This window comes from Enhydra lutris, unplaced genomic scaffold, assembly GCF_002288905.1.
Source record: "Enhydra lutris kenyoni isolate GAN:26980312 unplaced genomic scaffold, ASM228890v2 scaffoldscaffold37, whole genome shotgun sequence".
NCBI lineage: Eukaryota > Metazoa > Chordata > Mammalia > Carnivora > Mustelidae > Enhydra > Enhydra lutris.
In genome coordinates this window covers 10,845,247-10,911,259 of record NW_019154121.1, presented here as the reverse complement: position 1 = coordinate 10,911,259, position 66,013 = coordinate 10,845,247, and the positions used below count along the sequence as shown (strand labels likewise).

The 66,013-nt window shown below is 36.1% G+C and overlaps 1 protein-coding gene across 2 annotated transcripts; it reads right to left on the bottom strand.

Annotated features, from left to right (window-relative positions):
- Positions 1–6,172: 6,172 nt before the first annotated feature.
- On the bottom strand, positions 6,173–27,442 carry LOC111154500 (cysteine and histidine rich domain containing 1). 2 transcript variants are annotated; one of them, XM_022514126.1, is made up of 11 exons: positions 27,281–27,442; positions 23,328–23,377; positions 19,770–19,826; positions 18,703–18,860; positions 16,190–16,293; positions 15,483–15,541; positions 11,269–11,339; positions 10,402–10,507; positions 8,090–8,209; positions 7,587–7,649; positions 6,173–7,334 (listed from the first exon to the last, which is right to left on the bottom strand). In XM_022514126.1, the coding sequence occupies exons 1-11, from the start codon at positions 27,342–27,344 to the stop codon at positions 7,188–7,190; spliced, it is 999 nt and encodes a 332-aa protein (XP_022369834.1). In that variant the 5' UTR covers positions 27,345–27,442; the 3' UTR covers positions 6,173–7,187. The 2 variants fall into 2 exon arrangements, with proteins under 2 accessions (XP_022369834.1, XP_022369835.1); XM_022514127.1 differs by lacking the exon at positions 19,770–19,826 and having other exon boundaries at positions 27,281–27,413.
- Between the last annotated feature and the right edge of the window lie 38,571 nt (positions 27,443–66,013).

The following is a 66,013-nucleotide window of genomic DNA, read 5'->3' as shown; positions in this document are numbered from 1 at the left end:
TTAAATGAAGTAATTAAGCAAAGGGATGGCTACAATGCTGAAGATGCTTACAGACTTTTAGATCTTATTAAAAATGTTAATAAAACTTATAAATCTCATACCTATCAAACTCAGAACTTCTTGGAGAATAACTATTAAGAAAGCTAAAACTCAGCTAGTCTCAAGGTTATCTGGCAAAGCATAATATATAAAAAGTAAATCAACCGTGTATGCAAGAGATCTCCCTTTGGAAGACGGGCCCTGTAATTTATAACGTAATGTGGTTTTTGATTCATTAAACACTTAGGGTTCAGGTTTAAAAAGTCCCTTCTAATTTGATGGAATATCTTCCCTAACTCTTCACATACGAGAACCCATCCACTTTTCACATAATTGAAAAAAATGAGTCTGTCTGCATAACACACCAGTAATTTCAATGCGTTGCTTCTTTCACCCCATTACAGTGCCTATATACTGTATGTACGTATCTGCCTATGTACACAGAGATGTAGAAAGTTGTTCCAAAGTCCAGGTGACAGTAAGGCCAACTTATAGGCACAAGAGTTTACAAGACAAATTCATTGCCATCACCCTATTACTTTCACTCAGTCCTGCAGACTCCATCCATAATTCTTCTGAATTGCCCACCTGTCCATTAAGGTCCTTATCAAGTATGTCAGTGGCTCCACTGTTCAGTGCAAAAACTGAAAACCCACTATCCTTTCATGACAATTTGGTCATTTGATACTAATAAACAAATGGCAGTTATAATTTTATGTTTTGCATGTTTAGATGTCTTTAGTTCCATGATAAAGAGTTTAAGGACTTAGGAATCAAAGTCCCTCAATTTAAAATCTAATTTCACCATTTGCTACATATGTGACCTGACGCAATGTATGTGGTTTTCCTTTGCCTCTGCTTCTCTATCAGTAAAATATAACTATTAGTATATAATCATATGGAGGTGTTCTAAAATTAAATGAAAAGCTATTAAAAACACTTAAAGTACTTGGCAACTTCTAGGTGCCGAACTCTTGAACAAAAAACTTAGCTATATAGTTACATCTACAGTCTTGAATTACTTGTAACTAATACCTAAATTCCTAAGCCTCAACTCCAAAATCTATGAAGTCTTCTAACCTAATCACTAGTGAATTATGAAGTCCTGATGTTAGACGCTTACTTTTCCTGATGGTTTAAAATTACCTGCTTGAAAAATGGAACTATAATTCCACCTAACTGAATACCATTGTTCTAATTTTCCTTATCCTGATACTGGCTTTCTGCTCCCTTAAATTTACTCCTCTCCTCTGCCTCCAACTCAGGCTTTTCTTGCTCATAATTTAAGGAGTTTTATGGAGGTGGGGGAGTGCCCTGGAAGGAATCCTTAAGGTATCAAACCAGTCCAAATTGGCCTTCAATATAATGTCTGTAGTCTGAGCCTAGTCTGTTATTAGAATCTAGCTTTCATTTGTAGGAAGCCTTTTAAAGTTTTACACACAATTATAATTTCAAGAAACCCACTAATTCTAATAAACTCAATGCAGTGAATGTTTATAATTTGTGGATTTGCTGACACACATAATCTTTACATTCTCTTCCACCTTAAGAATATATCATGCCTAACTAAATTGTTTAAACACTGAACTGACAGAATCAAGGGAGAGATAGTTTGTGGTGAATTTATGTTTTGTCAACCCAGCAGCCTTCTTTCCCCATTCTTCTGGCAAGTAACTTTTCTTTCAGTGGCACATACTGCATATTCAGGGTATAAGCCTAAACAATCCTTTACTGGATGGTATGTACCCGTGATTCCACCAATGAGAATGACACTTGATTTCTTGTGACTGTCTTTATCAATACACATAAATTCAACCCTAAGAAAACCAAAAGACAAATGCCAAGTGAGGGACATTCTACAAAATACCTGACCAGTCAGTACTCCTCAAAACTGTTAGGGTTTTGAAGGAAGTCTGAGAAACTCAAAACCAAGAGGAGCCCAAGAAGACATGATGACTAAATGTAATGTGGCATCCTAGATGGGATCCTGGAACAGAAAAAGACATTAGGTAAAAATTAAGGAAATGTGAATAAAGTATGGATTTTAGTTATTAAAATGTATCAACACTGGTTCACTAATTCTAGCAATTTTATCATACTAACAATTTTTATCTCCTATAATTTATCAATGTTAATTATAGAAGAAATTGGATATGGAATATATGGGAACTCTCTGTACTATCTTTATAATTTTTCTTTAAATCCAAAACTGTTCTAAAAGAGAAAGTAAATTTAAAAGAAATTAGGCTGAGAAGAGGTTAAAAAAAAAAAAAATGCAAACCTAATCACACTTCCATGCTGCTAGTACAAACTTTATTGTACATCAACATTTTTCTGCAAATTTTTGAGCCTCATTCCCAGAGTTTCTGATTTAGCAGGTCTGAGGTTGAGGACCCAGAATTGGCACTTCTAACAAATTCTGAGATGTTGATCCTGCTGGTCTAGAAATGGTATTTTGCTAGTCACTGGCTTAGCCTAGAAGATGAAAGTCAGAAACCTCAAATGATCCCTTGCTTATTTGTCTTTCCTCTGCTGGCATCTTATGTTGCAGGCACTTTATATAACTGCTTTAAGCAAGTCTCATACTAAAGGGGAAAGACAGACAAATCTGATTCATTACAGATTTTTCTAACATGCAGATATGAATTCCTATCTGTAAAGCTACATATACAGGATACATACCATTATCAAAAAGACAATGGACGCTTGTTTCTGAAACTGAGGATTCTGAAACTTCTTTGGAGGCTGTTGAGAGAAACTAGAGACCTAAGAGTTGTCAAATCACAAATGATGAGTTTATAATCTATTATTATAACTAAAACAATCCAGGCAAAAGGACTACATATTTTATAAACTTATTTTCTAACAAAACATATGAAACTAAAAATTTGTTCCTGGTGACCAAACACAGTGTTACCAATTTTCCATGCTATGTGCCAATGTTTTATGGAAACTATTACTCCAAGTGGCAGACACAAACAGCACAGAGCAGTTAAAAGCACAGAACACAGAGCCAGGCTGTTTGAGCTTAAAATTACTACTTTCTATAAACTCACTAGCTTTGACTTGGGCGAGTTATTTAACCTATGCAATAAATCACTTTCCCCACCTGTAATATAATGATAGAACCTACCTCACAGAGTTATCATTAGGGGTAAGCTCATATTCATTGAAGTCCTTAAAACAGTGAGTGGCCCATAAGAAGGGGGTTGTTGGATCTTCTTGATATTTACAAAAGCCAATCAATACGCCAAGCACTATACTAGAAAGTGGCATTATTATGGTTGGCCAAAACAGTCAAGGTTAGTCAGTCTACAAGAGTATACAGACATTAACAAATCAATCACACAAAAAAAATATGAATATGGAACTGTAAACTATAATTAACATTTGCAGGAAAGGACCACACTATTTTAAAGTCATCAACCTTACTATACACATCTAGTTTCATTTGTGGAGGATGACAGAAAAGTACGACAGGTTCACAGATGTTTCCCTCTTCCAGGCTTAATAGTAATCTTACTTCAATTAGCAAAGTCTTAGAGATATTTTAACAATCCAATCATTTGGGCAATATACCTGCTTGGTCAAAAAAAAAAAAAAAAAAAAAAAAAAAGGAAACCAAATTATTTTGACATAATTTTTAATCAACATAAAAATGTTTAAGGCTGGAAGTTTTATTTCACTTTAATGGACTTTAATTAAAGGTGGCCTACTAAATTGGAAAACTAAGAAACGTCATTAATTAACATTTAATTAAAACATGCCCCATGGAGAAACTGTTCTTGAAGGAATTCTTTAAGAACTATATAAAAACTTAAAATCAAATAGTAACGATGCAGAAGAAAAACACCGCAAGCTCAGTACTTCAGAGATAATGCTATGTGTATAAAACACCCAGGCATTTACATTTAAATAAAAAAGGCAAGTCATGCAACAACTCCAGATGAGTTTAAGTTCCAAGGTACTTAGGCATTAAGGAAGAAATCAGGTAAAAAAATCAACTGCCTATCGACAGAATTAAAATAAATGAAAGGAAATATTAACAAAACTTAAAAACAAGCTAGACTTAGCTTGCATTTCAGAATTAATGCCACAGATTTATGATACAGGCAAAAGAATAAAAACAATACCCAATATGAATGTCTATTCAAAATTAATATGCAATGAAACAAACAAAACCCTAATGTTAATGTTCTAACAGACAACTTAAAAATACGTGGTAGTTACTTTAAAAAAAAAAAAAAAAAAAACCCAAATGCCTTAAAACTGATACCAGAACTCATAAATGAGATTTTTAAAATTTATTTATTGTGGGTGTCATGCAGTTTCAGGCTGGGGAATGGCTGACGTTTTTTTTTTAAAAAGTAAGGAGTGGCAGAGCAATACCCCGAAGTCACTTTCAATTATTTGCAAGAACTCTTTAGGTTTTTCTTCACCCTTAAATGGTTAAGGAATTGTCTAAACAAAACCAAACAGGTTACACTTAATAAGAATTAAAATCTCTAGCATAAAATGATAAAATAGATCATTAGTTCTCTGCCAGTATATGGTTACAAGAAGTTACATCACTGACCTATATAATCATTTCTATGGTATGTTGATTTCAATTTATATTTTTAAATGGTTTACAAGTTACTGGCTGAAATTATTACAATAAAACTAGGGCAGGTTTTAAGAACTACCCTTCAAGTGTTCCACTAAAAAAGGATGGTCAAAATCAATGTTCTAATTTACGTAGTAATATTGTACCTATTGTACTAATTCTTAGTTTTGCACATGTTCTATGGTCACATAAGATTTTAATACAAGGCAAAGATTACTATAGGAAATAAAGACTTCTCTAAGTACTTTTTTTGCAATTCTTCTATAAATCTAAAATTATCTCAAGATAACAGGTTAAGAAAAATAAAACTCCAACTCTTAGGACCTTACTACCTTTATACTAGCAAAGATACTGAACAAGAAAAAATAGTACTTTCTATTTCCCATGTTGAGTTTAGCTGTCAGATTAGTTACCAAGTGTATAATAAACTTAGTTTTCACTGCTTTGCTGTAATAATTACTTTGAATGCTATGAAAGACAAACATATTTCTAGAGAAACAATACACTTAACATTTTTAATTTTCTTGACAGATAAAGTGACACAAATTCTACTTAACAATAACTGTCCTTTTATGTACGAATCTAAGATAAAAATATTTATATTTTTATTTGGGCAACAAATCAGAGGTTCATAGGAGTAAGAGAGGAAATAGGATGGTCACTAATGTAACCACTAATGTAACCGAATATATAAGCTGCATCTCTCGCACACACATACACAAAAACACATAAACAGAGTCAGTGCTTTGTAACTAACTCTCAGGTGAATAATCCACTTGCTTTAAATAATAGTTCAATTGCATGTAACACATTAAGATATTGCTTAGGGGGGAAAAGTCTCAAGAAGAAAACATTAAAAAAGGTGTATTAATCATCACCTCAAATCAAATCAACTATCAACCTCTCCCTTAAACAATAAATAAGATTTTATGTCTCCAAATGAACCCAAGTCCTTAAATTATGAAAGATAAATTTAAATACAACCCCAAGTACTAAAAACTTATATACTCTCTTTTGGCCCAGTTGTTCTGAAATGTTTCCATGGTATTTTGTTAAAATACCATGTATCATGAAAGCCCAGTTGCCAAGTTTTTTATGTCTTTATTTGTTACAGAGCTAAATCCTTTAATAATTACATAACTACCTTTAGTAGTTATTTGCTAGTTGAGTGAGACATACTCTTTATTAACCTGTACTTCTAAAACTGTACTTATGCAAATTTTCTTTGTCAGAATAAAAGAAAAACACTCAAGGGGCTTGGGAAATAATCATTTTAATCTACATTAGCATAATTCATACCCAAATTTCTTAAGTTTTGCCAAAGTTCTGGCCTTCAATCATTTCTTAATTTTAGTTTTCTTGGTGAGCTCTGCATTGCCTCAAAAAGTAAACTATCTTTAATGGGTTCAAATAGCATAAACAATCTAAGCCTGTGATACCTGTAGCTAATGAAGTATATATACAATCAACATTGTATCACCTGGAATTGTCAAGGTATTCATGAAAGTCTAAAAAAAAAAAAAAAACTCTAAAAGAATTCAACTATTTTATTTAACATGTAATAGATATTTGTCATAAAGAAAAGCTTAAATATTTAGTTTTCTGATACCCTAATGTTATTTCCATAAGCCTTTAAGTCTACGGTTCAATACATAAAGGTTCCCATCACGGAGGCCAGATATATAATTTCTCTTTACATGTAACTAAAGATTTTAAAAGAGTGTAGGCTATAAATCCGATACAATTTAGTCAGATACAATTTAGTCATAACACCATACAAAGACCTTATAAAATAATCAGGAAAGAGATGTTTACCATTATTGCTTAGTCTTAATAAAATGGCAAATTCTAGCCAAATTGATACCTCTCTACTCTTATAATGTTTTCTATACATTTAAATCATAGCGCTTGGCAAGTAATACAGGTACTGATATAATGTTTTAATTCAATTAGTTGTAAACAAATTCCAATTTGTTATTCAATGCATATATTCCCCTTTAACTAGCTACTACACTACCTCAGAATTATTCCTCCTAGAAAAAGTAACCTTCCCAAGGATAAAACAATGCAGAGCTTTATCTCCTCCTTAAAGATTTTCAAGTATTATAGGAACACAAACTCATGAAAAAACTAATTAAAAATCCGACATTCCATCTTGCTTTACTAATTATGGGGTAACAGAAAAGAGATCTGAACAAAACAAATGTTCTTTTACACTTCTCTGCTCAACATAATATTATACGAAAAAATACTGTAACCATGAGCTACTTTCTACCTTTTCAAGTAAAGGACCCAACTACAGTTCTGTCGAGTGAGGAGAAATGAATAATCAAACTTAGGTAACTCAAAAAGAAGATGGGAGGCACAGAAAGATAAACTGACTTTGGCTTTTAAGAACCTACCATTGACCCTGAACTGCCAGATTCAACAATAACAGCAACAACAAAGACAACACAGCAACAAGAGAGGACAGCAGCAAGCCACCATTTTACCACACAGCTAAGAATTCTGAAATAGGCAATGACTTTCTATCCCTGTCAACTCATTCTGCTGTATCTTCTTTTTGTTTTTCCTGCTTTTTGGTAGCAGGCAGTTCAAGGCTTGCCCATTGCATAGGTTCAGCTTTTCTCATGGTGATCTCAATCTTTGTTGCAGTCATAGTCACATAACTTCGTGTTACATCAATCACCTGCAACATACCAGAGAATGATGGTAAGCCTCGATGTTGTTTTTCAAGTCCCAGAGGAAAATACCGGTCTTGTCTATGCTAATAATCACAACTCTGAGCATCTAAGGCCATTTTTATACCCAGATTTAAAGTTTTTAGTAAGAATTAATGGTAAGTTATATTACGTATTTTGTATCATTGATTTCTAAAGTATGGTCTTCTTACTGTACAAACTGTTTATTTTGAAGTAGTAAAAAAATTCTGGATACTTACACCCCATAATTTCACATTTTGATGAAATTCCTTCTCTCCTTCAAATACAATGTGCACATTTAACTGAAAAATATACAGAAAGTTAACTGATCAAATCCAAGTTGAAGGAATAAGATTTAAACAATGATTATAAATAAAGAAGATACTGATATAAAACCCTTAAGCTATTTTAACAAACTTCCAGTATTGTGTATTTTTTTTTTTTGAGGAAACCATTAACAGAGAAGAAAAATTAACTGAAGTTTCATATTGAGAACTAGGTACTATATTTTTAATAAAGTCTTCTAAGCTACTGTAGTATTTCCAGAATGCTTCAGAAATAATTCTATTTTATACAGAAATTTTCATTTACAAAAGTTTCTGACAGTAATTTCAAACTACTTTTTCGAATGGGAAAGATTTTTAAAAGAATCTTAAAATTGACCCAGAGTATTTTTTAATACATTAATATAGAGAATCATGTATGAAGACATTTTTTTCTCAAAGATATTTAGTGTACTTACCAATGTACTATTTGCTTCTACTTGGCTAAGTTCTGGAAGTGAATTTTTAGCATACACTGAAATGGTGACTTCACCCCCAGTCTGATGCCAGTCATGTCTACAAGGAACAACTTTTTTCCCCTGTAAAAGAAGAAAACCCTTATGAATTTACAAAGTGCCACATAACCTCTAAAAAAGAGGAATCTGAGTCAAATAATTTTTTAAAAAATTACCATGTGCAACTGAGCCCTTAATGTTTTTAAGGGCAAACAATCTCTAAAAGGTTTAAACAGTAAAATATATCACAATACAAATAATCTTTATAATCTTGTGGTTGGAGAACATGCTCATTCTTCCATTTGTGTTTTTTCCTTTTAGGGCCATAGCATCACTATACATTGAAAAAGGCAACTTAAAAACTCCGATTAAATTTTATCCTATTTTAACATTTCTGAAATCCACTAAGCACAGTCATAAAAACATTCTATGAAAACCAAGACATTTGCTTAGTGGAATAATCCAGATAACATCTTAACCTCATGCATTGAGATTTTCCACTTATTTTCTTTAAGTTGGAAGTTGACGACATATTGAAATTTCCAGTTTCTACAAGTTGGAACTGACTACTTATAGCAATCTACTATTTGCTGTTATAGTTTATTTTCCCCTAATAATAAAATGAAGAAAAAAGTGATAATTTGTGGAAGAAATGTTTTGGGTTATTATTACAGAAATAACTATTACCTACTAATAGAACATTGCTTTATCAAGGACTATTTTAAAAAAAGAGACAAATTGTGATTAGTTTCATAAATTTACGAAAGCAACTTAGTTACATAATGCAGGAAACTGTGAGGCACTACTGTTCTTTTCTTTTTAATTAACATATAATGTATTATTTGTTTCAGGGGTATAGGTCTTACACAATTCACAGCGCTCACCATAGCACATACCCTCCCCAATGTCCATCCCCCAGCCATCCATCCTTCCCACCCCCTCCATTCCAGCAACCCTCAGTTTGTTTCCTCGGATTAAGAGTCTTTTGTGGTTTGTCTCCCTCTCTGGTTTCATCTTGTTTCATTTTTCCTTCCCTTCCCCTATGATCCTCTGTCTTGTTTCTCAAATTCCTTATATCACTGAGATCATATGATAATTGAGACACTATTGTTGAAAAAGCAGTATTTACATTTTGGTATAATTATGCTAACTGAATTTAAAATTGTTTGGATCACTTACATTTTTTGTCCTTAGCTACTAGCTCAGACACTTAATACTTGATTAAGTGTATGCATTGAAATATAACAAAAACATTATTTCACCAAGGGTTATACTCTGAAAACTTCTGCATATAATAAAAAACATTTATTTTTTTAAGCTAAAACTTTCAGAATTTTGGTCCTCGGAGAAAATACAGAAAGACTTTACTAAGTTTTTTTGCTAATAAAATATTCCTGCAAGTTTTGTGGTAGACAAGTTATTGTAACTTGAAGGATATATTTATAATACCAAAGCATGTTACTAAAAATCAGAAAATATAGAATACTCAAATACAGAATTGAATGAATCCCTAAAGCAATTTGGAAATTTACAATTGTTCTGTAAGTTAAAAGACACATACAGTGAAAGGTTCATTGTTAGTAGGGTTGTTACTGCCAATATAGCACAAAAAACTAATTTATTATAAAATACATTACAAGAGCTAAGGTGCACTTACTGACAATAAATTGGTTGCCTTCTTACAATTTAATGGGATTCTGGACACTTATTTGCATAGCCTATGTCTTTTTAAAAAGCTATCCAGCGAAGTAAGGACTAAAGTTTTTGTTGTTTCGATAAAGTACCCTCTAGCAAGCAGAGGCATTCAAGACAATTGAAACAAGTCAGCCATCCTTCTCTTTGGCCACTAGATGGAGTGATTTTGCACTGTAAATGGCTGAGTCAAGTTTTAAGAGGCCAGAAGAGAATCCAAAGTCGAAGTGATTAGTAACATGGAAGGAGTAGAAAAATGATTTAAAAACAAAACAAAACAAAACAAACAAACAAAAATAGAACGTGGGAAGAGCCTATAGAATTACAGAAACACATGCTTCAATTCTGGCAGAAGACTTCAGTATTTCACAAAAACCTGCATATCTGCATCATCACACATAACGGCCACTTGGATTAAAAGGCAGTGCTCTAGACATTTGACTCAAATTAATTTTTAGGCTCATCAAACCTTTATGCAAGAGAGAAAAACTTTTTTTTTTAAATTTCTGAAGACAGAATAATCTTAAATCTTTAAAAAATGACAGATAACTATATCCCGATGTTATTATGAAAATGCTACTTACAGCATCCTTTTTAGTCCACATGTGTTTCCCTGTTGTACAGCCCTCTTGTGCTAAGAATGTATTGAAATCAGAAGTTTTTCTTCTACAACAGCTCCAGTATTTCATCCTTTAAATTATCACAGAAAAACTTCAGAAATAAAACCTTACAACTACCACAATGACAGTGTGATTTTAAAAGGTAAATAAGTATGTGCAACTTCAGTATTCTACAGAGAGTCTGAATTACTAAAGAGTTAATACTATCAGGAGACTAATCATTTTAAAACCAGAATGGCATTTATTGTAGTAGTTCTGGAGCTCCTGAGTAAAGATGTTTAAAACCATCACAAAATTCCAAATCTGCTTTTCACTAATTGCTCACATTCCACTTTCCTCATAAAGTTCCCCAAAAGTGATAATGACCAAAGGTTTTAACAGAGTGGAAGACTTTAACATGCTACTGCATTTCTATAAACTACAACACAGCATGGAAGAGGGGCTAGATCTCAGTTGAGGGCTGTGGAAAAGTGTGGATTTTCTTGGATGACACAATACTGATGACAGATATTAGCCAGACTCAAAGATTCTAAATGTACAGCAATGCACAGAACAGTCCTTCCAACTAAAAACTATCCAGCCCAAATAGAGTATTCCATTGAAAAATAAGGAAATAAGGAAAAACATGTGGTATGAATCACAATGGCCATTTCACTGTAGTAACTGTTTTCTCATATGTAAAAAGATAAAACCCACATTCTAGGTTTTTCTAAAGATTATATTAACAATGTAAGTAAAACACTAATAATGCTGCATGGCAAATAATGTTTATAGGCACATTAACTCTTCTAACCTCTACCATGAAGTTTTAATTAGTCATGTATAAGTTACCCTTCATGAAAAATAGGTACTCCAGAATGATATACACAGACTTCTTCTAAACTCTGTGGACCCTGATAAGTCTAAAAGAGAAAAAAGAGGAAAAAATTAGCTTCACATCTCAATGTCCTATTTCACAAACATTTGTAGAACTGGTGACCTCTAAGAACTATGAAAATGCTCAAGAAATAACAATTACCTAAAATATTCATAAATTCACCCCAAGCCTTTCCAATAAGGAATGGAAAATGATTCCTTTTTAGATATGCTTAAGTTTTAGTTCCCTGTGAAAAAGGCAAATAGAAAAGTAGGCAATGGGATATATTAAGATGTTTTCACACATTCAGGTATGAGGTCACAATTCAACATATTCAGGTATTTAAATTTATAGAATATTGAAACCAAGGGACTGGTATTCTCAATGGAAATACAGTTATGGCATGATTTATGTGTACAGGAAACTCTGTGTGGGCATTATGAATTAATAAGCAATTCTGGAAGTTCTACAGTGTTGTTTCTTATCCCTAGGAAGGGTAAAATGAGCTGCAGACCTATAAATATATCCAGGGTTTGTCTGGAAGATCCGGGCCCCATTGCTGCTGTAGGTGAAGGCTCTACAGATGAATTCACAAAAAGTAATGTTAATAAAACACAGATGCAGCCAGCAGTATATTTTTTACTCTGGTATTTATAGCAACCACCTACAAGTACAGAAAATAAAATTCTGTATATTTACTTTTGGTAAATCCAACGTACTGCCTGTGTATCTCCTAAAGATTCCATAAGCACATAAAAATCAGCTATGTTAGATTCTGAACTTATCACTACTGCCCCCTCAACTCCTACTCTTCTTCTTACTTATGTGATGGCACCATATCCATTCAGTCTCCCAAAGCAAAACCGCAGTCCTCTCCCTCCGTCCATGTTTTCTATCATGAAATCCTGCCAATTTAGCTTGAAAATATCTATCAGTTTAATCTTCTAACCTTCCTCATGATCCCTAGCAGATTTTAGACAATAAGACTGCACTAACAGATTCTAATTCTTTTCTTTGCCTTCCATTTCTGACCTCTAATTAAAACGTGTTATCGCTCTCTTATAACAGTCGTTTAATTACATCTACCACACACCTTACAGTTACCAGTTCCAGGTGGTTTGTACATTTTAAAAGTGCCTCTATATATTAGAAAATAGTCATGGCCTTCAAGTAGACAAACTTCTTAAAAAGAATAGGAAGAGCATTCATCAAACAGAATGGACAAATTGGGTTTCATTAAAATTAAACAGCCTTTGTTTTATCAAAAGTCATTATTAAGACAGTGAAAATATACAGTATCTCTCTCTGGTTAAAAATAATAAGAATTCCTAAAACCAAAAAGAAAAGCCAACTGAGAGAAAGAAAAATACGTAAAAGATTTCAGACATTTCACAAAAAGAGGACATCCAAGTGACCAATAAACGCCCAGAAAGGTACCCAACCTTATCATCAGGAACATGCAAACTAAAATCACAATGGCAACACTACGCACTAACAGAATGGCTAAAATATAGAAGACTGATATTACAAAGTGTTAACCAAGGTGTAGAACAAATGGAATCAGCCCCATATACTGCTAGCTGATGTGTAAAGACCATGATCTTGGAAAACTATGAGGAACTATTTGTTAAAGCTGGATACAGACACACTATCATTTGGCAATTCCATTTCTAGTCATATACCTAATAGAAATGTATCCGTGTGTCCCCAAGTCAGGCACAAAAATATTCATAGTAGCATTAAACAAAAATATTTAAAGGACAATAGAAAGGGTAAGCTGATGGGCAACATTCACACAGCAGCACATTTTAAGACAATGAAAATGAACAAACTATGGCTACATGCAACAAAGATAACTGTAACACACATTTCATTAAGCCAAGGAAAACAGGAGTGAGAATCCTGGTCTACGATTCTATTCACATTACGCTCAGAAACACAAAACAGGCAAAACATTGATAAAAAATGTGATTATATTTGGGAGAAAATAATAAATGGGAGAAGGTATAAGGAGGGCTCTGCTTTGTGAAAATCCCTTGAGCTATAAATTCACTTACATCTGTATACTTTTTAATATTACATTTCATTGAAAAAGATCAAATAAGGGCCTCTCTAACCTACAGCAGGTTCTAACTTTTCAGCACTATAAAAACCTTTAAAGATCTGGTCCTTAACAACTTCTCTTTTAATCTCCACACCAACAAATTTTATACATTATAAACTGTTCCTTGTTTGCTGTATACTGCTATCACCTCTGCTTGAGATATCCTTCCTTTTTGTCCATTTACAGAATTGGCATTCATGTTTCAAAATCTGTCTGAGATCGTTTCTCTCTGGTCTTCCTGCACTACCCACCCTCCCACTTGCACTGTCTCCTCTAGCCCAGTATTCAGTTACTCTCTTCTATCTACTACTTTAACCTTACATACATATAAATACATTTCCATTTCCAACCCTAAATAAGCAAGGTGATCTCAAACTTAACATGAGGGAAAATTACACACCCGCTCCCCAAAACCTGTTTTCTCCTTCTTGGTTAACGGTGTCATCAGTCACCCAGCTGTTGGAGCCCCATGTCCCCTCCACTTAAAGTTCATTAGCAAGTTCTGCTAATACTTCCAAATAGTATTCGTTCTGCATCATTTGTCATGAGCCAGACACGCACCGCTCTAGGCATTTAAGATACAGCAAAGAACAACAACAAAAAAATTCTGTCCTTGTAAACCTTACATGAGAGAAGGAAGGGAAGGGAAAGTCAGATCACAAAATACATATGCAAAAGAAGTAGTGTGTTATAAAGTGATTAGTGTCCTGGAGAAAAGGAGGATAGTTGAGAACAGAGATATTGGAGGGCATGCAATTTCACATAGAGAGGTAGGGGAAACTCACTGAAATGTTTGAGTATATCCCACATTTAACCCCTTCTAAAAAATAAGCTCCAACCCTACTGCCTGGTCTTTCACAATTGCAACCTAGCTGGTTTCCCCTCCTCTAGTTCCCCGGTGCCCCATTATGTATGCCAGATTATCAGCCAGAGGTCTTTTTAGAACCCCTCCTTAGAATAGAGAATGTGAGGGCACCTAGGTGGTGCAGATGGTTAAGCATCTGCCTTTGGCTCAGGTCATGATCCCTAGGTCTAGGGATCAAACCCCATATCAGGGTCCAAGCTCAGTGGAGAGTATACTTCTCCTTCTCCTCTTGCCTTTCCCTCCGCCTGTGCTCTGTCTCTCTCTCAAATGAGTAAATAAAATCTTAAAATAAATAAATAAATAAAAAATAAGAGAATTCTTCCCATTATCCAAAAAAAAAAAAAAAAAAAAAAAAAAGGCCCACACCCTTCACTGTGCCCTATAAGGACTGCCATAATTGTGCTTCCCCAACTTACCCCTACCTTTCATATTTTCCACCCCTGACCAAGCCCCACTGACCTTTCCCATAATTTCATGAAAAGCCAAGCTTTAAAGGCTCTACACATACTGCTCCCCTATCAATTTGGAGGTTTACATAACTCATTGCTTCATTATTTAGATTTCTGATTTAGTGTCACTTAACAAAGGATTTTCCTGACAGCCTTATTTATTTATTTATTAAATATTTTATTTATTTATTTGACAGACAGAGATCACAAGTAGGCAGAGAGGCAGGCAGAGAGAGAGGAGGAAGCAGGCTCCCCACTGAGCAGAGAACCTGATGCGGGGCTCGATCCCAGGACCCTGGGATCATGACCTGAGCCGAAAGCAGAGGCTTTAACCCACTGAGCCACCCAGGTGCCCCTGACAGCCTTATTTAATAGTTTTACTCTCCTTGTTCATTACATTTTCTTTGTATCTACCTGAATTCCTAATATTTAATTATCTATGTGTTATCCTTCTCCCTAAAGTAGACTATCAGCTCCACAACAGCAGAAGTTGTTGCTTTACTTGATATTGTATTTCCAGCCACCCCCAAAATGTCTGACACACAGTAAGTATTCAGTAAATGCTGACTTAGAATTACTTATTCCACGATTCTGTCAGATATATTTGTCAAAGACCAAGTCTCTTATCCATGTTCACAGTCCTAGACCACAGCACACTGACCAACATGTGATAGGCACTCAAATGTTTGTTGAACTGAATCAGTAAATTGCATCCTCTTCTTCAAAAATTATTTTACTTCCGTAACACAACACAAATTTTATAATATATACCTTTGAACACCCTCCATTTTTACATGAGGTCCCAATCTTAATTTCATCACTGTCCTCTTCTAAAAGAAAGAAAACAAAATCAAATTAGAAACATTAAAATACTTTAGTGTCATTCTTAAATAACCTTTTTCATAAAACAAGTATTTGGAAAAATACTGAATCTAAAATACACTGAAATTTTAAAACAATTTTGAATTATTAAGTTTTCTAAGTGACCTTTCAGTTAATATATTTAAAAAGCTGATAAGAAATCAATTACTGTGATTAGGTTTTGCCCATGTCCCCAAATGATATATGACACATTTCTATTCTATAATGTAATATAATGTCCAAAATCTTAACCCTATCAGAGAGAAATCATGAAATGGGTACTACTTACATCCATGGTATTGAATGTAGGTCAGAATATACTGAATATATTTTATATCACACACAACGAAACATTTACAATTATCAAATAAATTTAACAGTTAAAAACTACTGAACCACAGAATAAAAATGTTTAATTAGCAGTTTCTCATTTTAATAAAGACATTATGAAATAAACCACCAATTCATTTTGTGAGGTTACTGGTATTTAGAAAACAAAAATAAATTCTTTACTATAATGGGCTACCTTTTTATATTTATATTCATTGAACTATACTGCTATCTCTTTTTGATAACTGGTTAATTGTACAGAAAAAACCCACAAAATGAAATCTTACCTTTCTTATTTTCTTCATTCCCCGAGGATAGTTTAAGTTTATCAAGTGCTTGTTTTAGCGAGGCAGCTATTTTTAATTCCAAGTTTGTCATTGGTTCATCTGGGCTGGAGAATTTTTAAATTTTATTACCACTACTGACGTACCAAAATATACATATGTATACATATATATATATTTTTTTCTACTAAAATTACACTAAGAATCTATAAAAACCCCAATGTTTTGTGAATCAAGTTTTTCCTATTAAATAGTATTTTATAAATAACTGTTATATGTAACTATACTTTCAAGTTTTAACAGAAAAATTCTGAAATTAAAATACTAAGACTCAGGCACCTGGGTGGCTCAGTCAGTCAAGCGCCTGACTCTTGATTTTAGATCAGGTCACATCTCAGGGTTGTGAGAGCAAGTCCTGAGTCAGGCTCCACACTGGGTGTGGAGCCTGTTTGGGATTTTCTCTCTCTCCCTCTGTTCCCCCCATAAATAAATACATAAATAAATATATTAAGGCTCAAATAATCATGCTATTGCCAACATGGCAATTACTAATTAGTATACATTAATAATTACTAATCAGTAAGTCTAATGGGAAGTGAAGAACAGGAATCCACATTTGCCAAGAAGGAACCATAAAGTACTTTTACATTCCACACCCAAGCAAAATGCTAAGAATACAAATTTTATTTTTGGGGAATATAATTAACAGGCAACAAATATGTACTAAGTGAATCCATATTCCTACCAGAGGAGATAATTCACTTTGTGTGGACACTGGTTATATGCATCCATACATTCAGATAGAATTATACCACAAAGTAATTTAAGTAGGGTTAAAAATCAATACCACCCTCTAACACTTCGTAATGGTTAAAGTGTTACGTGTACACTTTATATAAAGCCATTCAGTAAGTATTAAGAATATCAACAAATGCAACAAAAATAGAAATCCCAAATTATTCAATCCACATCCTTAATGAAAACAACTGATGTACGAAGTAATAACACAGAACATAAAAACCTATATTCCCACAATCTCTACAATACAACCAAATGAATTTACAGAAAAAACTTAGTATCTCTCACTTAAATAAAGTCCATTATTTAAAATAAATATTAATTCATACTGCTAATTATAGTAGACACCACTATAATACTTACAAATGAGCCATGCCAAAGTTGTCTTTTCCTCAATTTCTTTTTTTTTTTTTTTTTTTTTTTTTTTGTTACTGGCAAATTGGCCAGCAAAGCACTTGATAAAGTCTCTCATGATTGTGAATAGGTGGAGATGGAATAAAAATCAGTTTAAGTAGTTTGGTTAAACGAACGAATTATCAAAAAGTCTCACAGGCCTCTTGTATTGGTCCAGTATTATTCAATATGCTATAAAATTTATTTAAGATCAATAAAGTAAAAGGCATGAAAACCATTAGGCCCATTATGGGAATAAAAATATCAACTCGAGGAGAGGTCCCTGAGTGACTCAGATGGTTAAGCATCTGCCTTCAGCTCATGATCTCCAGGTCCTGGGATGGAGTCCTGCATTGGCCCCCCTGCTCACTAGGAAGCCTGCTTCTCCCTCTCCTTCTCCCCATGCTTCTGCTCTTTCTCGTTCTCTAATGAATAAATAAAATCTTAAAAAAAGAAAAAAATCAACTCAGGCCATATTTGAGGCCAAAAACCATCTAAGTCTTATATTTTGGTTCTAAAGCAATACTCAAACGCAAAATGAAGGAAGCCTTGTTTGACAGTGGCAGCCAACACCATGTGTGAGACTGTGAAACAGAGTTTAGTTGACCAAAAGGGAAGTATGAAGAATCTTTGTAATTCTATGAAAAAAGAGCAAATGGTATTTTAAAAGTACTCTAACAGATCTGCCATCTAAATCAAATAAATAAAAAAAATTAATACTAATAGCAAAATTATCAGTTTTCAGGTATCTGAAAGTAAAAGAGGACTAGGCTTGTTCTAGTGACAAAATATGGACAAATGAAAGAGAATTTGGTTCAATAGGAGGAAAAAATATACACACTTAGTAACAATAAAATGGCTTACTTTAAAATGAAAGTAAATTCTTCTTCACTAGAATTATTTGAAAGGAAACTAAATATCCTTCTCAGGAATATCCTAGAAGATAATCAGTAAAACAGCAGGGGAATAAAGAGGAAGATGTCTAAAATTCTTTTTCAACTCAAACGGATTCTCTGACAATTCCTTTCTAGAATTTCACTATGCTACAGTGAAAAAGACATGTCAAGTCATAAGGCAGATGTGGGCTCTTCTGCTTCTAACATATTACGATGATATATGGAACAAACATACAGGAGAAGTCTACTGTCTACATGGTCTCAACTTGAAGGGGGAAAAAATGAAAGGTATACTTAAGGGAAAATCCAAAAGATAACAAGTTGGTGACCTACATAACAGCTATAAATGGTATTATGCAAAATCATAAAATACCAAGAACAAATGTATTATCCACTCATGATAAAAACATACAACCATACAAAGTGTACCTTGGCCTTTTTATTGCTTCTACTGGTTTAGGGGCTTGAATGATGTGCTCCTGAAATTTGGGTTTCAATTCAGAAAGTTCTTTCTTCTCAGTAGTCTTGACTTCAGGTTTGACTGGCTCAGGTGGCTTCTCACTATTATGCCTGCCTTTTGTACAGCCCTGTTAGGAGAGAGAAGAGTTATCCTAGAATCTGTTTCACGTGCCATGATAGAAAAATTAGTTTTCTTTATTAATAAATTCTATTGTATGCTTTCTCCACAGACTTATTTTAAGAAACTAAAAACAGAACTCTAAATTTTCAATATTTATAAATAAGTTCTTACATCTTAATGTATTTTAAGCCATTAAATTACACTTCCTGACTATCAGGTTCTCCTACATACACAGCATAAACTTTTTTTTACAGTAAAATTCTGGAAATCTCACACAGAATTCTACAAACTATAAACTCAAAAGGGCCTTTATTTGAGCCCTAATTCTTCTCCTTATTAGCTATTTGACTTTGAGCAAGGGAATCTTTTTAGTTTCCTCAAAACAGATGGATTGGCACTTAAGATACTTTTTGAGAGAATTAAGTAATATAGAGTAGTTGTCAAATCTGGCAGATGGGTCAAACATGCATTGTAACATCCCTGAAATTTTAATTTTAATGGCAAGTCATTTCCTTAACAGCTTTTGTTTTTTGTTTGTTTGTTTGTTTGTTTTTTCTTAAGGGCATACATCTTGGTAGTATCTTAGATTTAATAAATACCTATTGCTCCTCACTATAAAAATTCCTTAACTTGCATTTATCATTTCCTTCTCGATGTACTTTAAAGACTACTCATATCAAGGACAAACCTATACTGTCAGGTGGCTAATTAGTATCATGAAACTTTTATCTCTAAAATGGATAAATCCCTTATTTTAAAGGCTGTCAAAGCAGGTGAGCTCCACTTAAAAAAAAGGCTCTATGTGCAAATTAACAGACTACTCAACAGAAGTCCCAAATCAGACTCCTCAAATCTGGAGCTTCCCACTGTTTATACTTTCTCAGGAGTTAATCTAGGAAAAAAACTTGATACTTACTGCAATGCTTAAAAAATCTGAAAAATCAGTTGTTCTTCTCTTACAGCAAGACCAACCCTATGAAACAGAAAAAAAAAAAACAACCCTGAAAACTGAATATGCATAGAAAATAACCCACAAAAAGTCTACTTGCTCTTATGTCCTTGAATCTGGCAGTGACTTGCACATATATAGATTTCATAAAGGTGAAGTGTTATAAATGAATCAAGTAAAATGATTTTTAGTTTTTGATTAAAAAAAGCTAATTAACCAATGTTAAAGGTGATATGTGCTGTGACTGATTACAAAAGGAAGTACTTTAATACAGGGAAATAAAAATCGCTTCTTTTTTCAAGACTAGTGTTTGATTTTTAGAAGAGAAACATTTTATAATTTCTAAAGGCATCATATATTTTAAAGGATATGGGGAGTAAGTGAAGTGCTTTACTTTAAAAATCCAGAAAGTTAGCGACATTAACGATAATAATTCATTTTCTAAAGAACTCACTGTAGGTGTTCCCCAACAATAAGCATTCTATTTTCAGAAACAGGCTGATTAGCATAGGAACCTAAGAATTGTTAGCTCTTTGAAGGTTAAGGGATCTTATTAGTGACAAGTATAAAAATATAGAAACTGAACTGCTATGTGTGATTACTAAACAAAAGATCAAGTAGCTTACCAAAAAATGGCTTTAGGCTGTCATCTGTAATTCCAATGTATCATAAAGAATAAGAAAACAAAAATGCGGCAGTTTCAAGACTTGGGATGTTCCAAATTAGACTAGAGGCTAGGATTTGCACTTCTCCATCTGGGCCTCACTGCTTTTCTCAATGTACTATATGAAGAATTTGGTAGTGATTATTTTCACACTATTTTCTTACAAAATTAAAGAAAAAGTTAAATATACTATAATTTAAATTTTCCTTTATTTTGAAATTGAATTCTTTTTACTCTGAATTGAGATATAGATGAAAACCTACTATAACCTTAAAATATAGTATTTAGTTAGCATTGATAATATAGTCATCAGAAAAGTTATTCTGTATGAGAAAAAGCTTTATTGTCTTAACCATAAATAAATAATTACAGCAGATATTCTGGGGATATAGGGATACATACATAATATTTGTTCCCAAATGCCAATCTGCGACCTATGGCAGTCCTCAGTAAAAGAAAAAAATGAAAAGGGCACCTGCATGGCTTAGTCAGTTAAGTGTCTGCCTTTGACTCAGGCCATGATCCCAGGATCGAGCCCCACATCAGACTCCTTGCTCAGTGGTGAGTCGGCTTCTTCCTCTATTTCTCTCCCAGCTCCCTTTTATTGTCTCTCACAAATAAGTAAATAAAATCTTTAAAAATAAATGAAAGCGAAATTTAAGTATGTGAGTATAAGGTTGTCATTTCTTAAGAAGAATTGTCTCTTCTCTGTCTATGCCACTTCTAATTTGAATATTAAAATATTCTTTCTTTTGCATATGCCATGTTTAACTTATCTGCCAATAAACTGGAAACAGAAATCATTACACTGATTTACCTATTTTGTCCGTCTATGTATTTGTGGTGAAATCCAATAGTATTAGAAAAAACAGGTCTTCAAGAGATATTTATAGAGACAATAATAAACAGCAGGATTCGAAAAGAGACGAAAATACTTCTGAGTGAAGTCCTTAAGATTAATTCAACAGGGTGATTAACAGTTAGGTAGTAAACAAAGAGCAATGGGGGCACCTGGGTGGCTCCGTGGGTTAAGCCTCTGCCTTCCGCTCAGGTCATGATCTCAGGGTCCTGGGATTGTGGCCCGCATTAGGCTCTCTGCTTGGTGGGGAGCCTGCTTCCCCCCATCTCTCTGCCTGCCTCTCTGCCTACTTGTGATCTCTGTCAAATAAATAAAATTAAAAAATCTTAAAAAAAAAATGATTCACAGACCTGTACCCCTGGGGATAAAAATATATTATATGTTTATAAAAAATAAAATAAAAAAAAAAGAAGGAAAAAAAATCTTAAAAAAAAAATAAAAAATAAAATAAAGAGCAATGGACTGAATGACTAGAAAGTTTGTGACATCATTACTAGCAGCACCAAAGTTGAGTGCAGGCTATTTTTGGAATAAGAGTTCACTTTCAAGTGAACTGGTTTGCAGTTGCAAATGAAATGTTCTACAGAAGCCACTGGCACAGAGATGCCGTTTAAGGACAGGAACACATGCACTAAATAAGAGAAAATAGAAAGCTAAAGACAAAGGTGAAATACATCTATGGCTAGGAGACAGTAACATACCATAAGAGAAGAAAGAAAAAGAAAAATATACAGTAAGAAAAATAAACAGAATAAATGACAGTTCAGGAAAGATTCCCCTCACTCTTCTGCAAAAGTGAGTATTTCCCAGAACCAGTTTCCATCCCCCCAAAAGTTTGTAAAGCAGCTAAAAAGATGTAAGAAGAGTCAGCTCTGAACTTGCCCTAACGAATGATTGTTCTGTTTCCCACACTTAGAACTAACCAGACTAACATAAACTCGTTATCTGTTTATACATCTTTATTAACACTTGGCTATCTACGGGTTAAATACCAAAAGGGTCCAACTACTCCTTGGAAGGATAATTAGACATTCAAAACGCAACAACAATATTTAAACATGTAAGACTGCTTATGTTCCTAAAACCAAAGTACCAACACATAAAATGACGGCAGCCACACCACATTTTCTTCTGAGATAAATGTTACCATATTATCATAACTCATAAAAGATCAATAAACACACCAAGAAAAACCTGTTCAAACAACATTTTATTATTTCTCTAATTCTCTGGAACACCAAGGAAGTACAGGTGGAAAACAGGTGGTATCTCAGTTTGGCACCCTTTACTGTTTATAACAATCTTTCCGAAAATCCAGAGCTGTTCTTATTACACAGTAGCTGTCTGACAGGTTAAGAAATTAAAATTCAATACACTTATTTCACTTCCCCTTAAGATTAAAAAGAAATGAGTACAGAAAATGAGAGCTGGAATGGAAATAACATAATTTTATAACTGAGAAAGATCTTAAGATCACCATCAACTGTCTTTGCCTTTAATGAAGTATTTGCTTAAAGCACCCCAAAACGGCCATTAAGAAAAGTCGGAGGAGGGTAGGAGAAGGGGGGTGGGGTTATGGGGAGGGTATGTGCTATGGTGAGTGCTGTGAAGTGTGTAAACCTGGTGATTCATAGACCTGTACCCCTGGGGATAAAAATATATTATATGTTTATAAAAAAAAAAAAAAAGAAAAGAAAGCAAAAAGTCACAAGCTGAGGAAAAAAAATAATTCCGTATTACACCTCTAATTTTTTTTTTTTTAAGATTTTTTTTCCTTGAGAGGGAGAGAGCGAGCGAGAGCCAGCGAGCATGACAGGGGAGAAGGTCAGAGGGAGAAGCAGACTCCCCATGGAGCTGGGAGCAGATGCAAACTCGATCCTGGGACTGAGGGATGATGACCTGAGTCGAAGGGACTCGCTTAACCAAGTGAGCCACACAGTTGCCCTATACCTCTAAATTTCATACACAAATATGAAGAGAATGAAATATACCAGGTTCTTACCTTTAAGGCATCATGAAAGACTGGAACACCTGGGTGATATGTGCAAGCATCTGGTCAAAAAAAAAGAAAGGAGAAAAAATACAACTTTGCTATGAATTAAAAAAAAAAAAATCATTATTTTTTTCAGATGTTAACATTTAATCCCTTTTCCAAATGAAGGTAATACTCTGCTTTTCCTTAAAAATTCACAAATGCCTGAGTTTTATCCATGGCACACAGCGCTTAATATAGTATTGCATTACAACAGCAATACCTAAACATGTAATTCAAGAGTATGATAGCTGTAGATAAAAATACAGAATAGTGCAAGTGTAACAAATTGTATTCTATTCCTTTAATATTTGTAGTACCAAAACTTCAAGCTCTGATTTTGACCAACACCTTCCAATTCTATTTACAAAAATACTATCAAACTTAAGCATTCTTATGTGCACTGATCCACAGATTGCCCAAGAGATTCTCTAAAAAGAAACTTTAGAAGGATATGCTCAAAAATTTAAAAACTGATGTAATATATAATTGCTAATTTAACTATTGTGGACAGGTATCAATAGCTAGATACAAAACTCATTCAATAGATGTTTAAGTTCTACAGTCTATTTTCAGGGTTGCCACTGATTGTTATTCTGTATTTCCCTACCTCTCCCCATAACACCATCAATTTTCACTAACTCATGCAAATAAGCTTAATACAGTTTGCAATATGAAATATTACATGTAAAAAATCAGATAATCATAAACAATTATTTCCTGACTGGATACAACTCTGAGCTTAGAAAAAACAGGTCAGCTCCACATCTGCACGATTTTCTTATAAGGCTACTTTGCCCCACCTTTTGTTGTCTGTTTAGCTTTTAATTACCCACAACCACTGATTCCTGCTGTTGCTTAAAATGATATTCCTGGTACTTACAGAAATCTTCCTACTCCTTTATTAATAGACAGTATGGCTTCCTTAGTAACCAGGTATTACACAGATACTATGTTAGGCTAATAGAGTGGAAAGTGTCAGGTATTTTCATTGTACAGTAAGTAAACCCATGGAATAAGAACAAACTATTAATTGAGGGAAGTAATAGAATTAAGAGTGAAAAAGGAGATTCAAAGTAGAAATGAATATGCAGAGGGATAGTAAGTTGAGAACAGAATTAAAAAGAGAACAAATAGAGTATTTTAAAATATTAAATATCATATATCAGAGGCATACATAAAATACATAATGCTTAACAACTGTAAGAGGCATAATTATCCTAATGGTCAGTTTGGGCAGAATGGCAGCAGGACTGAATCAGGTCTTAACCCTACAACTAGTAGCAACAAAATTTGACAATCACTGCTTTCAAATGTAAATAACAAGCAGATGGTTATTTTCCTCTCTAGCCTTTATCAGGTTTACCAGTTTTGCTCAAAGCTGTATTTTATGGGTAACATTGTAGCAGTTAAGAGCCAAGGGCTTTTCATTCTGGGTCTGACCCTGGCTCAAATACAGGCTCTGCCTCTTAGCAGCTGATTCAGTTTATATCTATATCTATATACACACAAACACACACACATATATAAAATATACATATGTATGTATATGTATATGTGTATAATATACACATACAATTTAGTCCATATATATGGACTAAATTGTGAAGTGGTGCTTTTTCTAGAATAACTGTTTAATATGTGAAGATACCAACTTTGTCTTCTTTAAACATTAATTTCACTTGTGTTTCAAACTAAAACCAGGTATAAGCTTACAAGGATACCTTAGAAGGATACTTTTTGCCCGAAGGTCAAACCTTTCCCATTCCAAACAAACTCTCCTAACCAAGTCCACACTTTACTATTAGCTCTTACCTTCTACTTTCTATCTCCATTTTCTTAACTTACCACTGAAACAACTTACTCGGAGTTAAGTCTCTAACCCCCATTTTGCTAAAGCAATGAAACTTTCCACAACCTTACTGGAGCTCCCTGCTGAATTTAGTATTGATCACACAACCCCTGAATGTCTACTCCTCTCATTTTCCCACTCCCCCAACGCCCATCTCTTTCCTAGGCATAATACACACACTCTCTCTCTCACAGACACACAGGCGCGCGCGCGCACACACACACACACACACACACACACACGCTGCTGACTTCCAGAAAATGGCTGTATCTCCCTCATAATTTCAGGCTGGTATAGAACATTCTATAACAAACATTTTTACTTTGGGACATTATTGTCCTAAGACAAAGCCTCAGTCTTTCCCTTTATTTAATATTAAAGTAAAATATGGCAGACACTAAGGCAATTTACTTTTTGCAAAGGTTACCAAAAGCAAAGGCTTTAGGGGTGCCTGGGTGGCTCAGTGGGTTAAGCCTCTGCCTTCAGCTCAGGTCATGATCTCAGGGTCCTGGGATCAAGCCCCATCTGGCTCTCTGCTCAGCAGGCAGCCTGCTTCCCCCTCCCTCTGTCTGCTGCTCTGCCTAGTTGTGATCTCTGTCAAATAAACACCCCCCCCCCCAAAAAAGCAAAGGCTTTAAAACCTCTTATTCTTCGATTCTGTCATCCACTGAAATCTCACAATTTTCTCTTTGAATAACTTCATAAAAATGTCAATGATGAAAACATGAATATTGTACAAAGACTGAAAGACCAGATTCAACTTTATCAACTGAATTCTGCCAAGAGTCTTATTTTATTATTATTATTATTTTTTAAGATCTTTCAGGCTGGGGGGGGGGGAGAGACAGGCTCCCCGCTGAGCAGAGCCCTATGTGGGGCTCGATCCCAGGAAGCCGAGACTATAACCTGGGCGCAAGGCAGAGGCAACCCACTGAGCCACCCAAGTGCCCCGAGCCTTATCTTTTTAAAATTAAGTCACCAATTCACCTGTGCATCAAGTAAATCCTTCGGACAACTCAGAGGTGAAAAAGATTTAAAAAGGCGTAGATTTTCATTTCCTTCACAATGCAGGAACCATGGTGCTACCATGTTGAACCCCACTTCCCCTTAAAATACATTAACACGCACTTCATAGGGGTGTTGCGAAGATTAAACGAGATGATGTAACAAGTGATAGATTAATGCCTGGCATATAGAAAACACAATAATTGCTAACTGAATTTGACAAAGTGGTGTCATTTCCCACAATATTCAAGAAATCAACTCACTTTATCCCATTCACCATTCAAAATTAAAATTCATTGATTGTTCACCTAGTCTAATCACTTTCACTTTACATCCTTAACTGTATACGTAGGAACCATCACTGTATCCTAAAGGTGGCACATTATTAAAATGGGAAAGTCACAGAAAAAACTACGCAACAAATAAGGCTACTAAGACAAGGGTAACAAATGAACCATCAGATACATCAAACCGCCAGATACATCAAAACTTAGCGTAAAGATACAGAGTAATTTTCCTAACCCAAGACACTTAAAAAAAATAACTTTATAACAGTTGAGTGGACTGAACAAGCAGAAAACAAGACTTTCAGAAAAACAAACTTCTACGCTAATACAAGGAGCCGGACTTCAATGCTGAAGTAACTCGGCCCGCTGCCCAACCCTCCCAGTCGTCTGTCTCACTCACTCACCTACACGCGCACACCTGCCGCTACGAGAGCCCCGCAGCACCTGGGTAACTTCTGCTCCCCTAAGGAGACGGAGCAGAGGGGAACTGGGAAGGGAGAAAGGTATTTGGTTCCAGGCCAGTGGGCGCGTCAGCGGACGGCCGGGAAACACGTGGGACCGGGAGATGGGTCCGCGGGGCTGCGCGGCTGCGGGGAGCGGGTCGGACGCCTCCACCGAGCGCTACGGGTAGGGGTGGGGGGCGAGCGCGGCCCGGAGGGACCGAGACCGGGGCAGGACGACGACCGTTCGCGGGCTGACCCGGGACGCCCTTGGGCCCAAGGGCGTCCCCCCGGCTGAGGGGGAGAAGGGAGGAAGGGCTGGCGGCGCGCTTCTCTTACCGTCGGAGTTGTTTTCGGGATCGAAGCGCTGACCGCAGCCCCGGTTGTAGCACAGCAGGGCCATTTCCTTTCCCCACCGTTCAAGGTCGGAGCCGAACCCAGGCAAGAGCAAGACGGTGCGCGACCGACCCCACTGCCGCAACCGCGGGTCTGACGGCTGGGGCGGCTGCCGGCTTCCGGAAACGGCCGGTTCCGCTTCAGGAACCTTCGCGAATTTTCCGGTCGCGCAGGCGCAGAGCCGATGGGAAGAGGCGGAGGGAGCGGCGGCAGCCGGCAGCCGGCAGCCGGCGCTGCCGCGGGGCCGCTGTGTGCCGGGCTCCGGAGCCTGGCGGCGGGGTTTGGAGGTGGCGCCGGATATTTGAAGACGAGACACCTTAAAAGCAGAAAGCGATGGCATCCTGGAGACGCACGTGCTCTCTCCAGATTTCGTCACCGGGTATCTCGTGCCGCCCAGCGGCCGCCCTGCCGGCTGGGCCCCAGCGCAGCAGCCGCCTCCGGGTTTTTGAGACCGCGGTGATCGCGGCCTGGCGATGCTCGCCTCTTGGCAGTTGAGAGGAGATGCAGGCACCCGCGCAGTGCTGGCGAATCCCCTGCCTAGAACGCGGTCGCTCGGTAAACGAGTTGAGGAACGGGGACGAAGTCTCCCTGGTGCTGAGGTCTCGTGGTCCTGATCTCTGGAGCGCTGAAGAAATGCACGCCTCGGGAGCAATTGCGGTAACGGAATGATGGAGGCCGAATCACTCTGAAAATACAAAGCACTTAAAATCAGGATATCTATCGTATTGATCGAATACAGGGCTAGAAATGGTTGCTGTGGCTCTAAGACCCCGGGGTAAATTGGTGCTGTTTCATGTTAGCCTCCATTTGATCGGTTTGCCAATACTTGTTTCTTCAGTGCTGGAAGCGCTAACAAGATTTCATCAAGTGCGTTTTTAAAAAAGCGGGGTATTACGCTAACGAGCACACGCTAAGGGTACCAGCTGCAGCTTGTCTATTTCCCAAACTTGGGACATTTGAAATAAAAGCAAACACTTCTTAAAAACAGGTGTACTGGGGCACCTGGGTGGCTCAGTCGTTAAGCGTCTGCCTTCGGCTCAGGTCATGATCCCAGGATTCTGGGATCGAGCCCCGCATCGGGCTCCCGGCTTGGTGGGAAGCCTGCTTCTCCCTCTCTCACTCCCCCTGCTTGTGTTTCCTCTCTCGCTGTGTCTCTCTGTCAGATAAATAAATACAATAAAAAAAAAAAAAAAACAGGTGTACTGACATTCGTAAAATAGTAATATCAATAGTTCTTAAATAGAAGCAAAGAGGTATAAAATGTTTCCAGTGATACCAAGTCTGTCAATGAGAGATGGGCTCAAAAATCTTCCCACCCCAATAAAAAAGACTTGTTTTTTTTCCATATTCCCTTCTTTTTATACCTAGAACTATTACATTTTTATGTAGTAATCTCAACATGGATATATACCATATGTTATTTTTCATTTAACCTAACCTGAATATTTTGGCCTCATAATCATTATAAATGAAAACTCCGTTAAATAAATAGCACTGTGGCCGTTCTTCCTTTAATCTTATCAACTTTATTATATGTTGTTTTTCTTATGTTAGATTTACCTCCTAGATAAGTTTTGATAAGTGGCAGTACTGAGGTAAAGGGCATAAGCCTTTTAAAATAAATTTAAGGTTTTAAAGATAAATATAGCTGATTGTTTCCAATAGGTGGTACCAATTTTCAGTTTCACCAGCCATGGCCTGGAGGAACAGGCCATGGAAATTAATCTTACACAGTTAGAAATGGACTGATGAAGATGTTTAGAAGTTTAGGTTGTTGTTTATTTCATGGTCTACTACCACTACAACATCACCAGCATCATTAGTAAGCTCTTCCTAATGCTTTTAATATTTGTCATTTTTTCCAGCTACATTTTATAATCAAATTAATAAATATCTTGGTAGATAATTCAGAAATGCAGAAATATATTAAGAGCAAACCAATAATTCTACCACCCAACAATAAATACTGAATCACTAAAATAACTAATAAATTTATTTCCAGTCCCCCCCCACCCCCACTCCGAGCATTTATTTATTGGTATAAATGTTAAACGGAACAAAAAACAAAAAACAAAACAAAAAAAAACAGCAACAAAACCCCCCCCAAAGAATTGGAATCATAATGTATATGGAAGTTTATATTCCTCTTCTGGGTATTTTAATAAACTACAAAATTAAATCTTTTTTTTTTTTAAAATTTTATTTTTTTTTTTTACAAAGAGAGATCACAAATAGACAGAGAAGCCAGGGAGAGGGAGGGAGAGAGAGAGAGAGGGAGGGAAGGACGTTCCCCGCCGAGCAGAGAGCCCGATGCGGGACTCGATCCCAGGACCCTGAGATCATGACCTGAGCCGAAGGCAGCGGCCTAACCCACTGAGCCACCCAGGCGCCCCTAAATCGTTTTTTTTAAAAGATTTATTATTTGAGAGAGACAAACAGGGAGCAGGAGCTGGGAGGAGAGGAAGAAGCACCCTCCCAGCTGAGCAGGGAGTCCAATGTGGGGCTCAATCTCAGGACCCCAGGATCATGACCTGAGCTGAAGGTAGGCGCCTAAGCAACTGAATCACCACTGCGCTCCTAAGTCATTCTTATTAAGAAAACAGAGACAATACATTCCATTCCATTCAAGCCACAGTACCTCTTATCTCCAAACTCCGTTGCTGACCACACAAACTGTTTGAGAAGCTCTCTGGTAGTAACACTGCATAATTTATATAGCCTTTAAATCCAGGTCCCGTTCCCTTCCTCCAGAACACACATACTGTTACATAGAATCTTGAGATATTTCCCATGTTATGAAAACAATGGTATGGAATAGTTAACGGTGGATCTTTGGATTCAAACCCAGATTCAGATTCTAGTTCTGCATGTAGTCGCTAATAATCATTTCAGGAAATCTCTGGGTTTCCATTATAGACTTGAACTGGCTATCTATGGACAGCAGGAAGTCCAATCTCCAGGCTTAAGAAGTGATCTTAATTATTTTGATTACTCATGTAATATTGAACATAGACATTTATCTCCCTTTACAGATCCCACTAAAATTGTGGAGTAAACAAATAAAAGTAAAAAACAACCCCTCCCCCCAGGGACGAATTTGAATAGGGCATTGCAACAGACAAATTATTTCAACAAATTTTGTTTTGCTTAATTTTCTCTTTTTTTTTTTGGTATTAGGAATACTTGTGTTTTTGTTCAAATTGTTCCCTGTATACTAATACCTAATTACCTCTTACTTTTTATTTCTTAGGCTTTCCCACTCTGTCAGATTTAATTGATTTTGAGTTTCAGTTGTTTCCTTGAGGGCAATCAATGAGCGTACTCCTCTTTTCTTTCTTCCTTATCCTCTCATTTTGTTTTTTTCTACTTTTTTAGAAAATGTAGTACTTGTATACAGTCTTTGACCCAGAATCCTAGCTTTATTACTTATTATATAAATATATTTATTATTAATATATATGTCAATATATATGTATATTTATCAAATCTATCTAAATGTATTTACTTACAATAAATATATTAAGAAATGTTTTCACTGGTTACTACTAGTCTTCTAGCTTAAGTTTCCTGGCATTCTTGTCAGATGAAGGTTATTTTTTAATAGAGTTGACAGGAATGATTTATGAAAACTATTCCCTGATCTTTCACATGTTTAGAACACCTTCTTCTAAAGACCTGAAACTTGAAGGAGGACTTGAATGGACATAAAATCCTTATTTCATACTAAGACCTCAGAATTTACTTAGTTCATACTAAGTTCAGAATTTACAAATATTTTTTATATATAACTGAACTGAATTTCTTTTTTTGTGACCAAGCCTATGTTGAATCAAATGTAAAACAGAATAAAAGGGAAAAACCTCATCATATCAGTACATATTTTTCATATTGCTTCCCTGCAGCAATCAAATTTCTAGAAATGTCCTGAACTTGGGGCACCTGGGTGCCTCAGTCAGTTGAGCATCTGACTCTTGATTTCCACTCAGGTGATGATCTCAGGGTCTTCCCCTGTGGAGATCTGTGCTCTGCATGGAGTCTGCTTGAGATACTTTCTCCCTCTGCCACTTCCCTCACTCGTGTGTGCTTTCTTGTTCCTTCTAGAAAAACAAAATCCTTAAAGAGAAAAAAAAAAAAATGTTCTGAACTTATTTCACTACTCTGTAAATCAGTACAAATGTCCTATAACAGTACTGCATATTTTGTAAATGATTCTTCCAAAATTTGGTTACTTTTTTTTCTTTCAAAATAAACTGAACATCTTTAGCTGAAATAGTTAATAAATTTGGATTTCCAAAAACTGTCAGCTTTTGAAGCCCTTAGACTATTGCAACTGAAAAAAAAATAACAAAAACAAAAACACCCCAAAGATAAAAAAGATTACAAACAAGAATTACATTGAAATTTATCCCTATAAAGCAAGGGAGGAAATAAAACAACTAATAAGGGGACTAGAGGTGATAATTTTATATATCAAAAAACATACACTAGGGGTGCCTGGGTGGCTCAGTGGGTTAAGCCTCTGCCTTCGGCTCAGGTCATGATCTCAGGGTCCTGGGATTGAGCCCCCCCCCCCACCCGCATTGGACTCTCTGCTCAGCGGGGAGTCTGCTTCTCCCTCTCTGTCTGCCTCTCTGCCTACTTGTGATCTTTCTCTCTCTGTCAAATAAATAAATAAAATCTTAAAAAAAATACACTGATGCTTATACTCTAGTGTGCATGCACACAGTTATTTGAAGAGTATGACTTTTCTAATGTTACCCCATGTTTGAATTTCTGCTATAGGCAGAAATCCCAATGGAAGTAATTTAGTAAATTGTGAAGTATGTTTTCTTCTGATTAAACTCTCATTTATTTATGTTTTTAACTTTTAATTCCAGTCTAAGATAGTGTCCTTATTAATTTTAATAACCTAAAATATAGGAGGTGAGAATCATATACATTGTGCGTCCCACCTCCGGCCCACCACTTTACTCCAGTCATTGTGGATGTAACCTGATATCTCATTTCATCTGCATTACATACCTTTCTCTGTCCAGTCCCAGGCTTCTCTGGTGCCAATGTGTTAGATGCTTGTTAGCCTTTCTGATACCTACCAAACTTAGAAGTGGGAGGAGTAAACATGTATAGCGCAACCCTTGACCAATTCGTGGCTGGGAACTGGTAGATACATGCTTCTGCTTCTGTGCCTCAGGTAGACAATTCTGAAGTGTATTCTACAAGTCTTCTTAAAGGAAATAACTACCAGCTACTAATGACAATAATAATGCTGCTCAATAATTTACCCTAGGAGTCGATTTTTCTTCCCTCTCTTGTCTTTCCAGTTTCCCACTCCTCTCATTTGGAATAATTTCCTAAAATAAACTATTTCCTAAAATAAACTGCAAGCTTTTGTCTCCAGCTCTGCTTTCAGAGAGGACCTAGGCTGAACCAAATTGAAATATGTACATTCTTACTGAATATCTTTTTAAAAATTAAGTCTTCAAAAAATGAAATTCATCATATCTCAGAATTTTATTGACTAAATTCTACTAACAGAAAAAAGAAAAGACAACTTTACAGGCTGAAAGTTTGAAGCTGTTGTCAATTAGGAAGAATTTATTTCCTTGTGCAATTAATTGCTGGCATTTCCATAACATTACATCTCCTTTATTGTCTACAATGCTGGCCTTTCCAAACAATTTCAGTTTTCATTACACTTTGGCTCTTTAGATGGTGCATATGAGTGCCAAATGACTTGTTCAGATTTGAATAACCAAAATTAAAGATTCTGTTGCTGACTCATTTATTTGTAGCTCACTTTTCTGTTATCCTATAAATAGAGAAATAATCACTGGGACTTTCAGTTTCTACAAAATTTTTTATACACTGTCCTGATTTTGGAATATTCTACATTTTTTTTCTAAAGAGAAAGCCCTTTTTTGTGATAGTTTCTTGTATATCTTCTTTTCTTCCAAACTATAAACTTACACAGTTTGTCAAAGTGGATAACAGAGATTGTTTTTAAAGAACATTAAGACATACAAATCTGCTTTATATATCCAACTATCATGTAAGATCTTTGAAACAGGGATTTTTGTCTCTTTATTCATTCATTATTATATCCTGAATGCCTAGAACAATGACTCACATAAGATAGGTACTCAATAAGTATTTGTTGAGTAAATTGAATGAATGAATTTGTATGTGCTCAATAGGAAAAGAAATAAAAGGCAATCAAATCAAATTCAAAAGATGGTCAATTACAACCAAATTTTTTCTTTAGCTTGTAGAATTTGGAGAAAAGTGAACAAAATGTAAATATAGAAAATAATTCAGAGCTATTTATATTACAATTAGCAAAACAATATTTAAAAATATCAAAGTCCATGTAGACTGAAAAGGTAGTTTGCATGAAAGCAGCAGAAGAAAACCTTTAAGTTGGAATCTATTTCTAAAAAACAACTTAATTATGGTTAATTATGGCTCACCACGTCTCCCAAAACTTAAGCATTGTTGTTAGATATAAATATTTTTGCCACAAGATGGCAGCAAAGACTTATTTTAGAATCACTGGACACAGTTGCACCAAATGGTGTCTGTCTTTAAAAGTTACAATGTGTGGGGTGCCTGGGTAGCTCAGTGGGTTAAAAGCCTCTGCCTTTGGCTCAGGTCATGATCCCAGGGTCCTGGAATCGAGCCCCGCATCGGGCTCTGTGCTCAGCAGTGAGCCTGTTTTCTTCTCTCTCTCTGCCTACTTGTGATCTCTGTCTGTCAAATAAATAAAATAAAAAATCTTAAAAAAAAAAAAAAGTTACAATGTGTGAGGAAAGTGGGGGATACATTTTTATTATTCCTGGGAGGTATCACTTCATTAAAAGGTTGTATCCTTGGTACCCAGAGTTTCTGTGACCCTACACATGCTCCTCTCTTTTATACTCTCCGCTTCAATATCATTTTCTTTATATCCCTCCAGATTAATCTTGAATTACAGATCTGAATATGTCACTTAACTAAAAAAACAAAAAACCAAAACAACAACAACAACAAACCTTCGATAATTTCCTAAACCATATGGAATAAAGAAAAATCTTTTCAGTTTATTCACTCAACCTATTCGGTAACTATATTTTATGTACAAGTTGCTATGATAGGCACTAGGAATAGAAACGTGAATAATGCTTGGGCTTTTCATTTTGGGAATTACAAACATGTAAAGACATAGCTGCCACAAAGCACTTACCCAGAGGAAGCTTGATCTGGGGACTGATGAGGTACAAAAAAAGGGAGGAAGGTGAGAGATGAGTTTGACTGTGGGGCATCAAGGTCTGGAATTCAGGGAAAATGTCTGGGCTTCAGAGAGCAGTTTGAGAATCAATACACAAGTATAATCAAAGGGCATATAAATATAACTGGCAAATTTTTTCATTGAGTCCCTATTTAAAAATGTATACAGACAGAGATCACAAGTAGGCAGAGAGGCAGGCAGAGAGAGAGGAAGGGAAGCAAGCTCCCTGCTGAGCAGAGAGCCCCATTCGAGGCTCGATCCCAGGACCCCGGGATCATGACCTGAGCTGAAGGCAGAGGCTTTAACCTACTGAGCCACCCAGGCGCCCCGCATACTTATACTTATGCTTTAATCTCTTCCATTTCAAGTGAATCTTCTCACAGGAAAAGTTCACAACTGCCATCACTTCCTTGCTTCTCATCCCTCATTGTCACATAGCAGTCAGGCTAAAGCTATTCTGGCAGAGGTTACCACCACCCAGGATACTAATTGCCAAATCCAATCGATTGTTCTTAGTTCTCTTCTCAGTTAATTGTTCTGTAGAACTTGACACTAAATTATTCCATTCCTAAAAGTCACTCAGTTCTTGTCATACGTGGCACCGTTCTCTAAATTCTCGCACAGCTTGCCTTTCCTTTTATATAACCAGTCTTCTTCAATCTCTTTGGCTGCCCCCTCCAGCTTCCCCACCTCAACTTATTATTAAGTGAATTGCGGTTACAAAAACAGGATGTGTTTTATGACCCTATTTATGATCTTTTACATATACATAGATGGTTGTTCAGAGTACGCACAGATAAGTTGTGTTTATATGTAAGATAAGTCTTTCTCTCTCTCTATTGTATGTTCATATGTATATTCTGGTGAATTTCACATTAATTCTTTTTTTTTTTTAAAGATTTATTTATTTATTTAACAGACAGAGATCACAAGTAGGCAGAGAGGTGGGGGGTGGGGGCGGGGAAGCAGGCTCTCTGCTGAGCAGGAGCCGGATGCGGGACTCAATCCCAGGACCCTGAGATCATGACCTGAGCAGAAGGCAGAGGCTTTAACCCACTGAGCCACCCAGGTGCCCCGAATTTCACATTAATTCTGAGTGAATTTCACATTAATCATTTCTATAGTTCTTAAATATTTTTGTAATTATAATGTATACATTTTTATTTATTTATTTTTAAAGATTTCATTTATCTATTTGACAGACAGAGATCACAAGTAGGCAGAGAGGCAGGCAGAGAGAGAGGAAGGGAAGCAAGCTCCAGTGGGTTAAAGCCTCTGCCTTCGGCTCAGGTCATGATCCCGGGGTCCTGGGATCGAGCCCCACGTCGGGCACTCTGCTCAGCGGGGAGCCTGCTTCTCCCTCTCTCTCTGCCTGCTGCTCTGCCTACTTGTGATCTCTCTCTCTCTCTGTCAAATAAATAAATAAAATCTTTTATAAAAATAAAACTAGGCAAAGTATTTGTTTATACATAGAGTTTTTTTTTTTAAGATTTTATTTTCTTAATTTATTTGAGAGGAGAGAGAGAGAGAATTTCAAGCAAACTCCCTACTGAGTGGAGGGCCCCACTTGGGGCTTGATCTTATGACCCTGATATCATGACCTGAACCAAAATCAAGAGTCAGACACTTAAGCAATTGAGCCACCAGGCACCCCTGTTTTTGTTTTTGTTTTTGTTTTCCTTTTGAGTATAGTTAAGTTTTTAGGTGCAGAAGTGAAAGTTCACATTCAAGGGAGTCCTGGGTGGCTTAGTTGGTTAAGAGTCTCCTTTGGCTCAGGTCATGATCCCAGGTCCCACTGTGGGCTCCCTGCTCAGCGGGGAGTCTGCTTCTCCCTCTCCCTCTCCTCCCCTCTCATGCTCTCTGTCGCTATCTCCATCTCTCTCTCTCTCAAATAAATAAAATCTTAAAAAAATAATGTTCAAGGATTTTTACACTACGGTCTCAGTCCTTCACTAATACACTTCATGTGGCTTATACATGAATCAAATGAATTATTTCCTCTTGCCCTGATATATCCACCCCACAATTTCTTTATTGCTTTGTTCACATCATTCTCTCTTCTCCAATCTCTTCTTATTTAAAGCTTATACATTCTTCAAGGTCCAAAATAAATTATGCTTCTTACTAGAGCTATCCTCACTACATGATCTAGTTCAAGTGTGACTTCTCACTGTCTGGAACTTACAAGTGAGTCAATGTTATCCCCAGTACACCACCCGTATAGACAGAATACTGGGGAAAAGCAAGGCAAGTATAAATGGGATGGTGCTTGGAGAAGAACATTCCTGGTACATGATCTTTCATGGTCTGACAACATAAGAGAATCTTACAGGTAGTGGAATGGGTTCTTTGGGTTTGTTTTTGTTTTTTAAAGATTTTATTTATTTGACAGAGATCACAAGTAGGCAGAGAGGCAGGCAGAGGAGGAAGCAGTCTCCCTGCTGAGCAGAGAGCCCGATGTGGGGCTCGATCCCAGGACCCTGGGATCATGACCTGAGCTGAAGGCAGAGGCTTTAACCCACTGAGCCATGCAGGTACCCCTGGGTTCTTTGTTTTAATATGGCTCAGTTTCAGAAAATATATTCAGTTCTCTTAAAATTTAATTCAATTCACTGCTTTTTTAAAACACAAAATTCTCTCCTAATATTAAACATAAGCTGTAAATTAAATTTGATTTATCAATAGGAAATGTGTAATTTTTGCTTTGTTTCTGTATGTTTCCAAAAAGTGATTTGAAAATTTTATTACACTGTTTTGATAATGTGAGTTTTTATCAATATATAAAAAGAATAAAATTAAGAAATATAAAAAGCTTTGGATAGTAATATAATAATCAAAAACAAATAACGAGAAGAGCCAGGATTTGGAGTTAGACGACCTGACACTGAGTACAAATGTATGTCACCTCTCTGGTCCACATGCTTTCTAACCTAAAAACAGGTTGTTAGGAGTGTCAGTTGAAAACCTGTGAACCACAAAGGTTGTAAAAATATTAATAAATATTTTTAGAAGCATTCATGTAAAAGGATTTTTGTTTAAGAAGATTATTATCATTACAGTATGCAATCCTCTATAGGTTCACAGATTTCTATGTCCATATTGAAACCTTTGCTTCTGATCACTAAGCATGAGTTGACAGTTAAGAGTTCCTCAGCATGGGGTGCCTGGGTGGCTCAGTGGGTTAAAGCCTCTGCCTTTGGCTCAGGTCATGATCCCAGGGTCCTGGAATCAAGCCCCGCATCGGGCTCTTTGCTCAGTAGGGAGCCTATTTCCTCCGCTCTCTCTGCCTGCCTCTCTGCCTACTTGTGATCTCTCTGTCAAATAAATAAATGAAATCTTAAAAAAAAAAAAAAAAGGAGTTCCTCAGCAGAGTGACTCAGTTGGTTAAGCATCTGTCTTTAGCTCAGGATATGATCCCAGGGTCCTAGGATCCCTAGCCCGCATCAGGCTCCTTGCTCAGCAGGAGCTCTTTGCTCTGCCTGCCTCTCTCTCACTCTCTCTCTCTGACAAATAAATAAAATCTGAAAAACAAAAACAAAAACAAAACAAAACCAAACACACAAAACGAAAACAGAAGAAAAAGAAAGTGCCTTAACAGGGGTACCTGGAGGGTGCAGTTGGTTAAGCCACCAACTTACTGGCTAAGGTCATCATCTCAGGTTCAGCATGAAGTCTGCTTGGGACTCTCTCCCTCTCTGCTCATCTCCCCCACCCCCGTCCCATGCTCGTGCGCTCTCTTTCTCTAATAAATAAATAAATCTTAAAAAAACAAGTTCCTCAGCAAATGCTTTTGTTAAATGAAGTAATAGTGAATAATTGGTCTTATCTTAAATCCCATTAAAACAGTTTATTTTTGGTTTTAAAAATCAGAAAGTCTTAATTACATGTCTTAAATATAAATATGGAATATTTTGATCTATTTTTCTGTCAATGAGTATTGAACTTTAGATTTTGATCCTAAAATCATTTTGCCTTTTGTTCATGCATATTAAATATTTTAATCAGATTACCAAACTGATTATTTTTTGGTGTGAAAATATTTGGGGGGAAATAAAAAATATACTTGGGGGACTAGATGCCATTGTATCAGTTTAATCTATTAATCAATTTTTTCTCCACAGTTTTGCCATTTTCATTTTAAATTTACTATTATTTTCATTAATATCATTTTTTCTTGTTAAGTTTTTAACTAACATTAGAGCCATTGATTGTCTTTTGCCTATATAACATATTATCATTTATAATTTAGGCTACTGGAATTTTCTTTGGTGACCATTATTTCTACCAAATCCAATGTGCTTGCATTAAATACCTAGAGTTTTATCTATTTACAAATGTATTTGTCTTGCATATTTGTACCAGTCATGTCATCCAAATCTTAAAGACTAAAAGTTTAGGGGTGCCTCGGTGGCTCAATGGGTTAAAGCTTCTGCCTTCGGCTCAGGTCATGATCCCAGGGTTCTGGGATTGAGCCCCACGTAGGGCTCTCTGCTCAGCGGGGAGCCTGCTTCCCCCACTTCCCTGCCTCCCTCTCTGCTGGCTTGTAATCTCTGTCATATAAGTAAATAAAATCTTTAAAAAAAAAAAAGACTAAAAGTTTATATTCATCTGTTGGCTAATCTTAGAAAAAAAAATATAGAACAATTGTTTTCAGATAGTTTAAAACTAAGCTAATGTCCACAGCTGGCTTCTTATACAGATAAACCAATCCTTTCTTATTTTTTCCATAATTTTGTGTCTTAGCAATGTTTCTACTTGATGTTTAAACTATATTTATAATGCACTTTTTCTTTTCTGAGAATCTGCAAAATGAGTCAGCTTAGGAGTTATCATTGAAGTAGATTTGATTTAAATCTTAATTTAAATCATGATTATATGTTTTAAAAATCATATATTTGGCCAATTATCTGGGGTTCTGAATAACATATGCTTGGGCTTTTTTCCATTTCTTTGAATAATGAAGGCAATACAAATTATTTTGTGGGAAATATTAGTGATAAAATCCTCATGAGGGTGCCTGGGTGGCTGAGTTGGTTAAGCGACTGCCTTTGGCTCAGGTCAATCTTGGAGTCCCAGGATCAACTCCCACATCGGGCTCCCTGCTTGGCAGAGAGTCTGCTTCTCCCTCTGACCCTCCCTCTTCTCATGCTCCCTTTCTCTCTCTCAAATAAATAAATAAAATCTTTTTTAAAAAAAAGAACGAAAAGAAAATCCTCATGAGTTGGTCATGAGATAACTGAATGAGGAACTCATAAAAATCAAAGCAAACTATGTTTGAGAACTAAGGAGAAACAATATTGTAATACAAGAACAGAAGTTTTAAATAAATATAGTTTCACGAAAAATGTTCCAATACTAAAATCATGCTATGAAAGATCTTTCCCATGGGAAGTGTGAACACTTCAGTTATTCAAAACCAGCCTGGAAATAGCATTAAAAAATATACCCTTGGGAGTAATTTTATACAGTGGTTGAGTTGACTAGGAGCCTAATGGGCCTCTACCATACCTACTTGGTATGGCTTAAATAAAATAGCAACTTCTACACCGTATTTGCCATTGGAAAATAGAAATTAAAAAAATAATGTGACCAGTGCAGGTAACATGATTCTTTTAATAAAATACAGTCACATTTTACTGACCTATCAAATAATAGAAGTAATGATGATTTTCAAAGAATTTTGGAAATAAAAAAATGTTATGAAGTGTTGTCAGGCTCTATGATATATTTTCATTCACACATATTACTTCTCTGGAAAAATAATTCTATAAACTGAGAAGTGGAAGAGCAAGGGGGCTAATATAAGAGAAAGGAAAAAATAAGAGAAAGTGGAAAACATCTGCTAGGAAATTTAAGGACATCAGATTTTAATGGGACCAGTTCAGAATATATTCTTATTTATAATAAGATAAAAAAGGAAATCCAGATTTTTCAGCTTCAGATGTGTTAAGAAGTAAATAATTGCTGTTTTTATGAAAAAACCCACCTTTTAAAATCTTTTACTGGTAGCATTGCCATTTTCAAGATCTAAGGTAAAGAATACTTCACTGGTTAAACTTTAGAGTATCTGTTTCATGATGTTTCAGTTCATTTTCATCATTGGAAATAAGTAAATATGTCTGAAACTAGCTGCACAAACCACAAGTTTGGAAGTCAAGAACAATTTGATCAACATAAATTTCCAAAATAGAGGATTCCATATTTACTACAAACTGACAGTTGAAGGCTCTTCAAAAACAACAAACGTTAACAAAATAATGTCTAAATATATGCATGTTTAAACTTGTCTATCTAAATATGATTTCATACTTTCTAATAATGGTTGAGAACTCGGGATCATTCTGTTCTTTTACATTCATTACTAAATACGACAACAAGAACACTTACCCTGTTTCAGCTCTTTCCATTAAGTAATCCTCACAAGAACAGAGATGGGTACTTTATTATTCCAAGTTTTCAGATTAGGAAAATGAGGCATAAAAGAGTTCATTAACTCACCTCAGTAATGACAGCTGGTAGGTCACAAAGACTTAATTCAAACCCAGCCATTCTAAATGCAGAGCTCTTATTCTGGGGCTCTGTCTAAAGCATTTAAAGTAAGTTTACTTTATAGTATTTGGGTGTTACAGAATTAACACAACAGAGTACTAATATATGTTATTATAGTTGTGTAGTTAATTGCTATTACCATCTCAGTAAGTGTTCTCTTGTAGCTGAAGTTAAATTTTACTTTCCCTTTTAAATGCTTAATACAATGTCATAAAATTCTGTGGGTGCCTGATGCATATTTGTTAAGTTATATATTAAAGTTTCACAGAGAAAGTTTCTCAGAAAAAAGGAGAGAGGGCAATATTTTAAAGCTACTTTTATTCTATAGAGGAAGTTTAAAAAAAAAAATTAAACAGAGCCCTTGGGTGGTTCGGTTGGTTGAGCATCCAACACCTGGTTTCTGCTGGCTCAGGTCATGATCTGAGAAGTGAGATGGAGACCCAAGGCCTCCAGTTCCGTACTCAGCGGGGCCATCTCTTCCTCTCTCTCCTCTCCCTCTGCTCCTTCCCACGCTTGTGCACATTCTCTCTCTCTCGTTCTTCCGCTCACTCTAAAATAAACAAGTGAATCTTTAAAAAGACTTTATATAAATTCCAATTTTGTGATGATTAAAGATTCTTAAGCAGCTGTAAAAAGATAATACTGAGGCATCTCATGGACCCTTTACATGGTTTCTCCTCACATGGTGATATTTTGTAAAACTATAATACAGATGCCGTGATGAGGAAATTGAGATCAATACAATCAATTCATCTTTTTCAATTTCCCCAGTTTTACCTGTACTCCTTGCATGTTGTGCATTTGTGTGCCTGTATTTAGTTGTACGTAATTGTGTCTTCCTGTATCAGTTCGTGTAACTGCTATGGCAATCAAGGTACAAAACAATTCCATCACTACCAGAGTACCTATTGTATCCTTTTTGGTTTTTTTTGGGGGGGGGTGGGGAAGGGGGAAGGGGAGGGGCAGAGGGAGAGAAAGAAACTTAATTGCAACCCTGAGATCATGACCTGAGCCAAAATCAAGAGTCTGATGCTTAACCAATGGTGCTACCCAGGCTTCCCCTTACTATACCCTCTTAAACACTCTCCAGTTCCTCCGCCTTCCAGAACCACTAATGTGGTCTTTATAGTTTGGCAATTTCTACAATGTCATGAGTGGAATTATATAACATGAAATCTTTTAGGTTTTTTTTTTTGTTTCCCAAAGGTAATTATAAAATTTTATTAAATTGTTTATATAAATGTGAATTTTTCTCAATGTATAAGAATAAAATTAAGAAGTATAATAAAAAGCAGTTGGATATTAATATAATCATCATAAACACAATCTGGGTTTGAGTTTTGGTTTATATTTAAGATGGTCTTCAGATAATCTAGAATATACTTACATTAGATATCTTAACATATAAATTAAATCCTAGTTTTAAAAAACCTTATAGATAATAATCCCCTAAATATGTCCACAAAACATCATTTAGGAAATGTTGATCTTGAATTTTTCTTTTTAAAAGCTGGCAGCACAGTCTTGTGAAAATAATATCAGCCTAAACATACCTATGGACTTTTGAAAAAATGGGTCTATGTAATTTATCTATAGTATTGCTTTGGTATAATTATTTTATTCTGAAGGATTCACATAGAATCCTTGTCATCTAGAATCTAAACTCTAGTTAATACTATAATGTTCTTCTAAAATAGAATGCATTTTGTGTTATTTTTTAGCAAGTGTTCACCGAATACCTACTGCATGCTAATATTGGAAGCGAAAATAAAATTAAGCCTTGGTCCCTGTCCTGGAGTAATTTCTTAACGAGTTTAGGAAATAAAACAGTCACATTAAATTTGTAATATCAGTATCAAAAGCTTTTTTCCAGTTCTATTCTAGGATCTTTATTTGTATTATATCATTCATTCATACAAATAATCTTATAAGGTAGGTGTTCTTATTTTCCCTCTTTCACAGAAGTAACTAAAAGGACAGAGAGGGTAAGTAACTTTCCCAAGGTCCCACAGCTAAAAAGGGAAGAGTTACCATTGAAACTAGACCATTTGACTCAGTAGTCTGTGCCTTTAATCTTTCCTCAATACTGTTTCTTTAGAAGGGAAATAATATGAGGTTGGCTGACCAGGGCCAACCTTTCTGTCAATTGATTCCACAAGTTATATTTTCCACCTCATACCCCTTTCCCAATGCAATCAGTAAGTTAACACAAACATTTTTGGAAATGGTAACTGGGGAAATTATTTGGTCATTACAGTGGCCAAATCTGATTACATATGTAGGAAAACTCCTACTATGTAAACATCTTTAACTTGATTTTGGGAGTCTCTTTCAGAATGGCTGTCCCTTTTTTGGACTCCCCTTGCTGGATTGGTAGAGGCACTGCATTTACTGGGGAGATTTTATTTCATGACTGGTCATGTTGAAACATAAAAAGAATCAGGAGAACAATGTAATATGATCAAATAACCCTACTAGAGTTGAAAATTATTTGGTTTATACTGATATATCTTAAAGTGTGTTTCTGTACTCAAGTCAAATTTTGATTATTGATTCTTTTAACATACATGAATTAGTCCAATCAGGGATAAAAGTCTTTTTTTTTTTGGTTAGTAACTTCAGTAATAATTATTAACAGGACTTGATGAAATGTTTTTAAGTAAGTGTACTCTTCTTATTGAGTAAAACATTCCAAATATAAAATTCAGTTAACCCTTTTTCAGAGATGACTCAATATTTTGGACTCTTTCTTCCACTAAGTTTAAGCCATTTAATTAACAGCATGTCACTATAATTTTATAATTGCTTATGTCCCCATAACAACTAAACCATGAAAACCAAAATGTATAGTAACTCTTTACTATTTTACTAATTAATTTAATCAGCAGATTTTAGTGAGGGATGTTTTTATTTGATTTAGAGATGGACTGTCTCCCCACTTTAACATTTTGAAATTAAGGTACACTGTACAATCCATGTTGAAAATTTTTTAAGGTAACATCATTTGTTACTGGTTTTTAATGTTGCTATTTTCATTACACTGTTTTTTTTATTTTGTTTTTGTTTTTAATATAATTGACACACAATGTTACATTAGCCTCATGTGTACAACTTAGTGATTTGACAAGTTCAAACATTATGCTATGACTACAAGTATAGCTACCATCTGTCCCATTACCTCACTATTACAATATCATTTACTGTATTCCTTATACTCTGCTTTTTATTCCCCTGACTTAATCTTTCCATAAGTGGAGAACTATATCCCCCTCTCCCCTTCACCCATGTTGCCCAGCCCCCAACTCCTACCCTTGGCAACCTCAGCTTGTTCTGGGTATTTATAGTTCTGATTCTGCTTTTTGTTTATTCATTTTTTTAAAGATTTAATTTATTGTAGAAACATAAGGAACATACTTGTCTTTCTCATTCTGACTTATTTCCCTTGGCAAAATGCCCTCTATGTCCATTTATGTTGTCTCAAATAGCGTGGTCTCATCCTTTTTTATGGTGGTGTAATATTACATGGTGTGTATACATACCACATTTTCCTTGTCCATTCATCTATTGATGGACACTTAGGTTGTACCCATGTCTTGGCTATTGTAAATAAGGCTGCAATAAACATAGGGGTGCACATATCCTTTCGAGTTAGTGTTTTTCTTTTCCTTGGGTAAATACCCAATAGTGGAATTATTGGATCCTGTAGAGTTTCTATTTTTTTTTTTTAATTTTTTTTTGGTAGAATGTCCATCTGTTTTCCACAGAGGCTATACCCACTTACATTTCCAGCAACAGTGCACAAGCATTTCTTTTTCTCCACATCCTTGCCAACAGTTGTTGTTTCTTGTCTTCTTGATTTTAGCCATTTTAACAGGCATGAGGTGATAGTCTATTGTCATTTTGATTTGCATTTTTCTGATGATGAGTGATATTGAGCATCTTTTCATGCATTGACCCTCCGGATGCCTTCTTATTCCGGTCCTCTGGCCAGTTTTTAATCATAATCCACACTGAATCCCAAAACTTTGGTAAAGCAATAAGTTGCCACGTGATCCTCCATGTCTGTTGAACGTAACTATGTGTAGGTGACTATTTAATTATCCGTTCAGCTAGGTTACTTGCAAATCAGTAACCAAACAGAAAATTGAATTTTTATTTAATTTGGACCATAATTGCAGCCCAAACTTCATAAAAATTAATACACTGGGATACTACACCAGTGAAAAGACAGAAGAGCATGATGTGGATCTGCAAGATGAAAATTACATTGAGCAAATATTTGTTGCTGGGGCATTATCTGAACATTTTTAAAGCATCAACCACATGACTTAGTGTACCTAATTAGAGAAAAATACACAAGAATATAATGATGAGTTTCATTTTCTCATTGAGACATTTGCAAAAGGACTTCTGGTCACACTCCAGACAATGCAATTAAAGACAGGAGAAATTGCCAAATCCCTTGGAACAGATCACAGAATTTTCAAAGCTAAGAAAGGTTGGTGGGATGATTCATACATCATGAAAATCTATGCCTCGGATATTGAGCATGTAACTTCCAAAGGCTGACTTCCAAGAGAAGTTGTTAACTTCAGAGATATAGAAGTCTTAAAGGGAGAAAAGGAAACCTTGACTTTAACTAAATAGGAAATGCAGATGAATTCCTAATATTCTTTGATACACCAAAAATTATACAGTCGATCCTAAATGTGCTAAAGCAGTCAGGATCATGAGCACAGAATATTAAAAAAAAAAACAAAACAGTAGTTCTCTGTTATGTAATTGTGTATGCTTGGAAGTGATTCAGGAGATTTGGATTGTGAATTACTAAGGACATTTGTATATTCTCCAGGGGAAGGGAGTCGTATTACATAGCTAATGTCCAGAGGCCTCTAGCCTATAAATAGGACATCTCAGTTGTCTCATAAATACAGGTGGTAATTCCAACAATAAGAGCAAGACCTAGAGCCGGAGCTAAAGGAGGAGTGAGAAAGACATGCTGAGAAGAGAGAAACGAAGAGATGGCCTTCAATATTTCTGAGTCTGACAGAGGAGACAGCAAAAAGACGCTGAAAGAAGGTAAAGCAGAGAGAGGGGAGGGAAAACCCATGGAAGGTGGTATCCAAGGAGGCCAGGAAAAATTTGTCTTTCAAGAAGGAGGGAGTGGCCAACCATTAAATGCTGCTGAGATACTGACTAGGGTTGAAGCCGAAACGTGTCCACTGAATTTAGTTGCTGGTCGTTAATGGAAGCTGAAGGAAAGTGGCTTTCATGGAGTAGGGGGGCAGAAGACAGGTTAGAGTGGTCTGAGAAGTTAATGGTACACACAAGTGGAGAACAAGAGTTATTTAACTTTTCTTGTAAGTATAAATATGTAGAAGATATGAGCTGAAGGAGCAGTTGGGGGTGAAAGCTTTTTAAGGTTTTATTTATTTATTTGACAGAGATCACAAGTAGGCAGAGAGGCAGGCAGAGAAAGGAGGAAGCAGGCTCCCTGCTGAGCAGAGAGCCCAATGCGGGGCTCGATCCCAGGACCCTGAGACCACAACCTGAGCCGAAGGCAGAGGCTTTAACCCACTGAGCCACCCAGGTGCCCCTGGGTGAAAGCTTTTTTTAAAAAAAATTTTAGATGAAAGAATTCAAATATAAAGTTATAGGGGAATAGAATCATTCTCTGTGGTTCAAACTGCAAGTTATGACTCATTAGTGCATTGTAACATTAATTTAGTGATTGGGGATCAGCATTAAAGAAAAAAAAAAGGATAAGAAAAGAAGAAAAAATATCAGTGTATCATGCCTCGTAAGGTAATGTTAAGAAATTTTGTTCTGGTTATTTGTATAAATTGTCCTCTGCAAGCCACAGTAAGATGTATTTTTTATATTTATACAAGATACCTGTATCTAGTGTATATATTATATATGACACATATGGTATACATATGTATTGGGTTGCAGTGTAATATACATTTCTTATTGTGGGTCACAGCAAAACTTGTGGGTCACAGAGGCCCTGAAATCTAAAGCATTAAATGTTAGCATACTTTCTGGAGAATATGAGAGGGATGGGACACAGATAATGTAGAGACATACTGGCTTTCAAGAGGAGGAGTGGGGTCCCTGGGTGGCTCAGTCATTAAGCATCTGACTTCAGCTCAGTTCATGATCTCAGGGTCCGGGGATTGAGTCCTGCATTGCGCTTCCTGTTTGGCAGGAAGCCTGCCTCTCCCTCTGCCACTCCCCCTGCTTGTTTCCCTCTCTCGCTGTGTCTCTCTCTGTCGAATAAATAAATAACATCTTTAAGAACAAAAGAGGAGGAGAAACATGTACTTTTTTTGTATTGGGAAAGCGGGAGGAGAAGATTGGTCCAAATGCAGATAGTGATATGTTTGGCAGCAGAATGTTGGGATGAATTCCTTTCTGATGGTTTCAATCACTTTAGTGAAGTACAATGCAATCATCTGCTGAAAGTGAAGAGTACAGAAAGAGTATCATGCTTTGTAAATAATGGATGAAATGTGAAATATTTGTTATTGAAATGAGATAAAGACTAATAGAGAACTGCACTCAGATTGTGGGTAGGTGAGGTTGTTTACTGAATTCATAGAAATACCAATCCCTTCAGGAGTGTTCAGGTATCTAAGTGTAGACACAGACACAGGTAATAAAAAATTGTTGGGTTCGGGGTTTTGGGTTTTTCTCATTGGAGGCTTTGAAAGAACTTGTGGACAAGGGAGGTTAGTGTTTTGGTACCAAAATGACTGGAATGAAAGGTTGTAGAATAAATAAAAAGTATAAGGAATTGCATATTTTGGAAGAAAAAAAAGTGAAAAGGTCAGTGGAGCTGAAGTTTCAAACACTGAAGAACAGTGAGAATTGGGGTTCTTGAGCAGGCACATGGAATATTCACCAGAGAGCACAATGTCTGTGATTTTGGAAGTGGACATTTTTTCAGTGACAAGTTATAGAGGATTGGTGGTAGATAATGTGAGATATACTGTTAATGATAAGGAAGTCAGGAAACCATTAGAATATGATGCTGAATAGATTGTCCAGGTGGACTTTGAATTTCCTGAGATGATGGCAGGAATTGAGGAGGGAAGGGATCCCATGGCCTAGGGACCAAAATCCTTAGTGGATGAGATGAATTGGTCAGGAGCTTGGTGGATGAAAACAACAAGGAATGAAAGTTTTTGGGATATGTGGAAGAACTTGTGTGGAACAAGGCAACAATGAGAACTCAAGCTTCATTTCTAACCTGAGCTATCAAAGAAGAGAATATTGTCCAAGAGTATCAGCTCTTAATCAGACTGTCTGGGTTCCCTTTCTGGCTTCATCTCTCTATACTTCTGTGACCTTGAGAAAGTTACTTAATCCCTTTCTGCCTCAGTTTCATACTCTAAAATATGGATAAAAGTGTCTACCTCATGGGAGTGCTGTAGTAATTAAATGAAATGAATTTATGAAATTTATTCATGAAATAAATTCATGTACAGTCTAAGTTAGTGCTTGTATAGAGGAAATGCACAATAAATCTTTGCTTTTATTATTGGTTATTCTTTTCTAGAATGTTAAATGAACAACCTCTCTTTGGGAGACCCATTAAAGGTTTCTTGATAGTCACTTATTTTTTAGTTAAAGTAGTGTTTGGGGAAGCTAGTGGGGTTGTAAGGAGAGTTTCAAAAATCCCAATGGCATTATTTTGGAGGAAAAGAAACTATGCATGGGCTGGTAGGTGAGGGAGCAGACACCCTGAGAATTATAGACATGAAAACAGAACTAGAGACAGCTGAAAGAGTGTATATCCTCACAGTGTCCCTGCCACAGTGCACGCAGTTCACACAGACTCCTCACAGAAGCTGGGATAGAAGACGAGGAGATGAGGAGATGAGGCATATAGTGAATTTAGTAGCAATACTTTTTTGAGGAAGGAAGGATATTTTGGGATTACAGAATTCATGCATATGTGATCTGGAAGAAAGATACTCTAGGTGATGTATTTCCTTTCCTTCTCATGTCATCAGCTACAATGAGAGCAACTGTGACCAGCGACTATGGGTCGATGAGCACAAGCCACATGGTCTCTCATGGAAGTAAGAGAGGATGCACATTGACTGTAATTCCCAAACGTACCCAATTGGTATAACTACCCCCACACTCCAATCAGTACGGTTTCTCTATTTTCATAAAGAATAGATCTTTATCTAGTCTTTATTTTCTATAAAGGATAGATCCTTATCATTATCTAAGCTACTACCTTCTTTATTTTTTTTTTAAATTTTTATTCATTTGACAGAGAGAGAGAGAGAGAGAGATCACAAGTAGGCAGAGAGGCAGGCAGAGAGAGAGGAAGGGAAGCAGGCTCCCTGCTGAGCAGAGAGCCCGAGGCGGGGCTCGATCCCAGGACCCCGGGATCATGACCTGAGCTGAAGGCAGAAGCTTAACCCATTGAGCCACCCAGGTGCCCCTATTTTTTAAAAAATATTTTTATTATTTATTTGTCAGAGAGAGAAAGAGAGAGAGAGAGAGCACACCAGCAGGGGTAGCAGCAGGCAGAGGGAAAAGCAGGCTCCTGGCTGAGCAAGGAACCCTATGTGGGGCTCAATCCCGGGGCCCCGGGATCACGACCTGAGCTGAAGGTAGAGGCTTAACTGACTGAGCCATCCAGGTGTCCCTAAGCTATTACATTCTTGTTTACTTATATGTTTTGTTTACTTGAATTCGAAGTCCTAAAGAGCAGTGATTCTCTCTTCTTTACTACAGCATCTACAATGCCTAGATAGTTTTGTTAAATGGGGGCTATCACCTCTTCCTTTCAGTCCAGGGGACTTATAGGGTGATGCATGGAGCCTAACACATGGAGTTATTTTGCCTTATAAAAATATCATATTGCTGTTAAGTGCCTACTACTTGATGTAATTTGCCATTTTGAATTTGTCTTTCTTAGGATACAAAAAACGGAATCATGATGAGTCACTAAAACACCAACTAATGGTTTTGTTGTACAATAATATAAATAATCATATTCTGTCTAAATTTAGAACTATTTCTGTGAAACTTTACACTTTTTTTTTTTAATTAAGTCTTCAGCAAGACAGAACATTTGGTTCATCCAAAGTCCTGCACTTGGAAAGAGGCAGGGAAAGTATGACAACTTACTGATGCATTCCTCCCTCAGTTGGCCTCTTCTCTGTAGCAGCTCTCCGTGACGTCCTCTCACAGCCCTCAAAATGAAGTGAATTAGTTTCTAGATTAGAAAGATCCAGTAGGTTCATGAAGAATTCAGAATCTTTGGCATTTATTTTTTTCTGGGAACAAATGGTCAAGTGGAAAACTTTCCTCAGTAGAAGTGAATAGAAATTTCAGAAAGCACAATTTTCTAAATAACAATAAAATAGTAACTTCATGGAGACATTTGGGTTAATGGTCCTAAGGGATCACAGGAGTTTCTTCACAGCAAAGGCCATATTTAGCATTTTTAAATTAAGCATCCATTAAGATTCTTCTTTATAATTCATATTTATAAAAGGATTATAATGAATATTTGATGATTGCTATCTTTCTTCTGATCCTCTGCTCCTTTTCAGTTTACTTTGTTGGAATTTCTTAAGGCTTGATCTGGGCCCCATTAAATTCTCTGTATTCATTCCATACTTATTTCAAATTCAACCTGTATATACAGTTCATATACTCTCCTATGATTCAGATTCATATCCCTAATTGTCTTCCTGATGTATCCACTCAAGAGGGTCAACGTTCTCTCACATTGAACAAGTGCAAGTAGAGATTTATTGAGTTCGTTATTCACCAAACTAAGTTTCTTTGTCTTTCCTCACACTATTTGGCATCATCATCCATTTATCCTGACTCATAAAGCAAAAGTTGAAGTATTTTTCTTCATTATTTCTATTTCATTAGAAAGTTCAGTCAAATCTACTTCAAACATACGTTTGCCATACACCTACTCCTTTCTATCTCTTTCCACCCATCTAAATCAAGTCACCCATTATCCCTTTCTAGATACTTCCAGTGTCTCATAACTGCATTGGCTTCATTTTAGAAAATCTCTCCATCCCATAGAAAGATCACTTCTCTTTTCCAATTTTTTTTGTGATAGTAAAAGTCTAGGGTAGGGCTCTCATGAACCTGGCCTGGGTCCTATGGACATCCCAGAATTAGGTGCTGGACCAGAAGGAGATACTGCTTTAATTTTTCAAAAGCAGCTATGTGAAATTCTGGTTCAAGTGGGGCAGCCCCACTCAGTCCATAGGGACAGAGAGATGGGAAAGGTCATTCCCTAAAGGAACATCAAGGCACTACTTCCAAGAGATGAGGAAATGGATGTTGGGAAGGAGAAATAATGTATGTCTACTTCTCTCACTGTTGCCTCCCTACAAAATATTCTCCATGTATCATATCATATGCTTATTTTGAAAACTCAGGTTATATTATTTCCATACCATTTAAAACTCTATTTATACATGGTTATCTCTTTTTTGCGTATGGTTCTCACAAGCTCTAAACATGAGTTGCTACTGCCTATCTTCCCAAATGGAACAAAAATTCCAGAGGAGCTTTTTTCATCACAAACTCAAAACTTCACACAATCTCTCTGGGTCAATTTAGTCTGAATCATCGAATCCCTAAGGGCTGTTTCTGCCGTTGTTCATTTTCTGTATTTACTTACACATCCCTGGATACGAGCCGCGTCAGCTACTATAATATCGAATTGTTCCTGTCACTAAGTTCCGTAGTGCTTATTCTAGATCAGCATTAACAAAGTCCTTTAGTCAGTCAGATATTTTCCTATGTTGAAATATAAAATATAAAATATAAATATATATTACTCTTATCTCTCCCTTCCTGCAATATTACATTACATTCCCTCCATGCAAGGAAAAGATCTAATTTTATCCATTTTAAAATCAATATATCCTCCAGTTACTGTGTCATGTAAGCTTTATTTTTCTGGTTTCTTTACATTTTCAATCCCTCGCAAGGTCTGAATAGGTTATATTTAGAGTCTAGGCCATAACTCATGAAAATGTAAGATAAAGTGATAGCATAGTTTTTAAAATACCAAAAGTAGAAGGGACAGAATACAAATGTTTCCATTTGTACCACGGAAAAAAATCAACAAAGAAGCACATAAACTAGCAGTATTCAATGTACAGATAATATTTATCTACAAATATGTCAGGATGAAGAGGCTAGAGATATTTTTTACTAGACCAAACAGCAAGATCATAATCATATAAGGCTATGCCCATTCCCCTTTTCAAGCATAAGGCTTTATCAGATACTTTCAGCATATAGACCATATAATTTTTGTTATGCCATAATATAATTATTAGTAAAGATTGAACAATCAAATGTTTTCGAACCAAGATTAAATAAATTACCTGGCATTCAAAATGTTTAATGATAGATCAGAGTATTAAATTACTTTTTTAGAAGTAAATTATGTATTAATCTATAGTTTTTTTGGATGTGCTCTGCCGGTGGCAGAGGGGGAGTTTATGTGCTCTGACTTAAAATTTAATGTGAAGGCTATTATAATATAAAATTTAGCATTAACATGTGTATGATCTGCCTTCTTCAGCTGGAAATCAAATTGTTGTCATGGGCTTTGCAACAGACATGCGGAATCAAGCCTAGCAGTGTGACTCTGTGGGAGGATCAATAGCCAGTGTTCTCAATGAGATACAAGAACTGTTACAGGCACGGAATTGGGTACAGGGATCAAGGGAGCAGACAGTTATTGTGGGGGGAAAAGGGTATTCAGCTTCACTGATATTGAAAATGTCTTTAATATGATAGATTTTGCCAGGCGCCTTTCCACTCCTTTCAGAAACAGTCATAATTGTTAGGAGACAAATGACCTATTTGCCTTACGTGGATCCTTACATCCTTTCATAGATCTGTGTTTAGGATGTTTCAGAGCTTATCAATAACTGTATTACTGGGCCATCCATTGGTGATTTTAAGGGAACTTCAAGAGAAAATAACACTGTTTTTTTTTTTTTAATTAACATACAGTGTATTATTTGCCCCAGGGGTATAGGTCTGTGAAGAAAATAATATAATTAAAAAAAATTAACAGACTTTAATTTTTAGAGCAGTTTTAGGACTACAGAAAAACTGAGCAGTAAGTAAAGAGAGCTCTCATATACCTCCTTTCCTCCTGCAGAATTTCTCCCATTATTTTTCATTATTTTTAATGCTTCCTTGATTGCTGTACCAGAGAACTGGCAGAATTTAAATATGACCTCCATAAATAAAATTTATTCTAGGCAACTCTAGATCTACAAACTTTAGTGTGATGATTAAAAGTATGGTGTTTAGCGACGCCTGGGTGGCTCAGTTGGTTAAGCAGCTGCCTTCAGCTCAGGTCATGAAACCAGCTCAGGTCATGAAACCAGAGTCCTGGGATCAAGTCCTGCATCGGGCTCCCTGGTCGGCAGGGAGCCTGCTTCTCTCTCTGCCTCTGCCTGCCGCTCCACCCACTTGTGCTCTCTCTCTCTCTCTGACAAATAAATAAATAAAATCTTAAAAAAATATATAAAATAAAAGTATGGTGTTTAGTATCAAATAATTGCATTTGCAGTCAAATTCTGTTTCTTTTTTTTAAAAATTATTTATTCATTTGAGAGACATTGAGAGAGAGAGAGAGAGCATGAGTGAAGGGGAGGAACAGAGAGAGAGGGCTGTTGAGCAGGGAGCCTGATATGGGGTTCAATCCGAGGACCCGGAAATCATGACCTGAGCCCAAGGCAGATGCTTAACCATCTGAGTCATCCACGTGTCCACAAATCCTGTTTCTGTTCCTTGCTTGAGCAACCTTGAGGCAAGTTTGTTAACTCTTTTGAGTCTTAATTCTATTGTTTGTAATGCAGCAATAATAACATCCACCTCATGAGGTTGATGTGGGGATTAAATCAAATTATGTAAATATAGCATTAATATTGTATCTATCATAATAAAGAGTAGGGGCTGTTATTTTAATTACAAATGAATGTTATTATTTTTTTTTTTACAGCAATGGCGTGGAATTTTTTACAGCAATGGCGTGGAATTTGAGAAACAACTAAGGAAAAATTCAAGGATACTTAATTTTAGCAGAAAGGTAAAGTGCAAAAAGAAAACCCCAAGCTTTAGAGTGAAACTGTCTGAATCTCTGTACTACTACATAAAACTGGGTGACTCTGAACAAGTAGTTTAAATTACCTGATCCTCAGGCTTGCCTGGGTGGCTCAGTTGGTTAAGCATTGGCCTTCAGCTCAGGTCATGGTCTCCAGGTCCTAAGATCAAGCCTCATGTCAGGCTCCCCCTCAGTGAAGAGTCTCCTTGTCCCTCTGCCCCTCCCCTTGCTCCTGTGCTCTCTCACTCTCAAATAAATAAATACAATATTAAATAAATAAATAAATAAAATGAATAGAATACTTGATCTTCTGTCTTCAACTTAAAAATGGAATATTACTACTTATTTATATTTTGCCTTGAGAATTAAATGAAATAGTAAATGTTCCCAAATGTGTTTCACATAACTGGCCAAAGTTTATGATTGTACTTCTAGAAGGAATGTGCATATGCACGGTAACCTTTTCTGACTGCATGAGATGATAAAATGTAAGTATGGTAAGAGTGAGCTATTTGATATACTTTTTTGGATGTTCAACAAAGCTTTCGACAAATCGCTATACAAAAAGTTACCCAAATATAAAGCTCTTAACAGATTTCTAATTATGATTTTATCATAAGTTCCTTTACTAAGATATTATAGGTAAATAGGAATAGCCATGTTTCTGCACAGTTATTTTGTCATATATCCTCACTCTTTTACTCTAAATTCAGATTGCTCCAAGGTTCTCAACTGTGTAGTCTTGGGTTAGTCACCTATCTTTCTATGTTTTTATAATTCAGCTATAAAATATTTATTATGACAGCACAATTAATAAGGTGATTATATATAAAAGACGTGTGTGTGTGTGTGTGTGTGTGTGTGTGTGCGCACATACCTACAAAGCTCTGGCATAACACCTGAAAGGTGAACAAGTTAATGATCAAAGTGCAGAATTAGGTGGGAGTAAAGAGATCAGGGTTCTCTTTTCCCTTACAGTGGAAGATTTTTCTTCTACCTTTTGCCCTGGGATGTTAAATCAGTGTGTGTTCTGCCTGGGAAGCTCTCTGTTTAGAGGGTCAAAGAGATCTAAGGTGGGGCCAAGAGTAAAAGAGATATGGAATAAATTCGTGGAGTTGATCCTGTCTAGGACTAAGAGTGAGAGTTGGAAAGGTTATTGTTTTGCAGAAGAGAATAGATAGGGATTATAGAAGGCTTGGCTAGGAATTAAGAATGTGCGTACAAATGTGTAGTACCTTTGACATCCTTTTTCTTGGGAATAGTCTTGGAACAGTAGGAGAAACATATCCCAGAGGCTGATACTTGAGAAAATCAAATTTCTGGCTAATGAGTACCAAAGCAATTGTTTGTTTTGTCCCCCAAAGGATCCAAAGTAATTTAACATTTTTAATGACAATATCTGAGAACATAAGTTGATTTTTGCTTTGTTTTGTTTTGTCTTATAGAGAGCCCTGAGTTATGAAGTAGTGTAAAACCTAAGTTCTGAGAGATTTAGAGGCAGAGGAAGAGACTGAACTTTTAGGTCAGTGAGCATCCTGCCCCAAGTCTTACCACACTTGTGACAGAGCTTGGATGGGTAGTCAGGTTTCTCAGCCAACTGCTCGTCTCAGGACACCATGTCGAAAAGTAGTAGGTGGTGTTCTAGGTTGTGAAGTGCAGAAATACATGCAAACAATAGTTGCATAACATTAAACATTAAGACTTAAGTAAACATTTCACAAAGTGCTGGTGACATTGGAAGGGTGGTCACCCAAAGGAGTTTCTGACAGATCTGTCTTTGCAGGACTTGGAGACAGGCGATGGAGAGATTTCTACAGGAAGGGGGTTAGTGGATTGGGTCCTCTGTCTTTTCAGCATGCTAAGTTTCCCTCCTTTTCTGTCTGGAAGCTACACATGAAAAGATATAGCTCTGAGTCATTCTAATAAGATTATCTTTTTCTATTTTCCAGTCGGTTCAACTGATTGATAGTATTTTAAAAAATATAACTCTCTAGTGAACTGTGTAATTTCTTCAATACTGAACATCTTTTGTAATATCTGACAAGAGTATCAAATTAAAAGCATTTATATACTTAAGATATGTACAGCATGTATTTACAAAAATCTAATATTAGCTTTGATGTGCAGAAATGGATAAATACACAAGGAAAGGAAGTGAACCGTACACTCATTGAGAAATCAAGAAAAATCAGTTTCACATCAGTGCATAGTATCCAGAATGTAATTTTTTATTTCCTAGAGCACAATGATCTGTAAATATAAAGAGGAACAGTGAAAGAAAAAGCAAAGTATTGAATACTTTATAGATGAGATTTTCATACTCTATAATGACAAATGCTAGACTATTTGCTGAGGCTAGATCATTGGCATTTCTTTTAGAGGGAAATAAGTGCTTCCAGTTGGCCAGTGGATTTACTATTCTGCTGGTTTATTTCCCATCTAGTACGTTTACATGGTGCTTGAATTTCAGGTTACACTTAGTGATGCATTTAAAACATCCTCATTTTGTATCAATCTGATTTTTCTGGGTATAGCGTTTGTTGATAAAAGCAAGGAAAATTGTGTATCAACAAACTATAACTTTTTCAGGGTCAGACAAAATTAGTCTTCAAATTCTCTTGCTCACAGTGATCAAAATTGCATTTTGTGCAACCTAGGTGATTGATGTCTCTAGTCACTTTATAGCATCTTTTATTTAGAAAAGATTGTCATCCAATGCTTTCCTACTCAGTCTTGATCACATGGTCTAATCCTTGATTTCCCTTTTCTTTTTTCTTTACATTTTACCTAATTTTCTAACATCCAACCTACAGTAGACCATAAATGTGTATTTTTTTTTAAATTTCTATTCCCCATCCTCCATGCACTTACAGATATAGCCATGAAATCGGCCTGATTAGTGGTGAGTCCAGTTTTACCTCCCTTGCTAAGTATGGTCAGTTCTAAAGAAATCAAAAGGAAACTATAATGTATTGAGTTCCTATCATGTGACTGTTTGAGTTGACATTTAATATATATTTTTAACCAATTCTACCTGCATGATACCTATGGGATTCATCTCCTTCTCTTTTTTTTCACTGCTTCTACTCAAATTTAAAATTCCAATTATTCCTAGATTACTGGCTTATTGAAAAAACAAACAAACAAAACCCTTACTTAACAAATTGTCTTATTTCCAGGATAGCTATATAAATTCATTTTAGATGTTGCTTTCCTATGGATCTTTCTAAGCTATAGTTCTCAACATATAATGTTCTCGTTTAAAAATCTGCAGTGGCTTGTCATTGTCCCACAGGAGACTGCAAAGAGGAGTGAGCATATTTAAGTGAAAACACAAGATGGGGCATCTTCTCATATGAGAAGAACCATATGAAAACTTTCTTTGTATTATTATAGTAATAAAGAATATATACTTATAAATAAGTGAATAATATAAAATTGTGGAGTAATATATTTTTATAATAAAATGCATGATTATTAATAATTAGAAATCACTAATCTATAGAATGATATCCAGGTTACTTATTTAGGCATTCATTTCCTCTAGAACCATTACCTCAAACATCCCTTTACACTGTATCCTTGTTCGTCTTTATTATAGTCAAACGGATACATTTTACTGCAGGAAATCCCTACTTTCCTTCTGCCTGGAATGTTTCTTTTCATCTCTAGGCTCTAACCTTAACCAGTTTTCAAATTCCAGCTTGTATGCTAATTCCTTTGTAAGTATTTTAGCAGTTAGAACAGTTTGATTATAAATAACAGAGAACCAAACAAATTGCTATGATTAATAAAGGAAATAAAGGCTCATGCCACTGAAAAAATGAAGATAAAGGGAATACTTCAAGTGCATTCATCAGGCTCCAAAGCCATTTATACATGATTCCCTTGGCTCTCCATTCCTGCATGTAGTCTCTCTGCTCAGGTTGGTTTTCTTAATGGTTACACAATGTTGCTGCAGTTCTAAGCCTTCTGTTTGCATCCCACATCATGGACAGCAAGACAGAGGGAAATCTCCCATCCCCCACCCAATTCAATAAAAGTCTTTGGCTTGGCACTGAATTAGCTTAGGTCATCTGTTCATTCATGTGGCCAGAGAAATGATGATTAGATTAGATCATACAGGGCCTCCATTTGAGTTAAGCTAGTCAAGCTCCACCCCTGGAGCTGGCAGGTCATTAACTTCATGGCCGCTTCATAATGGAGATAAAAACTGTATTCTGGGGCACCTGGGTGGCTCAGTGGGTTAAGCCTCTGCCTTCGGCTCAGGTCATGATCTCAGGGTCCTGGGATCGAGTCCCACGTTGGGCTTTCTGCTCTGTGGGGAGCCTGCTTCCTCCTCTCTCTCTCTCTGCCCACTTGTGATTTCTCTCTGTCAAATAAATAAAATCTTTAAAAAAAATCACACACACAAAAAACAAAACTGTATTCTGAGTAGGTAGACAACAATGACCACCATAAGCCTTAAGTCATTTACCAGATGAAAGTAGACTCTTTCTGAATTACTATGACATTTTATGTACTGTCTTTTACTATTATTTTTTCCTTTTATTATTGCAACTTTCATATCTACCAGGCTTTAAGCTGCTTGAGGGGCAAGTACCTGGATCTGATTCATCTTTTTATCCAATTACCTCTTTCCTAGCATTGACCATAGTGTTTTGTTAACTTACCATTATGTAGAGCAAATGAATAAATGAAAAAAAAAATAAATGAAGAAATAAGTGCATGACTGAATGGTTGTGTAGAATCATTACCTTGAAATATAGGTTTCCTTTTATTAGAAGATTTCAAGCAAAGTTTGTCACAACATAATTCAGAGATGGAAAAGATTTATTCATTAGAGAAAAGCTGGATATAATTATCCCTATGACAGCTTCTATTTCAACAGTTTATATATTTCTTAAAGATTTGATTTTTTGAGAGAAGGAGGTATATTTTACATGGTTTCTTCTCAACTACATATGCTTTGTAATCCATAGGTAATCCTTGAGAAAATTCTACTTGTGCAGAAAGAGCAAAGGAAACTATGAAGTGATTGGGAGACATGGCATGTTAGCTTGCCAAATATCATGCCTTTCTGTACAGGAAGAAACCTGATCTTGGACATTTCTTGCTTGCATTTAAATAAATAATAATCACTTAACTCTATTATTAGACAAATGAGTTGACCTTCTTTTGAAAAGATACTCCTCATCAGAATTTTAATTAAATGAATAAAATGTATCTATTTTTTAAGCTTCCAGACTCATATTGGATGAAGATTTTTTTCAGCTAATATGGAAGCTATAGGTAATGAGAATTATTTTTACATAACTTTACTTATCAGAACTCTCCCACCCAAAAATATTCATTCAAATATTAAATATTAAATCCAAATTGATCTCAAGATCCATACACATGGTGGCCTACTTGAATATTCTCGGTTGGTGCCTCACCGTCAGAAACTGAACCCATGATCTGTCCCCATCAAAGCAGCTTGTCTTCTAATATTAGCTGTCTTGGTAAGTGACTTTTTCATCCACTGAGTTATTCTTTTCAGAAACCTGAGAGCCATCCTTGAAAGTCCCTTAACTCATTCACTCATATCCAACTCATTATCAAATCTTATCAATTCTACTTCCCATACATTGATGATGTGTCTTGAATGTGTTCACTTCTCTCAACCTCTATTGCTACTACTACAGGCCACCATTATCAACTGCCTAGATTTGGAAAAATAGCCTCTTAATTGGTTTTCCTGTTTCTGATCTTGTCTTTCTTCACTCCAGTACCCATACTTTCAGCAGATCATTAAAACTCTCCACTAAAGGCCTTTAATAGCTTTCTGTTGCTCTACAGATAAACTTCTAAGTTCTATGAGATTTAGACAATATGGTTCCTACCTGTTTCTCTATCCCCATCTTTGACTCATCTCTCTCTCTTCCTTACTTTGCTCCATCCACACCAACCTCTCTGTTCCTGAAATACACAAAGTTCTTTTGCCTTCACAGCCCTTGTAAATCCTGTTTCTGTATGTGTGATATTCATTTCTCCTCCCCCTCTTTTCCTTTCTCCCTCTCCTTCCCTTCTTCCCTTTCTCTGTCTCTGTCTCTCTCTTTCTCACACACACACACACACACACACATACACACACACTTTCTTCCTAGCCTAGCTAACTCCTACTCATCCTTCAAGTTTCAGATTAAATATTAATTTGTCTGGGACCTTTTCTCAGAACCTCTCACCAGATTAGGTTAATTCCTCCTGCTATAAACTCTAATAGCCCTCTATATTTTTACCTAATAGCATGTATGATAATCACATTAAATAATTATTTATATAATTATTTATTAAATATATGTTTTCTCCTTCATACTATAATTATTATGACGGAGGCACTGGGTCTTTTCTGTTCATCATTGTATCCCTGCTACATAACATAGTGACTACTATTTAGTATGCATTCAATAAGTATATTTTAAATGAATGACTAATAAAAGAATTACAGAAGAAAAAGATTTACTCAATGATTCTATTTGCCAAAGGGTAGATTAAAACAGAGAAAGACAAGATGTGGCTACCTGGGAAGGGAAAATATGAGGCAATAAGCCACAGCAAAAGTGTTGTCCATTTGAGTTTTTAAAAATGAGGTCTATAACATGGCAATTTTTCTCTGCCTTCTACCTTCCAGGCACTGATCTTGACTTTGCTCTGTGTAGAAAAGCTCATAAACCAGCATTTTTTTCTAATCTTAGCCTCTCTCCAAATTACTCTCTATGTCACTCACAAATTTCTATTGATTTTTCTTTGTAATATCCCTATACTTAAAAAAAAAAAAATCCTGCTGGCACTACCATGTTGCAGAGCACAATTATCTTATCCTCAGTCTTCTACAAAAATCTCCTAAAGCATCTTCTATCCTTAATCCGTATAGCATTCTGATGCCAGATTAATCTTTGTAAAACAATTCTTTCTTCATGTTACCCATAGTTCAAAAGTCTCCATTTGCTCTTTGTTATTCTATAAAATAAATTGAGGCCCTTTACTTTGGCATTCATGGCCTTAATCCCAAATTTTCTGTTTCTTATGTGAACACGCCATATATTCTCCATATAGTCCCACCTCCACAATTTTGTTGACTCCTTTTCTTTATTAGAATATTTTTCTTTCCTACTTTACTTGTTTTTACTCCAAAATGTATTTCCAGACTACTCCTGTTGACAAAAATCTCTCCCTTCTTTGAAGTTTGTTCTTACCTACACTCTGACAAGCACTTGATACTATATCATGGTTTACATTATTTATTTTTATTTTAATGTAAAGGAGCTGAAACACCAGCTAAATTGTGAATCATTGAAAGCTTTATTGTAGTCTCAGCAAGCAGTATAGTACCTAGTCATGTAATTGCTGTGTCTTATAACTCATTGTAGTGCCAGCACTTAGAACAGAATTTAGTACATAATATAGCTTAATGAAGATTTATTTCTGCTGCTGATGGATATTACTTAGAGAATGAGAGGTGGACAGGATGAACAGAATGTCTCATGAAATGCCAAACATGCAGAGTATTGCTAGTAGAGAGTCTAACTGAATTCATTGGCCTTGATATTGCTAATGTTTGTTGGTATCAGCTTTAGTTGAAAGGTTCCCTGATGCAAGAAGCATGAGGGAAGGGCATTTCAATAGAAAGAATGGCATGACCAAATGCTCAGGCTGCAAATATGTACCAAAGATGGACTAGTTGGTTTGGTAAAAAGATAAGATTGCTCACTCCATGTGGAGACCATTATCTTGTAGGGAAAAAACCGAAGATGCATTTATGTGGGGGGGGGGGAACAAACCTTGAAAATCTGCATAAAAATAATTTTTCTTCCTATACTAACTTATCTTTTTGAGAAATTAAGAGAATTTTGATCAGGATAAGAATAGAATTGGAGGCATGCCTGGGTGGCTCAGTGGGTTAAAGCCTCTGCCTTTGGCTAAGGTTATGATCCTGGGGTCCTGGGATCGAGCCATGCATCGAACTCTCTGCTCAGCTGGGAGCCTGCTTCCCCCCACCCCCCCCCGCCTGCCTCTCTGCCTACTTGTGATCTCTGTCTGTCAAATAAATAAACAAAACCTTAAAAAAAAAAAGAATAGAATTGGAATCTTTTTAGGTATTTAACAGAATAGGTGAGAAAAATTATCCAAACTGAAGAAAACCTGAACCCACTCCCATGCTCTCCCATCACATATTGAATTATGAGTTATTTGTAGACAGATAAGTAAACAACTTTTTGATACTGCTGTATTATAAATATTGCTGCTTTACACATCCAAACTGTTACTTTTATAATTTGGATTTTTTTTCTTCTTCAGTGAGATGTTGGTATTGATCAATATTAAATTGAAAAAGAGTAAAAAAAGTTAAAATCGATGGTACTCAATACTTACTATAAAAATAACTTCTACATTCTTAAATTTGGGGATGAAAAGAGTCGATAAAGTTAATAATTATAAAAGATTATTTCCTATTTAACAGAAGTTTAGCATATGTAAATAATATAGATTGGTTTCTTTCTTTTTTTTAAATTTTTTTTATTTTTTTTAAAGATTTTATTTATTTATTTGACAGACAGAGATCACAATTAGGCAGAGAAGCAGGCAGAGAGAGAGAGGAAGGGAAGCAGGCTCCCCGCTGAGCAGAGAGCCCGACGACGTGGGGCTCGATCCCAGGACCCTGGGATCATGACCCGAGCCGAAGGCAGAGGCTTTAACCCACTGAGCCACCCAGGCGCCCCTAGATTGGTTTCTTAATGATAAACTAATACCTTGTTCTGACATATGTTCAGAGGAACATTTAAAAATTTGATATACTCTGTTCCTTGGTCCTTAATATAATTTTATTTACATACTTATATACTTTTTAGATGTTACCATGTTAATTTGAGAGGCTTGAATATTAAACTATGCACTCTGTAACTTTTTTTTAAAGATTTTATTTATTTATTTGACAGAGAGATCACCAGTAGGCAAAGAGGCAGGCAGAGAGAGAGAGGGAAGCAGGTTCCCTGCTGAGCAGAGAACCCAATGCGGGACTCGATCCCAGGACCCTGGGATCATGACCTGAGCCGAAGGCAGAGGCTTAACCCACTGAGCCACCCAGGCACCCCTGTAAGTAACTTTTAAACAAACTTTTAAGACTGTTTCCACATTTCTTTTTTTTTTTTCTTTTAAGTTTGTTTTGATTCATTTTGGTTTTGATTCTGCTTAGCTGAAAGCACTCCTAGACCTTTGCTGAATGCCGTACTAAGTAACGAAAGAGTTAGTTATGGAAAGTAGGCAAACAGATTACTTTCATTTTGTTTCAGTTTTGCTTTAAGTATGAGCTTGGGGGCTTCCGAGGCATTCAAGTTATCCTGCTGGTTGTTTTTCCAAAGATACAAAGTATCTAAGATAGTTACCCACTGAAGCATTCATGTCATCTTAGTACGTCTCCACCTTCCCCCAGAGTGACCAACGTTACTTGTGATGACAAACTTATATGTGGTATCAGCAGCCTAATTATTCATGCTGTGATCCTACTCAAGAATACAATCAGGTAGGGCAACCAGGGGAGTAAGGTACTCCCCAAACTCAGCTTTTTTCTTTGTGATCTGGTGACCTCTCAGTCACTTTTCATTTTCGAACAGGAAATGGTAACATTATAATATCATTTATGTTTAGGTGGTAATATTGTGTATCTGATATGTGGTCATATGAAGTCAACAAGTCACTTCCCGAAAGGCGGGATGGTGACAAAGTGAGACGATCTTGGGAAAATCCAAGGCTTCCCTGGCAGATGAATTTAGTCTTTCTGCCTCCAGGTATAGGACTACCAGAAGACAGAAAAAGTGTATGATTTCACTTTTTGTTACAAGTACACGTTGCTAGTTGAGTAAAATCTTTTCTATGGGTTGATTTTAAGAAATTGGGAAAGCACTGGAAATGTACATTGCATATCTACTGGTCGAGCTGATATTACTACAGGCTGGGAAGTTGAATGCATTGAATGCCCTTTTTAAAAGGACCTAATAGTCCTAGAAAGATGGATCATTGTTTCTGGTTGAAGTTCCATTTTAATGGAATTCTGAGAAAAACAATATGCATTTTAATAAGTTTCAGGAAATGGCAACATTTTCAACATACAAAAAAAATAGCAAGACTGATGGCAGTGTTTGAGTCAGCACTCAGTCCATGTAACTGGAAAGTTCTGGAATATTATGAGAAGTTACAGAATGTTTAAGTAGGATCCTGGCTTTATGTTTACAGTAGTGGAGGAGGAGGTTTCAAGATTTATAGTCAAGGTCTCAGAAAAAACAAGATACAAACTATTAAAAAAGGTTATCCTAATTCTGGGGTTAGGTTAGGTAGGGAAGAATTTAGGAATCAGATCATGAAGTAGGAGAGAGATGCATTGCATGTGGCTTAACATGGAACACAGATTTGTGGTCTGAGATAATGCTTTAGATATTCTACTTTTCCTGCTCTATCTCCTATATCTCTATATATGTCTAGATCAGGAGGTTGGCAAACATTTTCTATAAAGCGACGGATGGTAAATATTTAAGGCTTTCCTGGGTATACAGTCTCTGTCATAACTACTGCCACTGTAGAGCCACAGACTGTACTTAACAAAATGGGAGTGACTGTGTTTCAAGAGGACTTTATTTACAAAGTAAGGAGACAAGCCCACTGACTGTCCTTTTCTGAGTCCTTATCTAGATTCTTACTTACCAAGTCAGATCTCGCCTGGATCATGACATTAGCCTCCTTCCTGTCTACAAAAAAGGTTTTTATATCTTTATTCATTTGTTCAAGAAATTCTGGGGAACATGTAACACACACCAGACACTATATCATACAAGGTAGATATAGTAGTGAAAAAGATGACTTTCTTTCCTCTAGGAGTTTGTCTAAGAAACAATCAATAAATGAACAAAGAAGCAAGTAAACAAGATAATGAAAACTTATTTTAGGTATTATAAAGGAACTAAATACCATGACATGAGAGAAAGTAATCGGAGGTCGGAGCTCAACTTTAAATAGGTGGTCAAGGACGACTTTCTGAAGAAGGTGACATTTAAGCTGAAACCTGAATGACAAGAAAAAAAAATATATTGTAAGTGTGGGGAAAGAGCATTCTAGGATAGGGAAATAAAAAGTATAAAGGCTTTGAGATGGGAAGATGATTGATACGGTCTGAAAAGAGAAAGGAAGCCTAAGTGCCTAGAATGGAGGGAAAAAGAGAGGTACAAAATGAATCTGGAGGTGAAGACAGCATCCAGATAGAGAAGGGCCTGGAAGGTCATGGCCACATGTGTGGAATGTTTTCTCATTACTGTGGGAAGCTGCTGACAATGTATTATCAGGGGGGCGCCTGGGTGGCTCAGTGGGTTAAAGCCTCTGCCTTTTGCTCGGGTCATGATCTCAGGGTCCTGGGATCGAGCCCCACATCGGGCTCTGTGCTCAACGGGGAGCCTGCTTTCCCCCCTCTGTCTGCCTCTCTGCCTACTTGTAATCTCTCTGTCTGTCAAATAAATAAAGTCTTTAAAACAACAACAACAAAAAAACAAAAACAACAACAACAACAAAAAAAACCAATGTATTATCAGGGAGGTAACATGATCTTACGTGTACTTTATAAGAATTATTCTGGCTGCTAGATAATGAATGAAAAGGGAGAAGAGAGACTGGATGTAAAGAGATTAGAAGTTTCTTGGGG

What these genes read in the sequence shown, in the direction of transcription:
- LOC111154500 (XM_022514126.1), bottom strand. Translation starts at nt 27,344, where the DNA reads ATGGCCCTGCTGTGCTACAACCGGGGCTGCGGTCAGCGCTTCGATCCC. An exon ending in GAATGAAGAAAATAAGAAAG is followed by an intron (nt 15,542 to 16,189) that starts GTAAGATTTCAT and finishes TCTTTCTTTTAG; the next exon opens with AAGAGGACAGTGATGAAATT. An exon ending in AAAATGTGAAATTATGGGGT is followed by an intron (nt 7,335 to 7,586) that starts GTAAGTATCCAG and finishes GGTATGTTGCAG; the next exon opens with GTGATTGATGTAACACGAAG.